This window comes from Lactuca serriola, chromosome 7 (assembly GCF_051521515.1).
Source record: "Lactuca serriola cultivar US96UC23 chromosome 7, Lser_US96UC23_V15, whole genome shotgun sequence".
Lineage (NCBI taxonomy): Eukaryota > Viridiplantae > Streptophyta > Magnoliopsida > Asterales > Asteraceae > Lactuca > Lactuca serriola.
In genome coordinates this window covers 107595931-107668019 of record NC_136414.1, presented here as the reverse complement: position 1 = coordinate 107668019, position 72089 = coordinate 107595931, and the positions used below count along the sequence as shown (strand labels likewise).

The 72089-nt window shown below is 38.4% G+C and overlaps 2 protein-coding genes and 1 non-coding gene across 3 annotated transcripts; 2 read left to right on the top strand and 1 right to left on the bottom strand.

Annotated features, from left to right (window-relative positions):
• Positions 1-24394: 24394 nt before the first annotated feature.
• Positions 24395-24501, bottom strand: LOC145065204 (small nucleolar RNA R71). The gene has a single exon (XR_013688350.1). It is a non-coding gene; the product is annotated as a small nucleolar RNA R71 (small nucleolar RNA).
• A 1118-nt stretch (positions 24502-25619) lies between these two features.
• Positions 25620-26201, top strand: LOC145064285 (uncharacterized). The gene has a single exon (XM_079011765.1). The coding sequence runs from the start codon at positions 25620-25622 to the stop codon at positions 26199-26201; it is 582 nt and encodes a 193-aa protein (XP_078867891.1).
• A 21974-nt stretch (positions 26202-48175) lies between these two features.
• LOC145062349 (RNA-binding KH domain-containing protein) lies at positions 48176-52514 on the top strand. The gene is made up of 13 exons (XM_079009965.1): positions 48176-48365; positions 48971-49159; positions 49423-49499; positions 49585-49695; positions 49893-49961; positions 50038-50094; positions 50419-50457; positions 50534-50638; positions 50708-50790; positions 50969-51050; positions 51573-51716; positions 51805-51879; positions 52171-52514. Exons 2-13 carry the CDS (start codon positions 48982-48984, stop codon positions 52270-52272), a joined length of 1122 nt encoding a protein of 373 aa, XP_078866091.1. The 5' UTR covers positions 48176-48365; positions 48971-48981; the 3' UTR covers positions 52273-52514.
• Positions 52515-72089: the final 19575 nt, after the last annotated feature.

Here is a 72089-nt window from a genome sequence, read left to right as displayed (position 1 = left end):
ACCATAGAGAAAACACTAAACAAACAATAATACACTAACCCGCTACGAGATACTCTATTTGCTATTCACTACGCCCGGAGTGTTCCAGCAGGAGACGACTCTACATGTATAGATCTATACGGGGCAGACGCTATTACATCCCGACTGTTAATCTCAGTCCGCGCCGTACAGGCCCAGGGATGCCACTACCTCACTATACTGTGCATGACCGGGAAGGTCATGGGATCCTCTATTATCCTCACTATTAGTAATATACAAGGAATACGCTACAACTACTCTAAAATATCGCACTAAATGCTAAACTGTATCCCGAAGTAAGTAAGTATCTATCACTAAAGGAAGCTTGCACCTCTATCATTTATTGCAGGCTCAACCTATTCCATCACACTTGTTATTTGGAGATTTGCCAATATGTTTTTACAATAATCTGTTTCAAAGAAATGAAGAATGTATATTTTTCACCGATTGTCACTTGCAATGTATTTTCTGGAAAATATGGGATTTTCTAAAGTTTCTACTACTTATGAACATGAATGATACATTTTTAGCACTAATGCTTTGTATACAAAACTCACACTAAACTCTTATGAACTCACCAGTTTTGTGCTGATAATTGTTTTCAAAATAACTTGTATCTTCAGGTCAAAGATAGACAGGTACAGACGCGGCATTTTTGGAGAAGGTGGAGCACACAAGACCCATCTCTTATTTTTGAATTACTTTTGGGTGATTGTTAAACATTACAAAACACGCTTGTAATTAAATTCACTATGTAATGCTATGGTTGTATGTTTCTTGTTTCCACTATTATGCAATTGTGATGATACTGTTCACTACGTCATCCACCCCGAAATGTATTCCGCCATTATCGGTTTTGGGGTGTGACACATTAGTGAAGGTTCGTTGGGATACCAACTGAGGACCCGAATTCACTTATGAGCGTGAGAACCAATCGATTAGGAAGTTTCCCCACCTCCTTGCTCGATTATTCATGCCTACTCCTTTACCTAAATTCTAATTTCGGGACGAAATTCCCTCTAACGGTGGGATGATGTGACAACCCGAAATTTTCCATCCAGTTCAGTCTAACACTTCTTTGAAAGTCAAACTCAATGTTGTTATCTTTTAGCACAATTAGAAGTTTATTTGAGCATTCCGAGCCTTGTACACTTAAGGAATAAGTGTCGGGGTTTATCGGCTGAAGTTTTAGCTCAAAGAAATGACCATAAACACCCATGCAAGGAGTTCACTGCCAACACATGGTAGTTTACAGCCGTAAACTCCACGTGGGCCGTAAACTCTTGCTTATATGATGAAGAGGTGGTCATTTGTTCATTCCTCCCTTCCATTTGGCCCAAATCCTCTCAAGTATCATCCCGATCTTCGTCCCCGATCTTCAAAACTCGTAAGCTTATTGTCTTAACTAGTTGATATCTTTCATGAACTAGTAATCTTACATGATTTCATCCATGAAATCATTCCAGTTTGTAGATCTTCAAGTTTCACCAAGAGCACACACTAGTGTTCTTGGCCAAAACCGACCATTCAAGCTCCTAGATCATAAGTACTCTTGATCCAACTCATTGTACACTAGGTTTATCCTATTTAGAGCTTAGAAAACATAAGAAATCAAGGGATTCAAGGAGTTTACAGCCAAGGCATGTTCTTGGGCCGTAAACCCCTTTTTAGGGTGCAAATGACACCCTAACACCTTAGTAAGCCTTGGTTAGTGACATAGAACCTTACACCATTGACCTAACGACCACAATTCACGGAATGGTACTCCTTACCATGAGTTTACGGCCGTAAACTCATGGGGGAGTGGTCCCAAGGCCGTAAACACCATACAAGGTCATTTTAGGACCTTAAACCCACCTAAACAGTTGTTTAAAGCTTTGGAGCACTTAACCACTTAATCCCTTAGAGTTTTAAGCCCCTTGTGGTGACCAATTGAGAGTTTACGGCCAGGAGTAAACTCCCCTGGTCTGTAAACTCCAACAAACATTGTCATTGGACCATAAACTTCCGTATGAGGCCTTGCACTCCTTTGTTGCAACCCGATAGCCTCCTAACACTTGACCAAAGTGTTTTCCTCGCAATAGGATGTTTATACATGTTTAATTAGTGTTATAATCACTAATTGTTTATATACATATGTCTTCATATGTAATTAGGATCATTGTGTGTGTCTAAGTCTTCACTTGACACCAAGCACTTGTCCGACACTTCCTTCCGATCCGCTCACTGCAGGTGAGTTCATACCCCTTGAATTAACCTTTTAAATGTTTTTAAATGTTTATAAATGCTTATGGGGGGGATACAAGTTGAATCATGTTTAGTTATTATATCAATCACATGTGATTAATAATTAACATGCAAATGGATTTACTATACGTTAACTGTTTAACCAAACAAATTTCTTCAAATTTTTATCTTAAACGTTGTGTTTAAAACACTTTATTAAACCATTTATTAAACAGTGTATGTTTCATTTCAAACTCTTTTACAATTGTGTTTCAAACAAAGGTTTCTTTATACTTAAACTGTTTTATCAAACAATGAAACAACCCAAAAATACGACCCAAAAATTTCGTTTTTCAACATAACCAAAAACCATAATCTGAGTGTCATATCATAAACCATACATGATGTATCTCAAAATAATAATAAAACACTGTGCGGAAAACTGTATCATATCCATGTCATATAAAAATCAAGAACCAAATCAACTCCCAGGATAAAAGCTGAAGCTGTGGTGTGTGCGATGCCATCATCCCGAGCTCTTCCCTCTACTTGCGGAAGTACCTGAAACCAAAACTGAAACTGTAAGCACGAAGCTTAGTGAGCTCCCCCAAACTACCACATACCATACACTACATAATAAGCACATACTGGGCCTTGCCCACTGCATCAGACCGAGGTCTGGAACTAGTTGCATCGGACCGAAGTTCGGAACTGACTGGGACCTTGTCCCCTGCATCGGACCAGAGTCCGGAACTAACTGCATCGGACCAAAGTCCGGAACTAACTGCATCAGACCGAAATCCGGAACTGACTGCATCGGACCGAAGTCCGGAACTAACTGCATCGGACCGAAGTCCGGAACTGACTGATCATGACATAGCATAACACATAACAACTATTATAATCACACATACTGCATACTGCATCGGACCGAAGTCCGGAACACATACACGAATATGCTTGAATCACAAAGACATCAAGCACTCTAGCTACTGCATCAGACTAAAGACCAGAACTACTGATAATTACACGGGCCGGCATTGTGGCCGTAGACCCATTCCTACTGAAGGGAAACTCACCTCGTGAACTGGCTGTTGAGTGTATGGCTCTGGAAGCTAGTTGTTGCTGCTCCGGTATCTCCCCGGCTACAAGTCCATAAACACACTCAATCAAATACTAAACACTGCACTGGGTAAAATGACTCTTTTACCCTTGGTCAAAGTCAACTCTCAGACAAAGTCAACTCTTGGTCAAAGTCAACCCATAGTTGACCTGACTCGCCGAGTTGGGCCGCCAACTCGCCGAGTCCCTATTCTCACTCCTCGACTCAACTCGCTGCTACTCGTCGAGTATGGCATCGACTCGACGAGTACTCTCCCGATCCAAGAACTCAGACAATCTTCATCCGACTCGCCGAGTCCTATGAACAACTCGACGAGTTGTTCTTGAGCTTAAGAAGATTGCCTTGGACTCGCCGAGTTGTATGAACAACTCGCCGAGTCCCCCGATTACTGAGTCTACCTTCAAACTCGCTGAGTCCACTCCCTTACTCACTGGTCCCACTCGATACCGCTCAAAAGGAAGAAATCGGGGACTCGCGACTAGACTCGCCGAGTCATTCTTCCGACTCGCCGAGTCACCGCCATGCAACTATTCTACACTCGATTCTGATCGAATCCAATACATACAAATGATAGATCTGAGTCCAATAAGCTGATTTACCACGTAAAGTTTCCAACTTTACGTGTACAAACGCATGAACAAGGGAATAAGGGCTAAAAGATGCTTAAAAGGGGTAGATCTAGGGTTAATGTGCAAAATAGCTCCATAAAGGCAATAGATCTGGGCTCTACAACTCCTAAATGAACAGATCTAAGGTTATCTCGGCATAAGAGAGCTTCCATATCAACATAAGGCTTTAGAAAGGCAAAAACAAGATCTAGAAAGGGTTTCAAAGCATAAAAGGGAAGGAAATCTGAAGAATACCTCAAAGAGCTGTTGCTTTCCCTTGAATCTCTGCTCTACAATCCTTTTCCTGGCTCCTTTCTTCTTCTCCTTCTTCAAGCCTTCACAATTAGCACACAAAATCACTTAGAATTACTCAAGAACGAATTAGGGTTTTCTCACAGCTTTAGAGGGTGAAGGAGGCGAGATTGGGGGCTATAAGGTGGCTTAAATAGTGGGCAACCCGGGGATTTAGGGTTTCTCCCAGACGGGCAGACTCGCCGAGTCCAGAATATGGACTCGCCGAGTCGCCAGCTAATCACGTGCTCGAAATCCCGACCCTACTCGGCGAGTCAGGCTATGAACTCGCCGAGTCCCTCTTGCAAAACTTCAAAATAAATACCAAGGAATTACCATACCGGAGACGGGTCGTTACAATTCTCCCCCACTTATCTCAGACTTCGTCCTCGAAGTCTGCTACGGCTGAATCTGCAAATATCTCTGGGTAGTGCTCCCTCATCTCCTCCTCAGCCTCCCACGTCCACTCAGACCCCTTCCGGTGCTGCCACTGCACCTTTATTAACTGAATTTCCTTGTTCCTCAAGGTCTTGGTCTTCCGGTCCAGAATTGCGACCGGTCTCTCAATATAATTCAGCCTGCTATCAACCTGAATATCCTCTAGGGGAACGACTGCTGACTCATCCACCAGACACTTCCTCAACTGAGACACATGGAAAGTGTTGTGGATCTGACTAAGCTCCTCAGGAAGATCTAACCGATAAGCAACCCGACCCACCCGGGCCAAAACCCTGAAAGGACCAATATATATGGGGCCCAACTTGCCCCTCTTCCGGAACCTGATGACACCCTTCCAAGGTGAGACCTTCAGAAGGACCATATCCCCCACCTGGAACTCCTGTTGGATTAATGTCTAAGTCCATAACTATATTTGGTATGTACTTGACCCGACCCGGCATGGTCCATTTGGGTTGCACTTCACCGACACAATTTATATGGATAATCTTTTTAGAATAGTATGTTTATGATTAATATTAATATATTATAAGTTCTAATATATTAATATGGAATCATATTATTTAATTAGTATTGATCAAGAATTAATTTATAATTAATTAAGTGATCAAAAGGAACTAATTAAATATGGACTCTTATATATATGGAATGGGCCAAGTTCATTTAGGTTGGGCTAAGCTTTCATGGATAGTCCATGGAGTGTTTAACCCATGGATCCTAGGAAATGAAAGGTCATGGGTATTAGGGTTTAACCCTAATCCTCCATACTATATAAAGATGTCTTTGGTTGGTGAAATAGGCACTAGTGTGGATACACTAAAGAAGGGCTAGCCAAATTCACTAGAGAGAACCAAGTAATCATATTCTCTAAAGTATTCCAAGGTGTCTTGGTGATTTGTGATTCCACTTGAGGCTTCCACACTATTGGGGCTAAGCTCTTAAAGCTTGAAGACATCAAGCTACATCAAGAGGTATGTATTCTATCTTGTTACATTCATAGTTTTTGTATGCTAGATTAGGATAATACCTTGGATGTTCTTATTTGCATGTATAATAGAGAAAACATAGATCCAAGGTATTTAGGGTTGCATGTACACTTAGGAAGTGTTAGAATGCACATAACCCAACAGTGGTATCAGAGACACGGGTTGTTTTCTGTTATATTGATGCAAATATTTTATTTTCCAAGTTGAAAAAAAAGGAAAAAACCATGAAGTTTGTCAAATTTTAAGATAATTACTTGTTCTTGTGAAAAACTAATTATTTGTAAAATTTGAATAATTTGCTTTATGAGTTGAATTAGGTCAAATTTAAAAAAAGATAAAATGATATGATTATTTTATTAGTTTTAAAAGTTTGATCTAAAGAGTTTTATTTTTTGAAACCTCCATAAGTTATGGATATGAAAAGGTTTTTAAAAAAAAATTGATTCAAAGTTTTTATGGAGTTACAAAATTTGGTGTTAATGGTTTAAAGGATTCCATAACTTAAGAATAAGTTATGGATCACCAAAAGTTTTTTGTGTTACCCTGTTTTATGAGTGAATTTAGATTAATGAATAAAATTATGTGATAGTTGGTTTTAATCCAAATTAATCTAAAAGAAGTTCATAAAATGTGTTTATGTAACTTATAAGTCACATTTATGAATCTTAAAACTCATAAAAGTTGGCAAAGGTTACAAAAATGAAGAGTCTAGTTCTAATTAAAAGGTGTTATGACTCCATAATTTGTCCTCAAGTTATGGAGGACCAAGAGTCTCTTCATTAAATAATAAATTAAAAAAAAAAAGTGTAACCTTAATTAATTCCATAAGTTATAAAATAAAGAAAAAGTTAATTCTTTTATTAGTTTAAAGTCTTCCATAACTTGTCCTCAAGTTATGGAACTTGAAGAGTTTTTGGATTAAAACTACTTTAAACACATAAGTTATGGAATTAATTAGTTTTGAATAGTTTCAAAACTTGCCCTCAAGTTTTGGAATTTGTAAAGTTTTCTCTTATGAATACTTTAATTCCAAGTTAGCCCTTAGAATTTTAAAAGTTAAAATTCAACCCTTATACTTTATAATATTATAAGTTAATAATATATATATATGTATAAGAGTAAAGTCAGTCTTACCGCTAGTACGCCTCATTCACGAAGCCGGTCTATAAGGTGGGTATAAGGTTGTTGCCTATAAAATGGCAACTTAATGGGTGTCCACTCTCACCCACCGCTTGCTTGACCGGTGGAGGGTCGTTAGCCGAACGGGTTTGACAAGACTATAATTAACCCTTCATTAAAAGTATTAATGATAAATACTAAGTAACTAAACTCTTAATAATACCCAATCTTAGTTACTTAGAAAAATGTGAATAAGGTACTAATCCATGAAATTACACTTTGCACTTTGTTTAAGTCGGTTAGTGGAGCGTGTGTGGTTAACCGGCACACTAACTCGTATTTAACAAGGTAGGCAAAGGGTAACTTAATGTTTATCATAGTATCGGTGGAGCGTGTGTGGTTAGCCGGCACATCCATTGAGGGGTAAACACTTAAGGGTACCAAGTAATTTGCATGGTTACTTCACACCTTGTTTTGTGATCCTCGGCATCCCAGTCACAAAACCTGAAGGGCACACTCGAGATTGAAACATGCCTTTGAAAAGTTCAATGAATCTCAAAGATCTAGGAGTTTCAAAACCAATTAAAACCTAATAATTCATTTCGTTTATCTTGGTGGAAATTGGTGAATCGTCATTCACCTACCTTCAAATATTTTATAGCTTGGATTACGGCATACCTCTTCTAAGTTATAAAATAGTTTGTTGGGTCCTAGCCTTAATATTTCATATTGGGTGTCATATTAAGGACTTTAAATCAACTATCTTGAATATCTCCCAAAATATGTGTGTAATAGACACCTATGATCTTCCCAAATCTAGTGAAACTAGGTTTCCTAAATGAAGATGATGTCCTTTGGAAATCATACTTCTTTCACCTCCTCCAATTATTCTCCCCAACCCACAAGTTCTTGAAAAGTTTAAGGTCACTCAAGCCTTATTGGCAAGGCAAGGTCTAGGTGTGAACACATCTTGGAGATGTAGTCACATATTGACAAGCCGGGAGAGTTGGGTGTCAAAGTCTTGAGAAAGTTGGTGGTTCAATCACTTTCTAAGTCACATAGTGAGTTCCTTTGGGACACCTATGAAACAGACTATGACAAGACCCTTAATGATCTTATCTATTTGCTAAGATCAACTTCCTAAAAACTTTATGGACATTGACAATGATGACATTGGATATCCAGTAAAGCATTCTCTTCCCAATGGAAAGGGATCGGCCATAGTCAACTCGGTTGACCAAATGGTAAAGAGAAAAGCCAAGTCTGTGATAGTCTCGTGTACCATTATCAAAGGGTCCATACGTTTATATTGCCAAGGGAAGGGGCATTGGTTGTGAAGCTGCCAAATTTACCTAAGGATGTTAAAGTCAATAAGTTTGACTCTACTTCAGGTAAAGACCACTATCTAACTCTGTTAAGTTTCTATTCTGAGATTCCTGATACATGATGTGACTGGGTCACATGGTGATGTTTTAAGAATCAAAGAAAAGTGAAGAAACTTAAAGAAAGAATATGTTGAATCTGATGGCGTAGATGGATTTCTATCGCATAGTTTGAAGATCGGATTCTTGAGCAACTTCTTAGGAGTTATGAGATATTGCTTAGGAATAGATAACAACAAGTTTTCATATGGATTGTAAGGATAAGTTTTTCTGCAAAGTTTTAAAATAAAAGAAAATTTTTTTGATTTTATTTATTTTAAAATATCCTTACAATGGCTTTTGAGGAAAAATTGTTGCTTATATGATTCCATTAAGAGCAAGAGTGGAAATATGAAGTTGATTCTTTCATTTGTGGTAATGTCTATATTTACCAAATAAGGAAAGATTCTCATCACCCAAGTTTCATTTGGACCGGGACTTGGAATCATGCAAGTTATATAGCATGATGAATGAGAACTTTCAAGTTTTGGAAAAATTAAGACTAATTACTGGTTCACATGGATGTGTGAGTCAAGTGAAGGACTAAAGGATCGAGTACACAGTCTTGTGCACTGATTAAGTCCACCACAAAAGATCGATAAGATTATTCGTCATAGTTTACTAAAGCTCAGTAAATATGATTATACTTACATGCTTAAGTGTAACTCTGAGACATTGGAAAAGTTTCCAATGTAAGGCAGAGCGAATAAGAAGAATCAAATTAGGCAGAAGGATAAAAGTTTCTCAAATCTGAAAAGATGGGAGAGTACTTTAGTATCAGTTTTTGTGATCATCTTAATGATTAAGAAACCATATCAAAATTAGTTATCTAAGGAAATCTTAGTGCATTCTTATGACTAAGAAGAGGAACTTGAATTGTTGAAATGGTTAAATCAAGAAGATGAGTCATACTTCGTTCCAATACAAGTCTTAGAGTCATACTCCAAGATTGTCATTTGAGTGACATGTCTTAAAGAAGGTTTAAAACACTTGTCAAATGTAAGAGTAAAAATTTTCTACTCTTGTACATTTGAAATTGGTAAGTTGTGATGTTTTGGATAAAACAAAGACCAACTTAGGCCAATTGGGTAAAGTGTTTTTCTTGATTAGAATCCGCACTATCTCTTGGATGTTTGACAAGGGAGTCTTATATGTCAAGAGGACAGTGGGAGTCTTAAAGGTCTTGAAAGTCTCAAGAAATAATCAAGAATAAAACCTGAAGTTCTTCACTAGCACACGACTTGAGGTTTATAACCTATCGTGTTGACATATCTGTGCCCATTCCAGTTAAAGTTGGCTTTGCATATGAGTTCTTAGAGTTCTCAGTTTGTTGCATAACAACTTGGAAGCAATGGCAGGCCCTTGAGCTGCCAGGTGGCAAGAAGTTAAGATTGAGTTCAATCCATATGGTTTTGGATTTGTCATTATCTTTGTCTTGTGATTATGGTTTGACAAATTCATATGGGTAGGAACTCATACACCATATAAATCTAAGTGTCATAAGGTTTCTCTCCGATTCATGAAAATGATGGTGAGGAAACGCTTTCACTAAGTAGATTTTACGAAGATATCAATTGTGTTATTTGCATTTTCAAAAGTCGTTAGTGGAGCGTGTGTGGTTAACCGGCAAACTAACATGGACTTGTGAGAAATGGCAAATGCCTAAGCAATTGAGACCATGATTACGGTATCCCTTTTCATGGTTCTTGAAATTGCTTAGACACACAGGTGAGCTATCTACGGAAAGGGTGTGTGAATCTAAATTTCAGACTGTCCAGCTGATTTCTGAGTACATGTCAAAGCTAGTGGGAGCATAAGTGTTATGCTAATAATCATCATGTTAGTGGGAGCATGATAATTATGATAAGTATTGCAAGTTAGCAATGTTAATTATAGAAAACAAAAGTTTCAATTGGGAAAAAGTTGTTTTGCTATAATTAAGGGAGAGGAAATTATGCTTCATCTCAAATCTATAAGCTTAGATCGTGAGGTTTTAATCATTTAGTCAAGGATATATATGAATTTCATGTTGGAATGGCTCAACATAAGGAAATTCTGTATATGGGTCCATTATTTGCGTTCTAAAATTCGATTATGATTACGGCATCCCTTTTCATAATCTGAATTATGAGAACTTGGCAAATTGAAATGGAAATATTATAGCAAAAGACTGGTTTAGTCTTTATGTAAGACATCATGAATCGTGTCCCATATGCTTCGGATATAGGATCGATTACATGTGCTATATTCATCCGTTCTAAAATTTTCCAAAATGCCTGGGGCATTAAGAAGGGAAAAGGTTTAGAACTGGATATGACTAAAAGGATTAAACAATTGTCGAGGACAATCTAAGGTTTACCAAAGATTGGTTACTCAAGGACAATTGGAAGTATAGTGATAATTCTGGAAGGACCATATTGACATAATCTGTAAGGAGGCAACTCTTGTTCATAAGTGATAGTCAAAATGGAATCTGGAAATGTTTCAAAGTTAGAATTTTCAATCTGTGTAAGATTAAGGAAACTTAATGCAAGAAGGATATTTCAAGGAGTTGATCTCCTTTGGAATACTCTGTAATGATTGTTGCCAAGTCTTTGTGACTTTGTGCATAATCGTTACAAGAGGATCAATGCATATAAGTTTAGAATCTAACAGATTTCTATAAATGGCATGAATTTTGAATTCTTGCATTTGCAGTAAGGATTTGGGAGTGTGAAAAGAGAATCATTGAAGTTATGTTCAATTGATCTAGTTCACAAAATAAAGATCATAGACAAACATAGTATGCATACTTGGTGTGTGGCATGACTAGTGTTTAAGAAAACATAGTGTACATGCTTGGAGCATGGGACAACTATTGTTTTAAATTCAAGAATAAAGTTGATAGCTGAAACAGTATACAATGAATAATGTGTAATCATATGGTGATAAATAAAAGGTGTTTTATTTATGTTCAAAGGGTTGATACCATATTGGATTCAATTATTATTGTGTTTTATTTTGCATGTTTTGACTTCCCGAATAAACTGGGTTATTCTTCCTGAATGACTAAGTTATTCAAACATCCACAGTCGGTCATATGTTGGAAGTAGATATGAATTAAGACTGTCATGCGTTGGCTTGTAGAGGTCTAAGGTGTTGGACAAAGGGCTACAACACTCATGAGTGCTCATAAGTTCTGAGTATTGGATTCAACCCGCGCTCATTGGAATCACTTCATGGATTTTATCACGAGTGATCATGAGACAATAATATCTTATATTCTTCAAACCTAGAGATATGAGTTGTTACTATGAGTTGGTTGTACATTGATTGCACGAAAACGCATTTGGTAACTCGGTGCTATAAAACGTGCCTTTGTGTATGATTCAACAAGTAGTAGAACAAGCCATATGAGTCGAAGTTTATCCATTCCTTTTACCTTCGGGATAAAAGCGATATCTGTGGGCCCCTCGATGATTTGATGATGACAAATGGAAGTGCTCGGCCGGGCCAGGACTGATTTGATTTGTTCAATTAGTCAGTCGTCATAAATCGGAAATCGGGAAACAACAAATGGACAGAGAGAATGATTATAATCCATGTCTCAGTCCATATGATATCTAGAATGGAGGAATATATGATCCCTTATCTAATGGACAAGTTCGTTGACAAGATCAGAGTTCGACAGCAGCTTTAAGAGCTACGATTGCCAGTTAGGTTTGAAGTCATACGCAATAATAGTTTTAGACTTATCCAAGTGGGAGACTGTTGGATTAATGTCTAAGTCCATAACTATATTTGGTATGTACTTGACCCGACCCGGCATGGTCCATTTGGGTTGCACTTCACCGACACAATTTATATGGATAATCTTTTGAGAATAGTATGTTTATGATTAATATTAATATATTATAAGTTCTAATATATTAATATGGAATCATATTATTTAATTAGTATTGATCAAGAATTAATTTATAATTAATTAAGTGATCAAAAGGAACTAATTAAATATGGACTCTTATATATATGGAATGGGCCAAGTTCATTTAGGTTGGGCTAAGCTTTCATGGATAGTCCATGGAGTGTTTAACCCATGGATCCTAGGAAATGAAAGGTCATGGGTATTAGGGTTTAACCCTAATCCTCCATACTATATAAAGATGTCTTTGGTTGGTGAAATAGGCACTAGTGTGGATACACTAAAGAAGGGCTAGCCAAATTCACTAGAGAGAACCAAGTAATCATATTCTCTAAAGTATTCCAAGGTGTCTTGGTGATTTGTGATTCCACTTGAGGCTTCCACACTATTGGGGCTAAGCTCTTAAAGCTTGAAGACATCAAGCTACATCAAGAGGTATGTATTCTATCTTGTTACATTCATAGTTTTTGTATGCTAGATTAGGATAATACCTTGGATGTTCTTATTTGCATGTATAATAGAGAAAACATAGATCCAAGGTATTTAGGGTTGCATGTACACTTAGGAAGTGTTAGAATGCACATAACCCAACAACTCCAAGTCCGAATGCCTCCTATCGGCGTAACTTTTCTGCCGACTCTGAGCAGTCTGCAGTCTACTACGGACCTGCTGGATCAACTCGGTCGTCTTGAGCACCACCTCTGTGCTCCCAATGACTCGCTGACCGACCTCGCCCCAACAAATCGGGGTCCTACACTTCCTCCCATACAGCATCTCAAAGGGAGGTTGATCAATGCTCGCATGATAACTGTTGTTATACGAGAATTCCGCTAACGGAAGATACGTATCCCAACTGCCACCGAAATCTAGGACACACGCCCTTAGCATGTCCTCGAGAGTCTGAATCGTCCTCTCGCTCTGCCCGTCTGTCTGAGGGTGGAAAGCAGTGCTGAAATGGAGACGAGTACCCATCTCGTCGTGGAACCGCTTCCAAAATCTGGATGTGAAACAGACATCTCGGTCTGACACCACCGATACCGGCACTCCATGACGTGCCACAATCTCACGCACATAGATATCGGCTAACTTCTCCGCCGATATACTCTCCTGGATCGGGATAAAATGGGCACTCTTCGTCAACCGATCCACTACTACCCATATCGAATCAACTCCACGTGCGGTCCGGGGAAGCTTGGTGACAAAATCCATGGTAATGTCCTCCCATTTCCACACGGGAATGTCTAACGGCTGCATCCTGCCGTGAGGTCTCTGGTGCTCCGCCTTGACCTTCCGGCAGGTCAGGCATCTCTCGACGTACTAGGCGACGTCCCGCTTCATGCAGGGCCACCAATAATCAGGTCGAAGATCTCGATACATCTTCGTCGCCCCTGGGTGGATAGAAAACCGAGACTTATGAGCCTCATCCATTAACACTTGCCGTACTCCACCCCAGTACGGTACCCACACTCCACGACTATCATAATCAAACGAGGCTACTCGGCCCACGATCCTCTCCCACTTCTGTCTCTCCTCCTTGAGACCCTCTACCTGAGCCTCCTTGATCCGCTCCAACAACGGAGTGATCACTGTCATCCTCAAACATAGATCCCTGATAGGGGCCGCCGACACCTTGCGGCTCAGGGCATCGGCCACCACATTGGCCTTCCCTGGATGGTATAGGATCTCACAGTCGTAATCCTTTAGCACATCCAACCACCTCCTCTGCCTCATATTCAGACTCGGCTGATCCATAAGATACCTCAAACTCTTGTGATCCGTGTAAATAGTACAACGGACCCCATAAAGGTAATGCCTCCAAATCTTGAGGGCAAACACAACTACCCCCAGCTCCAAATCATGGGTAGGATAATTAGCCTCGTGAGGCTTCAACTGTCTCGAGGCATAAGCTATCACATGGCCTCGCTGCATCAAAACTGCTCCCATACCTGTGATCGAGGCATCACAATAGACTACGAAGTCCTCTACTCCCTCTGGCAAGGTAAGGATCGGAGCCTCGCACAATCTCTGCCTGAGGGTCTCAAACGCTGACTGCTGCTCAGGACCCCAACGAAATACCACTGACTTCCTGGTCAGTCGGGTGAGCGGCACTGCTATCTTGGAGAAATCCTGAATAAATCTCCGATAATACCCTGCCAACCCCAGGAAGCTCCGAATCTCAGATGGAGACTTCGGGGCCTCCCACTGCATCACAGCCTCAATCTTGGCCGGATCTACCAAAATACCCTTCTGGTTGACGAGGTGACCAAGGAACTGCACCTCGCGCAACCAGAACTCACATTTGGAGAACTTTGCGAAAAGTCTCTCCCTCCTCAAAGCCTCCAGCACCTCCCGCAGGTGCTCCTCGTGCTGCTCCTGCGTCTTGGAATATACCAAGATATCGTCTATGAACACTATAACCGACCGATCCAGCATCGGCCTACACACGCGGTTCATGAGATCCATGAACGCGGCTGGAGCATTGGTGAGCCCAAATGGCATCACCACAAACTCATAATGACCATACCTGGTCCTGAAAGCAGTCTTCTGTACATCTTCTTCTCTAACCCGCATCTGATGATAACCGGAGCGTAGATCGATCTTGGAGAACCAAGACGCTCCCTGAAGCTGATCAAACAAATCATCTATCCTCGGAAGTGGGTAACGGTTCTTCACCGTTACCTTATTCAACTCCCGATAATCAATACACATACGATGCGACCCATCCTTCTTCCTCACAAACAGGATCGGCGCTCCCCAAGGCGAACTGCTCGGCCGAATGAAACCCTTGTCTAACAGCTCCTGCAGCTGTGTAGACAACTCCTGCATCTCAGGGGGAGCTAATCGATACGGTGCTTTGGCTATCGGAGCCGCACCAGGAATTAGGTCGATCCCGAACTCGACCTGTCTCTCAGGAGGTATCCCCGGCAAATCCTCGGGAAACACGTCCGGGTAGTCTCGAACAATAGGAACATCATCAACTGTCATCTTGCCCTTCTCCCGGGCATCCAAGACGTAAGCTACAAAGCCGGCGCAACCCTGCTGAACATAGCGCCTCACCCTTGCGGCGGAACAAAAGGTCGATCCCCGCTGTGGCTTCTCGCCCTGAATCACTAACTCTCCCCCACTGGGAGTGCGGACCCTCACTAGCTGAAGCTCACAATCAATCACCGCCCCATTGGGGCTTAGCCAATCCATGCCCACAATAACCTTATTCCCTCGCAGAGGAATAGGTACCAGATCCACTGAAAACTGCTCGTCAAATAACTGAAGAGAACACCCTCTATGCACCCTGTCGACCCTCACGGTCCTATCATCTGCTATCTCAACCTCTAATGGACCATCCAGCTCCCCTGGAGCCCTACTAAATCTCTTGCTAAACGCAAGTGATACGAATGATCGGGTAGCCCCCGAATCGAATAATACCAAAGCAGAAATGCCGTTCACAGAGAACGACCCTGAATAAAACATACAATCATAAGCAATATTCAATCAATAATAATAAAGAGATAAAGGGAAGATACATACCCGTCACCATATCAGGAGTCGCTCGCGCCTCCTCTACTGTCATCTGAAATGCCCTACTCTTCGCCACTGGCGCATCAGCTCGGCCCTGCCGGCCATCTGTAATCCTCAAGGTAGCAGGGGCAGGTGCAGCCACCTTCCCTGCTGCAGCTAAACTCGGACACTGAGACTTTTTATGTCCCCTCTGATTGCACTGAAAGCAAATCAGATCTGATGCTGCGACGGCAGTAGCAGGGGCCGTACAATCCCTACTCAAATGCCCAATCCGACCGCACTTGTAGCAGCCGGAATCCCTGCCTTGCACGCTCCCTCGTGCAATCTCCCACACTTGCCACATTGACCGTGGCTCTGCTGACTCCTAGATCTGTGATCCGAAACCTTGGGCTTTTTTCCCGAACCGCCTGAACCCGAAACCGCCTCCGGTTTCCTCTTCTTCTCCATCTCGAGATCAATCTCCCTCTCCCGAGCCCTAGCAATCATATCTTCCAGCGTTTTACAGCTGGACCGGCTCACAAACTGGCGGATATCGCTCCACAACATCTCATGATAACGGGCCTTCTTCATTTCCTCATCAGCCACGTACTGAGGAACGAGAAGAGCCCTCTCCCTGAACTTGGCGGTGATCTCCGCCACTGTCTCTGTAGTCTGGGTGAGGTCCTGAAACTCCCTAGCCAACTGCTGCACCTCAATAACCGGTGCGAACTCCGCCCTGAACCTGGTAGAGAAATCAGCCCAAGTCATGGCGTCCAATGCTGCGTCATCTCCAATGGAATGTCCGACCTCCTCCCACCAGTACCGTGCCCTGTCCTTCAGAAGACAGGATGCCAATCTGACCTTGTCCCCCTCGGGACACCTGCTAGTGCGGAAAGCGTTGGCCACATCCACCAACCATCTGGTACTCGCTATGGGGTCCCGCGCCCCATGATAGTCCGAAGCTCCACATGCCCTGAACTCCCTGAATGTAAGGGTGCGCGACCCCATCATGGCCGCCACCTCGGCACGGAAGGTGCCCAATCTCTCATCCATCAGCTCTAGAATCCCCTCCTTGATCGAACCGAAGATCACAGGAGTCTACTCTATAATGATACGCGTAATCTCCGAAGAAAGAAACTCTCGGGTCTGCTCATCCATGCGCTCATCCCCCGAGCCTGAACCTGATCCCTCCCCGGCACCTCCGCTGTCGGCTGCTGGTCTCGAACGCAAAACCACCATTCTGAAACACATCACAACTACATCAGAAAACGGAAATATCTCAAGGGATCATTGATACTACAACTAGCTTCCTGGTCTTGTCTCAGCCTTTCTTGATTCGAGTACGGATCCTCTGCTTTCAGTAGTACGGGCCCATACTACCTTCCACATCTATCCGTACTTTCTTCAAGAACTGCTTTGGCTCCACCAAGTCACTTTTACTACTACTGATCTCTGTTACTCTCATCCTAGGCTTGCCCTAGGGAAATCTCAGACTCAACTCAACTAGTCCTCAGCTGCTGAGAGTCTCCTTATAATGCTAATTAACCACCACCTGAACACCATCACATGTGACGAAGGTCAGATAATCCTTCAAGTAAAGGACCCGTCCCTATAACGGTTGGACTCAAACAAGAGCTGCGCAATAGGGCCAGTTCCAGCACTCTGGGATTATTCAACCCTGATCACATGTGGTGTGACGTGTTCACCTAATGGCTAACTTCCATCACTCAGAACTCCCACAAAGCACGAAGCAAGCAGCATTCGGATAAAGGAAACATACTCAGGCAAAACTATTCTCAAAACGAGAAACTGTACTAGCATACAATGCTAAGCTCACACTATCAGGCATAACCTAAACAAGCTATCCTACTGCTATCTACTCAATACTAGCATGCAATACTCATAAAGCTGTAACACATAAAGCAGGCACATAAGGCATCCTCCTAGATCCTTAGTCCTATACCAGCATGCTGTTCTACTGAAGCTGGAACAATTAATCATAATAATAAAACTTGTATTGGTAATTTGGGAGTACTTACTTGAGCTCGGCTGATTGCATGCACCACACCCTTATCTCGTTTTAAAAATTTTCTTTCTTTCTAAGTGCTTTCAAAATTCTTTTAGAAACATTTTTCTTTTAAAAATCTTTTTATTTCCCCCTTAGTTTGAGTTCAGATACACCCGAAAGTGTATCCGAATCCCTCAAACCAGGGCTCTGATACCAACTTGAAACAACCCAAAAATACGACCCAAAAATTTCGTTTTTCAACATAACCAAAAACCATAATCTGAGTGTCATATCATAAACCATACATGATGTATCTCAAAATAATAATAAAACACTGTGCGGAAAACTGTATCATATCCATGTCATATAAAAATCAAGAACCAAATCAACTCCCAGGATAAAAGCTGAAGCTGTGGTGTGTGCGATGCCATCATCCCGAGCTCTTCCCTCTACTTGCGGAAGTACCTGAAACCAAAACTGAAACTGTAAGCACGTAGCTTAGTGAGCTCCTCCAAACTACCACATACCATACAATACATAATAAGCACATACTGGGCCTTGCCCACTGCATCAGATCGAGGTCTGGAACTAGCTGCATCGGACCGAAGTCCGGAACTGACTGGGACCTTGTCCCCTGCATCGGACCAGAGTCCGGAACTAACTGCATCGGACCGAAGTCCGGAACTAACTGCATCGGACCGAAATCCGGAACTGACTGCATCGGACCGATGTCCGGAACTAACTGCATCGGACCGAAGTCCGGAACTGACTGATCATGACATAGCATAACACATAACAACTATTATAATCACACATACTGCATACTGCATCGGACCAAAGTCCGGAACACATACACGAATATGCTTGAATCACAAAGACATCAAGCACTCTAGCTACTGCATCAGACTAAAGACCAGAACTACTGATAATTACACGGGCCGACATTGTGGCCGTAGACCCGTTCCTACTGAAGGGAAACTCACCTCGTGAACTGGCTGTTGAGTGTATGGCTCTGGAAGCTAGTTGTTGCTGCTCCGGTATCTCCCCGGCTACAAGTCCATAAACACACTCAATCAAATACTAAACATTGCACTGGGTAAAATGACTCTTTTACCCTTGGTCAAAGTCAACTCTCAGACAAAGTCAACTCTCGGTCAAAGTCAACCCATAGTTGACCTGACTCGCCGAGTTGGGCCGCCAACTCGCCGAGTCCCTATTCTCACTCCTCGACTCAACTCGCTGCTACTCGTCGAGTATGGCATCGACTCGACGAGTACTCTCCCGATCCAAGAACTCAGACAATCTTCATCCGACTCGCCGAGTCCTATGAACAACTCGACGAGTTGTTCTTGAGCTTAAGAAGATTGCCTTGGACTCGCCGAGTTGTATGAACAACTCGCCGAGTCCCCCGATTACTGAGTCTACCTTCAAACTCGCTGAGTCCACTCCCTTACTCACTGGTCCCACTCGATACCGCTCAAAAGGAAGAAATCGGGGACTCGCGACTAGACTCGTCGAGTCGTTCTTCCGACTCGTCGAGTCACCGCCATGCAACTATTCTACACTCGATTCTGATCGAATCCAATACATACAAATGATAGATCTGAGTCCAATAAGCTGATTTACCACGTAAAGTTTCCAACTTTACGTGTACAAACGCATGAACAAGGGAATAAAGGCTAAAAGAGGCTTAAAAGGGGTAGATCTAGGGTTAATGTGCAAAATAGCTCCATAAAGGCAATAGATCTGGGCTCTACAACTCCTAAATGAACAGATCTAAGGTTATCTCGGCATAAGAGAGCTTCCATATCAACATAAGGCTTTAGAAAGACATAAACAAGATCTAGAAAGGGTTTCAAAGCATAAAAGGGAAGGAAATCTGAAGAATACCTCAAAGAGCTGTTGCTTTCCCTTGAATCTCTGCTCTACAATCCTTCTCCTTGCTCCTTTCTTCTTCTCCTTCTTCAAGCCTTCACAATTAGCACACAAAATCACTTAGAATTACTCAAGAACGAATTAGGGTTTTCTCACAGCTTTAGAGGGTGAAGGAGGCGAGATTGGGGGCTATAAGGTGGCTTAAATAGTGGGCAACCCGGGGATTTAGGGTTTCTCCCAGACGGGCAGACTCGCCGAGTCCAGAATATGGACTCGCCGAGTCGCCAGCTAATCACGTGCTCGAAATCCCGACCCTACTCGGCGAGTCAGGCTATGAACTCGCCGAGTCCCTCTTGCAAAACTTCAAAATAAATACCAAGGAATTACCATACCGGAGACGGGTCGTTACAAACAAATACTTTCAAACCGTTTTATAAACTGACATCAAGTCAATCCTTTCTTAGATATTAATCTTTTCAAAGGTTTTACAAAACTTATTTTATGCTTTTATATTATCAAATGCATGCCCATATATGTATAGTTATATAAGAAATGTTTAAAGGACTTAGGAAGGCTAACTCACTCTATATCATTTTCCTCGTTGGGATGTGGTTACAGGGTATCGGTTATCCGTCCGAATGTCGTCTAAATATTAGTTATATATCCTGTATACATATGTAGACATAAAAGTTTTCCTCAGTCAATTCAGTACCTTTGGGTAGCAAAGGCATACTTCAGGTCATACACGTACATTGTTAGTAACTATTATAGGTATAGTTAGGAGATACTACTTACCATTGCAAGTACAAGGAATCACACAAGAGTCAGTTCATTCATGAGTCTATACTAATACATTACATGTTACATGAGTACGTTTACATAGATACGCTTACATGAGTGCGTTTACATAGATACGCTTACATGAGTACGTTTACATAGATACACTTACATGAGTACGTTTACATAGATACTCTTACATGCATACTTTTACGTAGATAATATATGATGAGTTACTATTACATATTATATGTGTAGATACTATTATATAATTCTCCTTCTTATCTTTATTTTGTGATACATTCACATAACCGATGAGATAGATTGGACTTAATATCCTAGTACCAAAGGATACTTTGTGGGACTAACCATTCCTATCACCTCTGTTAGCTACAGAGGTAAATGCACATCTACGGATGTCTACGGTTGATACTATTATAAGTATACTTTAAGGGACTAACTAATCCTACACCCAACTGTTAGCTACAGAGGTAAATGTATATCTACGGATGTCTACAGTTAACACTGTTAGTTATCCTGATACAAAAGGATAATACTTAAGTTATTTATATTATTACCTTTAGCTTGTGACACATTCACATAACCGATGAGGTGAATTATATTTGAGTATCCTAGTACCTAAGGATACAACTTCTTATATTAATAATAATAGTAGTATAGTCGGGTCTTGGTAGAAGGCTACTTTCAAAACAGTCGGGTCTTGGTAGAAGACTACTTTCAAAACAGTCGGGTCTTGGTAGTAGACTACTTTCAAAACAGTTAAGTCTTGGTAGAAGATTTCTTTTATAGGGATCATAGGGATTCCTAGGGCTTTCCAACCACTTTCAACTACTTACAAATATTTTCATACTTATACGAACTTTCTTTCAAAACAATTTCAAGTCTTTCATTACAAGTTTTACAAATCAAAGACACATTAATACTTATGAATTCACCAGCTTTTTGGCTGATACTCGCTTTCAAAATAACTTGTATTCTCAGGTCACAAATAGATAGGTACGACTATCAGGTTTTATGAAGACGGAGCAGTTCAGACTTGTCTTTTATTTTGATTATTCATTATGTTGTCTTATATTATGAAAGAACACAGTTGTAATTAAAATTTTTACTCTTAATGCAAGGGATGATGTTGTTGCTTGTTTACTACTTTACATTGTTGTGATACATTACATGACGTCCTCCGCCCCAGAACGTTTCCGCCGTTCTCGGTTTTGGGGTGTGACATATGTGGTAAAACTTGACATATCTCGAAATATTTAACAAAAAGGGGTGAGAATCATAAACTAAAACACACTAGTCATGATACTACAAAGATAAAAGTGTTTTATATGCTTAAGATGTGAGAAACAAAACAAAAATCTTATATAAGGATCATTGTGACAAATAAAGTAAAGTTTGGGACAAATGTGACATTTTCGGTTTTATATGGACCAAAAAGTTCATATTTGCATAAAACTGAGTTTTTATGATAATCACACTTTTCAAAGGACCAAAGGTGTAAATTTTAGCAATATGGGCTTAAATTTTGGGCCTTACGGTTTTTGGGCCCAAAATGCAAAAAATGTAAATTTTTTGGGATTAAAATGTTATTTAATTAAAACTTGAGCCAAAAATGAAAATAAACCAAAAATAAGGGTTATAATGACACTTATTCCTAAATTGGGCCAAAAATGTAAAGTTTACAGAAATTGGGCCAAAAATGTAAATTTTTACAAAATAAGGGCTGGAAATGTCAATAAATGTATTTTGGACCGAAATTTTAAATTATGTTATAATTGGGCCGAAAATGCTAAGTTTAATGATTTAATGGACTAAAATGTTATTTTTCACCAAAAAGGACCAAAAGTATCATGTTATTCAAACAAGGGCTTAAAATGAAATTTTCTGTGAAAAAGGGACTGAATTTGTCAAATATGTATTTTTGGGCCAAATTTGCCAATTACTAAACATATGGGCCAAAGACATAAATTTTATAAATTAAGGGTTAAAGTGGTACTTTTAAATTAAAATAAACTAAAAATATCGTTATAACCAAACATTGTACATTTATAACATTACAAGTAAATGTTTTCGACTAAAAGTACTATACCATAACAAACAGACGAAATACAACTACGGTACGACTATTGGTCTTAGTACTCCCTATACATGTTTATTGGGCCTTCGTGATCTATTTGCATGTTTATTGGGCCCAATATAATCATTACATGTCTATTGGGCCTTAATGACCCAATTACATGCCTAATGGGCCTAACTTAGCCATTACATGCTATTGGGCCTTAGTGGCCCATTTGCATTGCTAATTTGGCCTGGAATATTCATCATATGCTTGATGGGCTATAACGTGTATGTCGCATACCTAATAAGCCTGAAAATAACTTGCATGACTAATGGGCCACTGTTGTCCTTCTTCATGTTTGTTTGGCTTGATCCTTTCACATTCAAGAATCATCTGGTGGATTGTAACCAAAATACATATAACGTTATACATATTCATGAGGTAATAATTGGGATCTAGTGAGACCTGTCGGTTGACACCACTGAGTGTATGACCGTAGCCTATAGTTATAATCAGAGTCTCCTGGAGGGAGAACGAGAGTTTGTGTATAGATCTTTACGGGGGTGACTCCCCCACACCTAAGCTATTCACTACAGTTAGACTAGGCCAGTCTAGGGTGACAAAATCTTGATCAAAACCGCCGTTTGGAAAAATGCCAAGACAGGTGAAATAGTCACTATCATGCATGGTTATAACGACTCACATAGAGATCCATTACCATCTAAACATCACGGAAATCAAATTCTTAAATCATATTGATACAAAACAATTTATACGATAATGCAAGGACTACAATGCTTTTGTAAATCAGAAAATATCGGATTTTCTGGGAAAATACTATCATTCAATACATTCTACTTACATCAACCATAAAACAGGAAATTTTGGATCATTTAATTATGCATGTTTTTGCAAATGGACATCACACATACATTTATACTCGATCATTACATCATTTTCAGACAATTTACAGAAAATATCGGATTTTCTAGGTTATACAAACAATACACAATCTTTCAGCTAAACATGCTTATGAACTCACCAACATTATATATGTTGACCATTTTCAAAATAACTTGTATTCTCAGGTATCCATTAAGCTGAAGAACCGTCAAGTGTATTTTGGGACTTTCTTTTGTGAAATGTTAATATTCGTACAATTTATGTTTTTAGATATGGAATGTAGACAATGTACCTGATGTGAACAATACAATTTGTACTATGTAATGTTTGGTGATGATTGTGTTATGTTTCATGTATATTCAATTGTGATGATATTTCAATTTATAGTCACACGAGCCCTCGGACGTTTCTGCCGTCTGGTTTGGGGGTGTGATAGTTTGCATGGTGTAACCCTAATTGTGTGAAACTATATAAAGACCCCCTCATGGAGCAAAATAGGCTCTTAGATTACAAGAAAGAGGGCTAGCCAAAATTTGCATACAAATGTTCATTCTCTAGTTATTCCAAGAAGTTTTGGTGTTGTGTGAAACATTTGAGGCATCACATTTGTGGTGCTAGGCTTACAAGGTTTTAAGGAATCAAACAACAAGAAAGGTATGTCATTCTATCTAAATTTTATATTACACGTACCTCATAATATGCTAGACAGGATGGAACCTTGGAAAAATCAATATATGCATGTATAATAGAGAAAACATAGATCCAAGGTTTCTAGGGTTGCATGTACACCATAGGAGTGTTATAATGCTCAAAACCCAACAAGTACAACCCGCAATTCCCGCCACTGCCACATTCGAGCTAAAGGGGCACATTCTTACCGTGCTGAAGGATATTCCTTTTTATGGAAAGAATCATGAGGATGCTTTTAAGCATCTAGATGAGGTCAATGACATTACAGACTATTTCAATGTCCCGAATGTTACCAAAGATACCGTCCTATTGAGGATGCTTCCCGTTACTTTTAAAGGAGTTGCAAAGGATTGGTTAAAAGCGATAGCCAATTTTGAGCAATTCTTGGAACAATTATGCCCACCATCCAAGATATCTAAACTCAAGAAGGCGATAGCCAATTTTGAGCAACAGCCAGGGGAGGTACTTTACGAGGCATGGGAACGTTATAAAGGGTTATTAAGAAATTGTCCTCAACATACACCAAGAAGTGTCCATATTCTATGATGGGGTGAATGTCTTGACAAGGCAACTCCTTGATTCTCAAGGACCACTTACAAGGAAAAACCCAAATGAGATCAAGGTGTTAATTGAAGAATTTGCGATGCATTTACGTGAATATCACAACCCAAGACACTAGGGAGCAAAAGGCATCGGGAGTGGATATTCTAAAGACATGGCAGCAGTACTAGCTATGCTTGATACTATGGATAGGAAAATGACAAAGATGGACCAATTAATTCATGCTATTAGAGCTGGTTGTGAAAGGTGTAAAAGGCATCGGGAGTGGACATTCTGAAGAAATGCCAGCAGTACTAGCTATGCTTGATACTATGGATAGGAAAATGACAAAGATGGACCAATTAATTCATGCTATTAGAGTTGGTTGTGAAAGGTGCAATGATCCACACTTGACTAAGGACTGCCACTTGGATGAATATGGGAACAATAAGGCTCAAGTTTGCTATTCTAGTGGGGATAAATATGTTGAGGATTAGAGAAAACGAAAGAAGCTGCCATATGATGAATACAAGAAGCAAAAGGAGGAGAAATACATGCAGACTAGCCGAGGCTTCTACCAAAAAGAGCAACCACCAGCCGATAAGAAAGTTGACTTAGAGAATATGTTGGCTAATTTCATGGAAGCTTCTAAGAAAAGACATGATGACACCGATGCAACGCTAAAAGATCACATGAAGATGATGAAAGAACAACAAGTTATGATGAAAGAACAATAGGCAAGATGAATGACTAGCAAACTTCATTAAGAAATCATCAAGCATCGATCCATAATCTCGAAGCGCAACTTAGTTAACTAACAACTTTGGTAAACGAAAAATTTCCCCCACAATTTCGTGATAAAAAGGCTCAATCCCATGTTATGATGATCAAGACTGACCAGAAAAATTGAGCAACTGTTCCGACTTATCGTCCTTCTTTACCGATTCCGTCCCGAGCTAATCTTAGTCCACTGGAAAGGGAGCATCTGGAGTTTATAAATCAAGTAAAGGGGATTCCAATTAAAACACCTTTTATTCAATTATTATCTAAGGTTCCCAAATATGCAAAGTTTCTACAAGATTTAACGGATACTCGTCAACAAATGAAGAAAAACTCCAAGGTGATTCTAAGTGAGCAAAGCTCAAAAGTAGTATTGGGAGAGTTACCTAAAAAGATGGGAGATCCTAAATGCCTCACTCTTCCATGTGAGTTTAGGAATAATCTGAAGACTTATGCTTTAGTTGATTCTGGGGCTAGCATAAATTTGATGCCTTATTCATTTTATCAGAAGCTGAATATTCAGAAGTTGAAGGCTACAAAAATGACAATTCACATGGCTAATGATTCAGTGACACTTCCTAGGGGCATTGTGGAAGACATCCTAGTAAAAATTGGGAAATTTGTTTTCCCAGATGATTTTGTGGTTATGGACATGAAGGAAGAGGTCAATGTTCCAATAATTCTTGGTCGCCCATTACTTAACACTGCTAGAGCCTTGGTTGATGTTCGCGAATCAAAGCTCACTTTGAGAGTTGGAGATGAAGAGGAAACTTTTGGAGTCCAAGATGGTTTCCAAGGGAGTGATGTTCAAGGTGAAATCTTCAACATTGATGAAGAAGATGAACTTGGAGAATTAGAAAAGCTCATGGAAGAAGAATTAAAAAGAATTCAACAAGTCAAATGAACACAACCAAGAGCATCCATCCCATTTTTAGTTGAGGTAATTGCCTATACAAAACCAACTTCTTGGGTAAGCAAGGAAAGCGACGATTTATCAAGTGATGAAGACGAGGTTACTTCTAAGCAGACGAGTCCAGTTCTGGAAAAAAAAGAAGATTCCTATGGAGCTTAAAAAGACTGAAGAAAAAATCGAAACTAAAGGGACCAAAAGAAAGCTTGATGCAAATGAGATCAAAGCTAAAAAGGAGAATTCGAAAAAGGCGTATAAACGAAGAGTTCAAGCTTATAAAAGGCGATGTAAGGAGCAAAAAGTTCAGTTGGTGATGGACTCTTTAGACAACTCAACGTAAAGAGGCATGGAGTCCGGCTCACGACTCCATTAAAAAGAAGCGCTTCTCGAGAGGCAACCCGAGCCCGGTTTGATTTTCTTTTCATTTTAGTTTTTGAATTCTTAGTTTTTACGAAAATTAATCATCTCATCATGTAAGTAACTCTATAAATGGTAAAAACATTAAGTGTGGGGTCCCTGAATTAAGTGGTAATTAATTAAGGTTTTTAGTAAATAAAAAAATAGATTTGTTAAGTAATTTTTAATCAGACGAACTCACGACGTGAGCACGTATGGCTCCCGACGTGAGTCCAGAAGAACATACGAAATAAAACTATTAGCCTAATAAATCTTCTAGCCCGCTATTGCTTAATTGAATGGCCCAACTGATTAGTCCATAAAAACTCACGACGTGAGCCATAAAGTTCATGACGTGAACTTTCAAAATATGGGACCACGTGATAAAGAATAGAAACCATTTGACCAAAACCATTTCTTATTCCCCACAAAGTGAGAACGGTTCCTGGTCCCCCCCTATTCCGATTTCGGCTTATTCCACCAAATAATCCATTTTGGCTTATGTAATCTGCACTTTAAGGTAATTGTTTCTTACTTATCATGGTTAAATTTTGTTTTATTAGTTGAGACTAGGGTTTGTATTTAGTCAAAATGATGAAATTATGCTATACCCACTGCATGTTACTTGATTATGCTTAGAATCGACATAGGAGTAAACCCCAACAATAGTTTTGGATCGATTTGATAACAGTCGTGAATGATTCTCGTTTGACTGACGAACTCACGACGTGAGTCATACGGACTCACAACGTGAATCCTGGGTACAAAAGAACTGATTTTGTTTTAATTACTTAATTTGTTGGTTTTGTTTTGTTTTTGTTGTTTCTCTATTTTTTGCAGGAAATGGCACCAAGACGTGAGATTCCAGTCGGGATTGCTAACTTGCACCCATTTTATGTTTTTCCAACAAATGTGTCGAGGGATGTTTTCACACGCTATAACAACCTTTTGGAGTGCTTGCATAATCGTGAGTTTGCAGTCGCACCAACAGTTAATTGGTAAAGTTTAAGGGAAGTTGGAATTGTTGATTGGTTAAACCCATTTCTTATAAAACTATTTGTGGGGAACGAGTATTCTTTCACGTGTAAAGAGTGGAACAATATTTCTCCATTCAGGAATGGGTGTACAAAGAACTATGTGTTGTGTTTTTCTCTACTGTGGCCTTTCATGAAAATGTCCAAGATCCCACTTATCCACAAGCTTTATTTTTCCATTTAGGCGGAGAATATCGGGAGTGCAGTCTAGTTGAGTTCTCATGGAGGATAGGACTATATAAGGATCACGAGGCCATGACTCCCGAGTTCACTATGTTTTTACGTGAGGCTGCCCGTACATATGAGGGAGGAGTTTCGGGGCCCGAATTTTGGAGCAATATCGCTTCGGGAGAGTTCAACTCTGGTATATCGCCAGAAAGCAATATTAAGTCACCCATTCACCGTCTTATTCACTGGCTCATCACTTTTTCCATCCACCACAAGCGCCATGGAGACAAAGTTACAAAGTTGAATTTGTTTTTTATGGACTATTTTGCAACCGGGAGTGTGTTGCAACATTCCCTACTTTTTGGTCCACTACTTGGCGGATTATGCTGCGAGTTCCCGACCCGGGAGCCCAATATGTAGAGGACATTTCATTACCTGTTTGGCCTGATCTTTCGGTATGATAATTCCCGACATTACGAGGTCATTGACTTGTATGGAGGGAAATAAGTTTACATTGGGGTATCTCAAGTAGATGAGGGTGGTGACAACTTATGGGTCATATTGGGGTGTCGTGCTCACTGATGATGATGATGACCAACCACGCGAGCAACCCGAGCAACAACTGTAGCCAAGGCCTCGACGATGGAATGTGCGAGCACAGTGAGACCTTTACCCTCACGTCGTGAACTCGGTTACGAAGGTTTCCAAATTACGCATATTTGCGACCTCACGTCATGAACCTTATCCCTCACGTCGTGAGTATTATATTTTCACAAAATTGAAGCCTTTTCATTCATATTTACTATATGGGTCACAACCATTCTTTTTGGAGTTATTATGAAGATTATTACGACTCATTTTCTCTACCATGCAATGTGGCGTATGCTTTCCCACATTGTTCTTCACGCCTTGGAGATTTGCACCATATTTGTTGAATATTGAAGTTTCGATTCCATATTTTGTCGGCACATTTACATATCTCGTGTGTTCAAGATCCAAGTTCCTATTTAGTAGAGTCCATATTCGAGATGCACAATTTTTCCACACATTTGGATTTCGATCATGTCACTACTATCCCAGTGTAGTATGTTCCTTTTCTCCCTTTTATTGCTTTTATATTATTTTATGCATACAATGAGGGCATTGTATGTAATAAGTGTGGGGTAGGGGGTCGAAAAAGTAAATTGCTAGAATTAGGTAAATTTAAAATTTTTAATGGATTTGAAATAATAATCTAATAATTTAATCTACTAATAATAATTTGAACTTAAGTTGCTAGTATTGTATGGGATGATCTGATGAGAACTCAAATGTTTAGTTGAGCCAATATACGTTATAGTGCATTTGTGGTCCCATTTATTCTAGTGAAATCATGGGACAAAAACACAACCTCGCTTAGTTTGAGGATCGCAATATGTTTAGCATCGTGTACCAGAAATGTATCCAGGAAAGCTTATGTAGTCATTGCACTTAAGCTAATTCCTTAACTAATAAAGGTTGAAGTTGAGCGCCCTTGCTTAAGCATGTAGGTTTTGAGAGAGAAAATAGTGAGTTACATGTAAAAAAAAGAGAGAGATAAAAAAAAAAGTAAAAAGTTGAAGAATTTTTGGAGCGTTCAAAGTATGAAGTATGAAGATCAAAGATCAAAAAAAAATTCTGAAGAAATTCAAAATTTGAAGATACCAAAAAATTACACAAAAAGGTGGTGAATTAAAAGAAATCATAAATCAAATGTCAAAGAAATGAAGAATTCCAAAGAGCTCCATACTGGTATCGAAAAGTTGTAATTTCTAGATTATATATGCTTGGGTTGCTTGACCAAAAATACCTTGAGGTTAGAAAGTTTTATGCGGATGGATTCGGAGGGATGCACAAAATGAGCATTGTTCAAAAGAAGTGGGCAAGTGTTTATGAGGATTGTGAGGATTTAGAACTAGGGGGTCCTTAGGAAAATTTTAGACACAAATGCATGCTTTGCAGTCTTGGCATAATGACTATGCTTGAATTGGATTGTTCTATGTGATGTTAGTGATAAGAGTTTGAGTTTAAAAATAATTAGACTTACTTTAGGCCAAGCAAAGAATAAGTGTAGGGTATTTTGATATTTCCATATTTATACATGTTTTTAGGCAATATTTACTTACATTTTTATACATATTTTGGTTATTTTCATTGAATAATGATACTTATAAATTTAAATTGTACTTTGCAGCCAAATAGAAGCATTCTTGAAGAAAAGGGACTAAAAACAACAAAGCTTGGAACTTTGGAGGCCTCAAGAATAAAAGAAAAAGAAACCCATGAAATCAGCTTAATTCACGACGTGAGGATTGAAGATTCATGACGTGAGTGGGAATATTCCAGAAGATAAGCATTGTGGATCAGACTCCTTGTCAAACACGGATATCCACTGTATTCGCGTCGTGAGACATACTTGTTCACGACGTGAACGTGTATAATTCAGAAAACTATATATTCTCTAGATCATTATGACTTGAGGGACTTTTGGCTGACTTGGAGAGTTTCTGGAGTCGAAAATCAGAAGGAGAGAAGGCTTGGAAGTTGGTTTGCATAATAAGGAAGAAGAAGATATCATAATTAGCTTAAGGTTTGGTACATTTAAATATGATTAAGACTATAGTTTATTTGTGTTTGTTTGCTAGGATGTCCAACTAAATCTAGCTACTTATGTTAGCTAGATGAAGCTGGAACATTTGGTTTTACTATGCTAGTTTAGACTTTGCTTGTTGGTTATGACTAGTGTTTGATTGATTATACCTAGCATGCTTGATTTGATATTAGATTCTTTAAACTTCTTATTCTTTGTATCTAGTAAACATGAACCTGCATGAATTTGAATACCTAATAATTTAGTGAACATTAGATTATTAGAGCTAAGATCAAACCAATCTTAGATAAGTAATTGAACTATTGAATTAGGTTGTGCTAGAGAACTCATATTATGACCATAAGTGTGTTTGTCAAATCAATCTTACATAGCTCCAATTATATTTAATAATTGATTATGTGTTAACTTATGTGTGACCATACATAGATCTACATGAATCGATTAATATTAGTTAATTTAGAACTAAATTGTTAATAATGTTTTAATTGGTAACCAACAAGAATTGTCATAACTAATTTATAAACCATTGAGGGAAAGTGGATTCGAACTAGCAGAAGTGTTTTGTTTATTGATTGAATTCGTGTCAAGAAATTAAGTTCATCTAAACTTGCAAAGTTAGATAAAAGCCCCACCTTAGTCAAAACCGTTCCATGTGATCGACACCCGACTTACCCAAACTATTCTATAATTTGACTAGGTGCACTGCCTAGGTGCAATTTAGTTAGTTAAGTTAGTTAGGTTATAAATATAAAATTAGGTGTAGCTATTTGCACACGCCACTAAGCGTTATGACACATGATGAAAGGTCATTAGAACGTGACCTAGTGGTCTATTGTGGAAATCAAACAACTTATCTTAAGTTGTTAAGAAGAATAAGGAGTCTCCAATAAGGGACGAGATTATGACTTGAAGGTCACGATTGAAAGTCTAACATGAGATAAAGAGTGGGTGCAAGATCGAGCACCACCTGCAGTCAAGAAGTTCAAGAGTTAGATACTCGTTCAAGGAAACATAGAAGTTATGGTTATTACCTAGTATGAAGACAGAACGAATGGAATCATTATACAGCCCTGGTCCGTTGATGATTCCGGGACGTAATCATCCTAAGCGGGGAGATAATTGTAACACCCGTAGATCCGGGCTAGTCAATTTAGAGACAATAAGTGTCGAAAACAAGTTTTTGATAAAAGATTATTTAGAATGAATAAACTTAATAAAAATTATAGCATATGTTACAAGGATTCCGTACATAAAGACCGCTGAAATCCGAGTTATAACGAAGAAGTTATGGCCCGTCGAAGTTTCGTGATAGAACCGGCACAACACAACGTAACGTAAATAGTAAATTTATGATAGAGTGGTTTTCAGCCTTAGCGATCTAAACGAAAGTCGTAGTGTTCGTTAAACCGAGAGCACACATAAAAAGAATGCCCAAATCCGACTTTGTATGAGGAAGTTATGATTTTTCTAAGTTTCGGCTTAGCGGTATGCAGCCTGGAGTTCGAATAATAGATTGAGCGATTTTTAGCCGACACGAAACGAGAATCGAAAATCTCGTCAATAGTAGCGTAACGGTAAAAAGACAGATGAAAACGAACGTCGGATGAAGAAGTTATGAATTTTTAATGAATTATTCCTGTCCCAGCCTGTTAAAAATATAACTTTTAGAAAATAAAGTCAAAATTAGCCGACGAAGTCAAAACGAAAGCTGTAGAGTACGGTCTCGCCTACGCGTGGATATAAAGAACGTCGAAAACGAAGCTCATATGCGAAAGTTACGAATTTTAGAAGTTGAGTATGATAATTGCGAAGCTGTTGCAAAAGGAGGTGACGTGGCACGATCTCAACCTTCCTTTGCTGACCTTGGTCTTGCTTCGGATTGAGGACACCTGGCCTCGCTACGCAACGCGTACAAGGAGCGTCTCGCGTTCGGAAACGCTTGGACTCGGATGGACCATGTTGCACCATGGAGCTTCGGATGGGTGGCAGTACCAGCGCATCGCATTGGACCAGAGCACCCTATGTTCGAGGAACGCCCCGCGTAGGTCCGAGGAGCGCAGCGCATTCCCAGCAGCTCATCCCTATAAATAGATGCGAAGACAACCGACATTTCCACACCAAATCCACCTCTTTCTCTCTCTAGCTCCCCCCCCCCAAAGGGTAAACCCCCTAGCACCCGAAGGAAGCCCCGAGGCTCCCTAGGGCTCCGAGAAAAGAGCCTTTCGGCTCGAAAACGCCACTCCAGTGAACCCCGGTTTTCAAGAAAAAACTCGTTGTAAGTGAGCTACGCCTACCTAATTTTAATATAGTTTTTATTTAATTATATTAACGTTATTAGGACCTTATAATTATTATTTCGGTTATTATTATGAGTTATATAAGTGTCATGATTATAGGAATGGCAACGGGGTGGGTTCGGGGCGGGGCATGGTTTCCCAAACCCGCCCCGATATCTTTCGGGTTTCTTATCGGGGCGCCCCAATGGGTTCGGGTTTTCTAGTCGGGTTTCGGGTTTCTTATCGGGTTTACAACAATTCATAACGAAATGTTTATTCCGTTTTAGGGTACCCCGATGTCATAAAAAATATGTGTTCTAGCCTCCCTTTTAAATTAAAAGTATGATGAATGACTTTAATAAAATTAAATCGACGTTATATTAAAAATTATTTTATTTAATTTTAGTGTAATACGTCAAAACATAAAAAATGATCATTCACACCGGATTGTTAATAACTAAAAAGATTGTCCACAGTAAGTATTTTATCTTTGAATGTGTGTCGTTAACATATATATATAATCGGGGCGAGTCGGGTCGGGGCGAGGATAACCCACTCCCTGCCCCGAACCCGATAAAAAACCCGATAACGACCCGTTACCCGACCCGAAATAATCGGGTTTCGGGTTTCCCCGTCGGGTTCGGGTTTTTTTGCCATCCCTACATGATTATATCTTTTTAACCACCCGCGGTACGGGGAATCTGGTTTGGAGGGCCGCTTGGGTTGCTAGATTTCAGAAGTGCTTAAATGCCAAAATGATCATGCCCTCTGGTGTTCCATGTTTGGCCCTTGTTTGTACATAGTGGGTGAAGAGTATAGTTTTAACGCTTATATAATAATAATAGAAAGACTATTAATTAGTCTCGATGAACGATAGACTAAAATCTAGTGGTAATGATACTAGGTTTCGTCGAAGGAAAATTGTTTTAAGTAAACAAAGCACTGTCCGAGTACAGAGTCACCACCTTATTAGGTGAGTGCATAGTTACTTTTATCTTACACATAGATATGAAATATTTTATATAAACTATGTGCTATGTGTGCATACTGTCTGAATACTTGTTGTCTATGCTGGATGAATGTTTTTATACATGTTTTAAATGATTTAAACTATATATGTATTTTATATCTACAAATATGTTGGGTATAACATGGGTAGATGAATGATGAGAGATGAAAGATGATATGAGTGAACATAGGTGGCTATAGACTTAGTGCCTAATAAATAACATCGGCAACTATGAACTTAGTGCCAATTGAATGGACGTTGGTAGCTATGGACTTAGTACCTGATAGATAAACGTTGGTAGCTATGGACTTAGTACCTGATAGATAAACGTTGGTAGCTATGGATTTAGTACCTATTAGATAAAACACTGGTAGCTATGGATTTAGTACCCGATGAATGAACTTTAGCAGCTATGGAATTTGTGCTTTACGAACAAGCATTGGCAACTATGGACTTAGTGTCTGTCTTATAAACCCTGTAAGCAAGGGGCTTCAGAATGAACGAATGAAGGATAGATGACTCTTAGCGTAGACCCTTAAGAGTAAGGAAGATAATGGGGATGGGTAATTGGGTTGATTGTTTGATGTTTAAACATAATAATTATATTATTGTGGGTTGAAAACCCTGTGTACTCACCATGTTTCCCAACCTGACCCACTCAAGCTTATTTGTATCACAGGTGTCGATACGAAGCTACTTTACATTGAGAGATTTAAAAGAGATGTAGATCACTAGTGTAAATGAATGTAAGTTCTGTTTATGCTTATGTTTCTGTATTAATGATGACATCCCAAGGTTTTAAAAGGAATAAAAATACATTTATTCGGAAATGCTTTGATAACACATTTATCATGTTTTCTGGGAACAAATTCCGCAACTTTTTTAATAAAAGAAGTACTCTAATTTTTATAAAGCATAAACAAAATCGGTCTTTTCTGGCCTTGAAAATGGGGATGTATCACTGAACAACATAAAATAGATACAATTTCTCACAAATCCCAATTGAACAAAGAAATAGAACATTATCGCTACCTTAAATCGACGTACCTGGACTCTTTTGGAAATGTGGCGACGGCGGTGGCAGTGGCGGAGGTGTGACTGTACGACGAGAGAGAAAATCGATGAACAAAATGAGAGAAGTTGGGTGTTGTTGTACAATAGGAAGTCAATTTTATACTCAAAGGTTGAAAGGATAGTATGGGAGAGAAGGAGAACAAATTTGATTTAAGGTCTCAATCGACTAGGGCTTACAAATTAATGGACCAGACGACGATGTCCTCAAATAAGAGGGATGAGGAGGCATGGTATGTAACAACCTGATATTTCAGGTCAATGTAATGACTAAAAGTCAAATAAGGTAATCCCTTTTGTGAATTAATGAAAATAACATCAAAAATGAAATGTTCAAAAATCTCAGTTGAGTGTACTAGGTGGTAGATGTCGTAATAAGGTTTCTAAAAGGATAAAGAACACTAAAATTCGAGTTATAACGAAGAAGTTATGACCAATTTAAGATCCGTAGCAAATCCGGTAAAACACTGTTAAGCAGAAAACGAGAAATTTCAACAAAATACTTTTCAACCTTAGGTGTCTAAATGAAAGTTTTAGATATCATCAAACTGTAAGAATACTTAAAAAGAACGCCCAAATCTAACTTCGTATAAGGAAGTTATGATTTATCGAAGTTTCAATCATAGTAGTAGACAGCTAAAAACTCAAAATAGAGATCGAGCAACTTTTAGCCTACACAACCTAAACGAGAATCGAAGATCTCAACAATAACAGCACGACCTAAACCATCGTCAGAATTTCGAAACCTTCATCTTTCTTATCGACAGTACGACCTAAACCTCAGTTTTATCTTCTGTATTCTAAACCCCAAAGTGTTCATGCGAAGAGTACTTTGTCCTCCGAAGACTTGTCGTCATATATCCACAGACCGTCACGAAATACCACTCGTCCAACAGACCAAGTTCAAGCACAGAGGCTAAGGACGAATACAGCTCACCTATCACTATTCAGTGTATACGCGAGGGTGGTATATGATTATGATTACGCAGATCTAGTATGTGTTTCCGCCCTATCTCCTATTCCTTGTTTGGTTGTGGACCTGGGGCAGAGTCGCAAATCCGACCATCTTACTATTCCTAATCATATACGACTTGTATACACAAGGTAATGATAGATGGACCAAGTATGAATCCTATCATGAACACTAGGGCAAAATTACCAGGTTTACGAGTGGGTATTTTGCGAATCAACGGAGCGCAACACCAATAGTACTGTAAGAAAGCTAATTTCGGGACGAAATTCCATTTAACGGGGGGATGATGTGACAATCCGGAAAATTTTTGGTTTTAAGACCCAGTCAATCAACTCAATTGAGTGTAAAACTCATTAGTACTGAGTTCTAGCCCGGTTAGAAAGTACCTACTAGAACCACAGTGTAGCAAATCAAACCTTAACCTCATCAAAATGAGTTCACGGCCACAAGACCATGAGACTACGGCCGTAAACTCATGTGGCCGTAAACTCAAGTGTATATAAGATGATACTTGGCCATTTTTCTCATTCTTTCGTTTCCTTGGCCGATTTTCTTTAAATCCTCTCAACTATCATCAAGATTTCCTTCTAAGATCTTCATATAAGTAAGTATTTTTCCTAGATTTGTTGATACATCTCTTAATCTAGTATCCTTCCATGATTTAATCCATGGAAAACATTCTTTTCTTAGATCTTCAAGTTTCACCAAGAACACACACTAGTGTTCTTGGCCAATATCAACCATTTCAAGCTTCTAGATCGTAAGTGTTCTTCCCTATACTTCTTATCTAGTTAGTATCCATGCTTAGAGACTTGAAACATCCATTTTCCCAATAACATCTTGAGTTTACGGCCTAAGATCTCCCTTGGCCGTAAACTCAATGTTGAAGCATGTATGGACCATAAACCCTATAAGATGCAAAGCTAGTGACCCATAACCCTTCCTTGATGATTGAAGGACCTTAAACTTCACTCAAATACATAAATGAGTATGAGTTTACGGCCGTAAACTCCTTAGGGTCGTAAACTCATCAAAAGCCTTCAATGGGTTGGTCTTTTTCATTCAAGTGTAGAACAAAAGTCCCTAAAGTTTCCATAGCTTTCAAACCAACACTTACTCATCTTTGACCATGTGTTTACGGCCGTAAACTCCCTTGGGCCGTAAACCCATGGTAGTAAACTCATGTGAGTCTCATTCTACCATCCTTTGTTGAATCACATGTGATTCCAACACTTCGTCAAAGTGTTTCCTAGTCCCAGAAGGTGTTTCCTTTCATATAGTCGTTTATAAACACTATATTCATGTCAATATGTGTCCTTATATGTCATTTAGGACCTATTGTGTCTCGGGACTTCATTCGTGGAACTTATCATCCTTACACGCGTATTCGTTGAATCACCCACATTAGGTGAGTTCATACCCTGTAATGAATCTTTTAACTGTTTTAAATGCTCTTAAGGGGGGGAATACAAGTTGAACACAATGTATAATGGTGTAATACAAGTTGAACACAATGATAATGGTGTAATTATTTGTTAAACATCTTTCAAAATGTTGCTTATGTCTTCTATAAATGGTCAAAACATTTCAAAAACTATTTTACAGTTATGTTGCTTTATAGTTTAACAAAACTCCGTTTTTAAAGTACAAGCATAACTTGGTAGTAAAATGAGTCTTTTCAATAACAGTTCAAGTAGAATACTAGGAAACTATAATGGGTATAGTTTAGGGGTTCAGTTCATACTAGATACAATACACGATAACAAAAAGAACATACTAAGATACTATAACAAGAGAAGATACTAAGATACTAAAATAGAATGAACACACTAATTTGCTATAGCATGACACTATTACAGGATCTAATTATACCAAAGAATCACTAACGCATTCTTCTAAACAAAAGGTGATAGTTATATTGGGTATACATGATCACATAACTTTAATGTGGATGTTCACAGCTTGCAATTGATTGCAGAGGTCGCGTTTGGGTCCCATAATCTTTTGACAAGGAGAAAGTTTAGTATGGGATCTATCCATCACATTATACCTTAATAATCAATTTAAGGCATTTAGTACAATACTTGTTACTATATACAATACTACAGTACTTACATTTTACAAACGACAAACAGAACAATCGGGTCTAGTACATTCAGTAGAAAGGGACCATAATGCTAACCTTATGATTCCTCAATGTATACATCAAGGGATATATATATAAATAGGATCCGACAGGTAATAGGATGTGTGCTTTCCGCTTCATTTCATGTTCCTTGTTTGGTTGTGGGCTTAGAGCAGATTCACCCAACCTATTATCTATTCGATTTTAGTTATATATATGTTCCGTACACATTAAGTCATCATAAGGGTTACCAGGTATGGGTCAAGTCATAGGATACTAATTCAATGCATAGTTTTCTAGTACAAAGCATACTTTTCAAATCAGAACTTTTGGCATACAAAACTAGAAACTTACCAGTAAAGGGTTTAATCCGTTTTATTAAACCAGTGTAAACTTAAAGGACTTTAGGTGATTTACTCTATAATACCTTAGTTTATACATCATGGTTATATATCATTAGTACCTAATAGGTAGTTGGATGTGTGCTTTCTGCCTTATTTCTTGTTCCTGGTTTGGTTGTGGGCTTAGGGCAGATTCATCTAATCAACTATCTATTCGATATTAGATTATATATAGCCGGTATAAATTAAGTGATTATAGAAGTAATCACCGTGGTCACTATTTGATTATAAGAAATCAGGGTTTTCTTAAGGGATATTTTCATTAATTATAAAGCAACTATTACAATTAACTCCATGAGTAACAAGTGAATACACCAGGGTTATATACAACGAGGACGTAACAAACAATGGGATGTGTGCTATCCGCCTTACTTCCTGTTCCTTGTTTGGTTGTGGACTTAGGGCAGATGCGCACAATGGATTGTTTGTTTACTCTGAGTTTTATATAACTTGTATCCATTTAGTACTCATAGAAAGGATTGTAGAATCATTTTTACGTACCTTTCATCAAATTAGGAAATATAGGATTTTCTATAGGAACAGGCGAACTTTTCTAAAAACAGAACTTATAACTTACTACATTTCAACTAAAATTTTCAACAACTTTCTACAACTTACATACATCACTAAAAGTCCTGTTTATAACCAGAATCTCCCGTCCGGAGAACGTGACAAGTGTGTATAGATCTATACGGGACTAATGATCCCGCGCCCTGACTGTTAGCTACAGTCCCCGGGGTGACAAGTGTAATCTCATTTTGACGCCTGAAGAACGTTGCTCCAGGCAAATTATGATAGTACGGTTATAAAAACTCATTGGATAGACAATTATTATGGTATTACATTTTCACGGAAAAAGTAACAGATACAGTTCTTTTCACATTCAAATACAAATCTTCTTATAGTTTTGTTATATAATAAGACTATACATCATTCTTTATGAGCATGTCATAGTTGCTTACGGGTTACGGTCTTGGTCATTTGAGATTGCATTTCAATTTTAGGGAAATATAGGATTTTCCTGGTTCAAATACATACGATTTATACAACAATCACTCATACTCATTTCATACACTCATAAGAAAATATCAGATTTTCTTGAAAACAAACGTAAACTTTCGAATGGCATACATTTTCTCAAAACACTACTTATGAATTCACCAACTTTATTGTTGACACTTTTTATTTGAAATAACTTGTATTCTTAGGAAAACGCTAAGCCAGGTAGCAACTAGTTTTGAAGACTAACGCCAATCATCATAACCATGGCACTGGTCATGGTTATGTTAGGGAATGCACCTACAAAGAATTCTAGAACGCCAAGCCAAAAATGTTTAACGGCACTGGAGGAGTCATTACACTAATGCAATGATTTGAAAAGACTGAGACGGTCTTTGAAATCTGTTCATGCCAAGAAACAAGCAAGGTCAAGTTTGTTGCTTGTACCTTCACAGACCAAGCCCTCGCATGGTGGAAGGGCCATGTGAAATCCGTATCCCTTCCAGTCGCCAACGCCATGAACTGGGAGGAATTGAAGGTCCTGCTGTTAGAAGAATACCACCCGAGGGGTGAAATTCAAAAGCTGGAGTAGGAACTATGGAACTTGAAAATGGTTGGTTCTGACCTAGCCGCCTATACGACCAGGTTCAGTGATTTGTCAGCCCTATGCCCGGGAATGGTCAACCCGGAGCCGAAGAAAGTGGAAAGATACATCTAGGGGTTGTCACCCCAGATGCAAGGGCATGTTTTGGCTTCTAACCCAGTCACATTCAACGGCGCGAAGCGCCTGGCTCAACGACTAATCGATCATGGGGTTAAACAGGGTACTATCACGGTGGCTGCTAAACCACCGAAGGAGGTGGAGGACCGAAGGAAACCCCGGAACAAGAGAAAGGGGCAAGCCCCGCAAGAGAACCCCAAGAGGCAATAGTTAGTGACAGCTCACGCTGTTACTGTCTCTACCACCCCCGCACCAACAAAACCGTATGTCGGCAATCTGCCGAAGTGCAATAGGTGCAACTTTCATCACCACGGACCCTACCGTGAGATGCATTGCACCTAGTGCAACCGGAAGGGACATATTGTCCGCTTCTGCAAGGAACCAACCCAACCAGTCGCTCCGGCCACAAATATGGGAGTAGGTCGTACTTGTTACGAGTGTGTAGCAACGGGACACTTCCAAAGGGACTGCCCGAAAGCAAACAATGGGAATACTGGTGGAAGTGGCCGAGTATTCGTAATGGGCCAGGAGGAAGCCGTTGCAGACCCCACTGTTGTTACAGGTACGTTTCTCCTCGATAACTCATATGCATGCATGTTATTTGATAGTGGAGCGGAGAGGAGTTTTGTGAGTCATAGTTTTAAAAACATACTCAAACAAATCCCTCAATCATTAAGTGAAACTTTTATAGTAGAAATGGCTAACGATAAAACAAAAAGCGCTAAGGAAATATACTTAAACTGTACCCTCTCATTAAACTATAAATCCTTTCCAATCAACCTCATTCCAGTCTCAATAAAGAGTTTCAACGTCATCATAGGCATGGATTGGCTAAGTTCTCATCGTGCGGACATTTTATGTTCGATAAGGCGGTTCACCTTAATCTGCCAAATGGTGAAGCCCTCGTTATTTATGGCGACAAACCTAGCACCCCTCTTCATATCGTCTCTTGCATCAAGGCTCAAAAATATCTGCGCAAGAAATGTCATGCGTTCTTAGCACATATTGTGGATGTGAAACGAGGAGTAGAAGACATCAAGAGCGTGCCTGACGTCTGTGACTTTCCCAATGTCTTTTCTGAGGATCTTGCGGGAATACCTCCTGCAAGGCAAGTCAAATTCAGAATTGACTTAATTCCTGGAGCCACCCCTGTGGCCAAAGCGTCGTATCGCTTAGCCCCAGCAGAGATGCAAGAACTATCCAGTTAGCTGAACGAACTTCTCAGCAAAGGATTTATCCGACCAAGCTTCTCACCTTAGGGAGCACCAGTGTTGTTCGTGAAAAAGAAAGACAAATCATTTAGAATGTGCATCGACTACCGATAACTCAACAAACTTACCATCAATAATCGGTATTCCCTACCACGAATAGACGATCTGTTCGACCAACTCCAAGGAGTAAACATTTTTTCCACGATCGATCTGAGATCGGGATATCACCAGCTACGAGTCCTAGAATGTGATATTCCCACGACAGCTTTCGGACAAGATATGGTCACTATGAATTTGTAGTGATACCATTCGGACTAACCAACGCCCCTGTCGTGTTCATGGACTTAATGAATCGGGTATGTCGTTCTTTCTTGAACAAATTTGTGATTGTGTTCATATATGACATACTCATCTACTCAAAGAGTAAAGAAGAACATGGTCATCACCTGAGACAAGTCTTAGAAACATTACGAGATGAGAAGCTTTATGCAAAGTTCTCAAAATGCGAATTCTGGATTAGAAAGGTGGACTTCCTAGGGTACGTGGTCAGTGAAGAAGGAATCCACGTGGACCCTTCTAAGATCAAGGCTATCAAGAATTGGGCTGCGCCCACAACGCCAACCGAGATTCGCCAATTCCTAGGCCTCGCTGGCTATTACCGTAGGTTCATACAAAACTTCTCCAGCATTGTGAAACCTCTTACCTCCCTGACTCAGAAGGGTGTAGCCTACAAATGGGGAGAAAAACAAGATACCACATGTCAGACCTTGAAGCAAGCCCTGTGCAGTGCACCCATCTTGTCCCTTCCAGTGGGGACAGAAGACTTCGTAGTATATTGCGATGCTTCCAATCAAGGGTTGGGTTGTGTGCTAATGCAGCGAGGAAAGGTTATTGTGTTCGCCTCACGACAACTAAAAACACATGAGGTCAACTACACCACTCACGACTTAGAACTTGGAGCAGTGGTGTTCACTCTAAAGATCTGGAGGCACTACCTATACGATACGAAGTGCACCATCTTCACAGACCACAAGAGCCTTCAACACATATTCGATCAGAAGGAGCTCAACATGAGGCAAAGACATTGGGTTTAGCTACTCAACGACTACAAATGCGAGATAATGTGGTGGTAGATGCCCTTAGTCGTAAGGAGTACTCTGGTCGAAGAGTAAAGTCATTAACCACGACAATCCATTCACATATGTCAACACAAATCAAGGAAGCTTAATTGGAAGCCTTGAAACCCGAAAACATGGTAGGTGAAGCACTTAGAGGGATGGACAAGAATTTTGAGATCAAGAGTGATAGAGTTCGTTACCTCATGAACCGAATATGGACACCGACGTTCGGTGGTTTCAGAGAAATGGTTATGGCCATAGCACACAAGACCCCGTACTCCGTGCACCCAGGTTCAGATAAGATGTATCTGCATCTCAAGCAACTCTACTGGTGGCCAAACATGAAAGCAGAAATTGCTGCCTATGTGGGCAAGTTCTTGACTTGTGCGAAAGTAAAGATAGAACGTTAGAAGCCCTCAGCATTACTCCATCATCCCGGAATACCTGAGTATAAGTGGGATCAGATTTCAATGGATTTCATAACCAAACTACCCAAGACACCGGTGGTCACGATACCATTTGGGTGATCGTCGACAGTTTAACCAAATCTGCCCATTTCTTGTCAATCAAAGAGACTAATAAGATGGAGAAGTTAACACGAACCTACATCAGAGAGATCGTGCGACTTCATGGAGTGCCGATATCTATCATCTCGGACCAAGACAGTAGATTCACCTCAAGGTTCTGGAAAACACTACAGAAAGCCATAGGTACTAAGCTAGATATGAGTACAGCCTATCACCCACAAACTGACGGACAGAGTGAGAGAACGATCCAAACCTTAGAAGACATGTTGCGAGCATGTGTAACCGACTTCGATAAAGCATGGGACGTTCACTTGCCATTGGTTGAGTTCTCTTATAACAACAGTTATCACACTAGCATCAAGACTGCTCCATTCGAAGCCCTTTATGGCCGCAAGTGCAGATCACCTCTGTGTTGGGCGGAAGTGGGTGACACGCAGTTATCTAAAGGTCTAGTCCCTGATAGCACTCTCACTGGTCCGGAAATCATAAGGGAAACGACTGAAAAGATCGTTCAAATTCGAGAGCGACTGGAAGCCTCATGAGATAGACAAAAGAGCTATGCCGACAAAAGACGAAAACCCTTGGAATTTCAGGTTGGTGACCGCGTTCTATTGAAGGTTTCACCCTGGAAGGGCATGATACACTTCGGGAAGCGTGGAAACTAAACCCAAGGTACATTGGACCCTTCGAAATTACTGCAAGGATTGGTCCAGTAGATTATAGACTCCAACTTCCAATCGAACTTAACAAAGTACATCCGGTGGTTCACGTGTCTAACTTGAAGAGGTGTCTATCCGACGAAACTCTTGTAATTCCACTCGAGGAAATCGAGCTGAATGAAAATCTTAACTTTGTGGAGGAACCCGTCGAGATCATGGATAGGGAAATCAAACGAACTAAACAGAGTCGCATTCCAATAGTGAAGGTTCGCTGGAATGCTAAGCGAGGACCTGAATTCACTTGGGAGCGAGAAGATCTAATGCAACAAAAGTACTCACATCTTTTCCCTAGTTCATAAACTTTTGCTTTGTAATAAATTTCGGGACGAAATTCCCTCTAACGGGGGGATGATGTAACAACCTGATATTTCAGGTCAATGTGATGACTAAAAGTAAAATAAGGTAATCCATTTTGTGAATTAATGAAAATAACATCAAAAATGAAATGTTCAAAAATCTCAGTTGAGTGTACTAGGTGGTAGATGTCGTAATAAGGTTTCTAAAAGTATACAGAACACTAAAATCCGAGTTATAACGAAGAAGTTATGACCAATTTAAGATCCGTAGCAAATCCGGTAAAACACTGTTAAGCAGAAAATGAGAAATTTCAACCAAATACTTTTCAACATTATGTTTCTAAACAAAACTTGTAGATATCATCAAACCGTAAGCTTACATAAAAAGAACGCCTAAATCTGACTTCGTAAAAGGAAGTTTTGATTTTTTGAAGTTTCAGTCATAGCAGTAGACAACTAAAAACTCGAAATAGAGATCGAGCGACTTTTAGCCAATGCAACCTAAACAAGAATAGAAGATCTTAACAATAGCAATACGACGTTAAAAAGTCTGACAAAAACGGACATCAGATGAAGGAGCTATGAATTTTTAACAGACTTTTCATGTCTCGACCTGTTAAAAACGTAATATTAAAAATAAAGTCAAAATTAGCCAATGAAATCTAAACAAGAGTTGTAGAGCATAATGTCACCTGTGCGTGCATATAAAGAACATAAAACTCGGAGCTCGTATGCGAGAGATATGAATTTCTGAAGTTCGAGACACAAAAAACGAAGCTGTCAGACAGCTCACGATGTGAGCCTGTGACTGATGGGTTCCAGAGCCGTCAACAGATGTCTAGTCCATGGAAGAGGATAATGGTCGACCTCACGATGTGAGCAACTTAATTCTCACGTCGTGAGACCCCAAAAGTTGGCCTATAAATAGAACTTAAGGGTGTTTCGAGTTTAGTTGCTCACTTCTTCCCTTTCTTGTGCTTATGCTCCGCGTTTAACTCCTCGAAGCCATCCCGAAGCCCCAGTTTTCATATTCAAGTTCTGAAGGAAGTTTTATGCTCCCGAGATTTCCGAGAATCCCGAGAAATCAGCTTTCTCCAGTCGATGTTCTGCTCTACTTTTGTCTCACATTCATCAAACTACCATGTGAGTTCATACCCCCATTTATACACTTTCAATTGATGTTAAATGCTTTTGAACACTTTACAGGGGGGATACAAGTAAGCACACATTCAATCCCGTGTGAAAACATCAATCTTTTGTTATACATTTCATGTCGTTTTTATAACTATCATATGGATCATGTTAACATGCAAACATCTTACACCACTCTACCCTCTCGGGATGAAACATAATTTTAAATATTATAATTTTTACTTATGTGTTTGCATCATATCAAGGGTAACCCTTTTTACTATAACATTTGTAAACATGCAAGAACATACAAATCATTATCATGCATTTGTTAATATCGTTTAAAAGGATAATCATTTCAGAAACAAGTGCATTCATTTTAATACGAGACTTAATTGAGAATTCGTGAGTCATTCATCTTCAATATACCTTTTAAGGTACCGTTAGAAGTCCTGTTTATAAACATAATCTCCCGTCCGGAGAACGTGACAAGTGTGTATAGATCTATACGAGACTAATGATCCCGCGCCCTGACTGTTAGCTACAGTCCCCGGGGTGACAAGTGTCATCTCATTTCAACGCCTAAAGAACGTCACTACAGGCAAATTATGATAGTACGGTTATAAAAACTCACTGGATAGACAATTATTATGGTATTATGTTTTCACGGGAAAAGTAACAGATACAGTTCTTTTCACATTCAAATACAAATCTTCTTATAGTTTTGTTTTATAATAAGACTATACATCATTCTTTTTGAGCATGTCATAGTTGCTTACGGGTTACGGTCTTGGTCATTTGAGACTGCATTTCACTTTTAGGAAAATATAGGATTTTCCTAGTTCAAATACATACAATTTATACAACAATCACTCATACTCATTTCATACAATCATAAGAAAATATCGGATTTTCTGGAAAACAAACGTAAACTTTCGAATGTCATACATTTTCTCAAAACACTACTTATGAACTCACCAACTTTATTATTGACAATTTTTCTTTGAAATAACTTGTATTCTCAGGAAACACTAAACCAGGTAGCAACTACTTTTGAAGACTAACGCGCTGGCGTTATTAACATATTTTGGATCACCATATTGTATTTGATATTCAAACATGTAACACATACAATCATGTAAAATTTTCAAATATATTTATATTATGGTGGTGTATACTTTCTTTACTATTCAATTATTATGATAATGAATATGACGTCTTCCGCCCCCGAACGTTTCCGCCGTTCAGGTTTAGGGGTGTGACATGGTAATTGCAAAAGAGGGTCGGGGCTTGGAGGATAAACAATGAAGATGGATAAATAGCAATGCAGAGAACAACAAGTGGATAATATACGTAGGTGAAATCTTATCGGAAGGAAGCAACGGTAAACCGAGCAGGTGACAGGAAGAGAATGAGTTAGGGGAAGCAGATGTGGCGGAAGATGAATGGAAGAGATACTGTTCCTAAGTGGTATGAGAACTAATATATATGTATAATTATTTAACTATTAAAAAAAACCAAATGTGATATTGAGAGCTACCTACGTGACAAATATATTCTAGAAAAATAGGCGACTTGGTAGCGGGTACAAAGACTTTGTCTGTTGGTTTTCAAGATCTTATATTTTCTTTTTAGGGATAATAACTAAAAAGGGTAATATATTTTTTGATTTGTACATATTTGGTCACTGAGTTTTTTTCGTCCACATTTACCCCTTCAACTTGTTAAACTGTACACATTCAGTCCTTATGACCGGCTATTCCAGGTTAGCCGATGAAAATGACTAAATAGGGTAATATATTTCTCACTTTGTATACATTTAGTCCTTAATATTTTTATACTCATTTAGTGCTTAATATTTTTTTTTGTTGCAAAATAAGTCATTTTTGTTTTTGTTTATATTATGTACTTATGAATGATTTCCTTAGGTTTTTCTCACGACATCTTACATGAGACAATCATTATTTAGATGTCTAGGTCTTTTGATGCTTATGTCCATCGCGATCTCGACTACTTAGTTGCTTAGGTCATGTGTTCTGAACGTCATAACTTCTTCATATGATTTTGAATTTTAACAATCATTATATCCATGTGTTCGTATTTTAGTCTACCACAACTTTTGTTTAGATTACTCTCGTTAAAAAGTAATATATTTTTACTTACGATATTGATATCCATATTTTTGTTGAATGCATGTATGAATGCTATTATTTATTTATTTATAAAATCGTAAGTAGAAGTACATTACATTTCAACGAGAGTAATCTTAACGAAAATTGTATTAGACTAAAAAAGTGAACAAATAAATATAAAGATTGTTAAAATTTGATATCGTACGAAGAAGTTACGACGTTCAGAACATAAAACCTAAGCCAAACCACAAGACTTACACAACCAAACAGTCGAGATCACGATGGACAGAAGCATCAACAGCCCCAAACACACCATCAATGATTGTCTCACGTAAGATGTCGTGAGAAAAACTAAAGAAATCATTCATAAGCACTAAATAAGTATAAAAACAGAAATCACTTATTTTGAAACAAAAAAACATTAGGGATAAAATGTATACAAAAATATTAATGACTAAATGTGTACAAAATGATAAATACATTACCCTATTAAGTCATTTTTCTTGGTTAACCTAGAGTAATCGGTCATAGGGACTGTACTACAGTTCAACAAGTTAAAGGGGTAAATATGGACGAAAAAAACGTAATGACCAAATATGTATAAATCGAAAAATATTACCCTTCTAAAATATATTACATTTTTAAGTCATATCCCTTTTTTCCCTTCTTTTTAAGTGCTTTCGGCCAACTCGTCAACCTTTAGGGGTGTTTGACTTTCCTTTTAAAACAACTTTTAGACTTTTTTAAATTTTCTAAAAAATAAAAAAAATCAAAAAAATGTTTGACAAAATTGAAAAATTCTTTTAAATCAACTTTTTACCATAAAAAAAAACCTTTCTAAAAAGTAATAAAATCATTTTTCTATGACTTTTAACTTTTATTTCTTAAAATTCTTAAAAACCCGAACACATTTTAAAGACTCCTTCTAAAAAAAACTTTTTTACAAAATTAACCACGCCCCTAAACCAAATCCAATTGGCGCCTTGGAGGGGGCTAGTTTAGACATCTTAAAAAAACTTTATGACCAAAAAAACCCTTTTCTTAACCTAATGAACATACGTTGCTATCATCCCTCTCGTTCTCTTCTTCACAACCACCGCTATTTTCTCTCTTCTTCCCTCTCGCTCTCCTCTTCTACTTCGACCCCTACCACCACCGCCGTTAACCCCTGCATCGATCCACCACCGTCAACCACCCCGTCAGTATCTGTTCCTCTTTTCTGGTAATTCTTCAATCCCTTTTCAATATTCGATTTTTTTTCTTCGATTTGATATATGCAAATGTTAGTTTCTAGACTGGAATTGGTTAGCCTGATAATAGTCGAGGTTTAGATCCGGTTTTCTTATCATTGTGGGTTTATCATTTCTCAAAATTTAGTGAATTAATGTTGCTGAGTTTACATGAATGCTTCTTAGTCAGTTTTTGTAATTTTCATTAGAGAAAATTCAAATAACGACTTCTCTTATAGTTGCTTCTGTTATGCATAAAATATACCGTTTCTTAGCTCATATTTGTTGAGCATTCGATAAAAATTCATGGTTGACGAACCATTTTCTTTGGCTAAAAAGAAAATTCATATATGTTGTCCTATTTTCTTAAAGAAGCAAGAGTTTGAAAGCATACAATTCAATTGAAGTTTATCTGAAAACATTATAAACCACACCTAAACTTTTGCCTGAATATGTCAAAAGTAATCTTTGAGGTTTCTTTTGTTCAAAAGAAGGAAGGCTGAGCTATATTAGAAATTGAGTACAACTTAAATGGTAATTAACCTAGGCGCATGGATATTTAAATATCAGATAACATTGTCTTTTGATTTAATATCAGATTTGAAAATTATGGATGTGGAAGAAGTAACAGAGAAGGGAAAGAGACACAAGGGGAAGCATGACAAGCCAAAGCCATGGGATGATGAGACTGTTGATCACTGGAAGGTGGAAAAGTTTGACCCTTCTTGGAATGAAGGCGGTTTACTTGAAGTCAGCTCTTTCTCTACTCTCTTCCCTCAATACAGAGGTACTCACAGCATTTGCCATATATATATATATATATATATATATATATATATTATTTCTATTATGTTGTCTTTTTTGCATTAATAAAAAAGAAACACCTTCTTCTTTACATGTTTAAGCTACATATGGGTGTTTCTTTTTGACTCAAAAGAGAAGTTTAGGGAAAAGAGGTTTTAAAATATCATTTATCCAGGCAACAGCAACACTTAATAGGAAAAAAAAAGAAACAACAGGTAAGTAACACAAATGATGTTGTGTATGCAGAGAAGTATTTGCAGGAAGCTTGGCCTATCGTGAAAGGTGCACTGAAAGAACATGGGATTTCATGTGAGCTGGATTTGGTTCGTGATCAAATGATTTTGATTGTGCATTAAAAGTTTTTATCTGCATTTTCAAAACTTTTCTTTTGATATTGTATGACATCAGGTGAAAGGGTCGATGACTGTTTCCACAACTAGAAAGACAAGGGATCCATATATCATAGTGAAATCTAGGGATCTGATTAAACTCTTGTCACGAAGTGTCCCTGCACCTCAGGTAAGCATCACATCACATTAAGCTGATGTTTTGAATGGAAGTTAGTTTCATTTCTTCGTTCCCTTTATATATTTATGAATAAAAATCTAAATTACAGTTTTTAATGATAATTTTTGATATATACTTGTCACAAAATGGAATTCCGAATTCCATTTTTGTTAGAATCTGCTTTGATGTGAAAGTGAATTTTGTTGCAGGCCATTAAGGTTTTAAACGATGAAATGCAATGTGACATCATCAAGATTGGAGGTTTAGTACGAAATAAGGTACAATAATTTATTATTATATAATTTGGAAAAGTAGATAAAAATTGCTATCGACTAATTCTGATGATGTTTTCAGGAAAAATTTGTGAAACGAAGGCAGCGGCTAGTTGGGCCCAATTCGTCCACTCTAAAGGTGTACATTTCATTTAAAATCAATCTCTTGGAAGTTGGAAGTGCATCACTATAAAAATTGATTTATTTTACTCATCCTTTTATTTGGGCAAATACATTGTAACAACTTTCACTTTGTTTTTAATTTGGTCACAAGTCTTTCAAAATCGTTATTAAAGTCACTTTACTTTTCAAATTGAATGTTTATAGTAATTTGGCTAGGAAATCTGTAAATTACTCTATTTTGTTGCTCATTATAGCAACACAACTATATTTCTTTATTCATAATAGCAACACACTTGTATTTTCTACATTTATGTCCTCTGACAGTTTACTCGGAATGCAGGCACTGGAGATTTTGACAGGCTGCTATATTCTTGTTCAGGTATAAGTGTATGACTTGTTGGCTTAAAAAAGAAAAAACCTAGAAAGCTTATTTCTTTCTATTTGTTGATGCACAGGGAAACTCGGTGGCTTCAATGGGTTCATTTAAAGGATTGAAACAAGTAAGGAGGATAGTAGAAGAATGCATGTTAAATAAAATGCATCCCTTGTACAACATCAAAGTGAGTATTACAATTTTTTTTTTTGATATTATCCGATGCACTAATAATGTTTTGTGTGTTGTTTAACAGGTGCTGATGATGAGGAGAGATCTTGCAAGCAATCCAGAACTTGCAAATGAGAATTGGGATAGGTTTCTTCCCAAGTTCAAAAAGTAAACACTCATTGTCTCTTTCTGAAATTTTATATATGATTTATGATCATAAAATGTTCTGTTGAAATACAGAAAAAAAAAGCACAACATACTGAACCCATCCATACTAGGCATTTCTTCGGGTTACCCTGTTTTGATAGGACAAAATAACGGTTGGCTTGATTATTTGTTTTTTTAGGAAAAATGTGAAACAAAAGAAGGTTAAGAGTAAAGAGAAGAAAGAATATACACCTTTCCCACCACCCCCACAGCCAAGCAAGGTGATTATATTATTTATTATTTTTGTTATATTCATTGATGTTGTTCTCTGAAAAGATTATATTAATTTAATCTTTTTCAAACAACACATAGCCTATTAATTATAATGCTTTTTTTTCCCTTGAACATGTTGATCTATATATAAGTCCCACTCGTCCCATTTGCTAAATGAATTGGAAATTGGATACCCACAAAATAAATAAATGCGGAGTATTATATTCTAATGGTAGGTGAAAACTAAATTCCAATCCATAAACTTTAATATGGAAAATTCAAATTATAAGTTCTACAAATAAAATACCTGAAAAGGTTACCTTAATTGGTTAAACCGAGTAATGAAAATATAACCAATTAAGGTTTCCGATAATCGGTTATTTGGTTCAGGCGGTTTATTCAGTTTAGGTATTTTGAACACTTCTATTAGGAGGGCATTTACGTCTTTTGAGTGGGACTAAAATTTCAAGTTTTTGTTTCGTTCCAAATATGCATGATAACCAACTCCATCCTTATTGTTTTGTTTTCAGATTGACATGCAACTAGACAGCGGTGAATACTTTTTAAGTGACAAAAAGAAGTCTGCAAAGAAATGGCAAGAAAGACAGGAAAAACAGGCTGAAAAAATTGCTGAAAACAAGAGGAAGCGGGAAGAAGCATTTAAGCCTCCAGAGGTCATATCATTCATCATTAATAAATAGCCTCTACACATTTTTTCTAAAGTCTTTCCGTTTCATTTAAATTATTGTTTTGGATATTCAGGAAGCCCAAAAACAAGAGGATGATAAAATTAAAAACGACAAGGAAGACATTGCTGCAATGACTACATCCTTGAAGGTATATGTAATTAATATGTATCACCTACTATTTTTCATGCTATCCAAGAGGTAAATGCACGAAATTTAATTGTTTATTATGACAATTTTATATTGAAAAAATCTACTCAATTCATCAAAATACAAAAGCAATTAATTGTCTCTGACCTAAGTCATAACAAGAACAAATATCAAACATACAAGTTTTATTGGTAAGAAAAGAACAAGATAGAGATGAAAGTATATTATAATACACACAATTGCTATAGCACTTGATTTTAATGGAAATTCCATTGGCATTTATTTATTGCAGAAAAAAGCCAAGGAGTTGGGAAATCGAAAATCGGCTGAGAGCATCGATGATGCAGAGATGTATATTGCAGCATCGAAGAAAAAATCCAAGAGCAACAAGTAGTGTCGGTTTATTTAATGTTTTTCATCATCCATCAACTCAACTTAACTTCATTGGACATGACAACTTTTGGAGGATCTGTCTAAGATTGATTAATAACTTTATGATCGTTTATTAGATAGTGAGTGACCAAAAGTCTTGAATTTCGACATGGTAACTGAAATATTGGTATCCATATTATCAAGTCAGAACAATACGTTAGGCAGCCTTTGTCGCTTATAAAAGATAGGTTGCTACTCTCTCAATCGTTTCTACACCTATTTTCTAATATGCTAATTTCGTGATTTTATTTATTTATTTACTTTTTTGTGGACATCAGTCATATGATCTCAATAAACATAAATTAATCAGATAACAAATCATCTGTCTGTATAATGCAACAGTTGGATAATTAAATCAAATATAATACCTTGTGTTTTATTCAAACGTATAATACAGTTTCAACGAAACATGACAGCAGACCAAAATGAACCTCACAAGCAAAAGCAACCAGCAGACAGACCACCAGGTGAGGTCCAAGCCAGTTCAAGCCCAGCACCAGCAGGCCCAATGGGTGCCCCCTTCCCCTTCGGCCTGGCATGTGTGGATGGAGGCGGCTGACCCTTTTTCTCATGTTTTATTTTCTTTTATTATCCATTTTTTTCGGAATTTTTTTTTGTAATCCTTCTATGATAATTTATAATTTTCAAAACGATTTCGTTCTTAGTTTATGGCCAAAATTAAGTTTGATGCCAATTAATTGTAGAAATTGCTTATACCAAGAATTGCTTTATATATATATATATATATATATATATATATATATATATATATATATATATATATATATATATATATATATATATATATATATATATATATATATATATATATATATATATAGGTTCAGGTTCAGGTTTATTTGAAACCATTCTAATTTTGTGAGACCGTGAAACCAAATCTAAAAATAATTTTAAAATGAAAAATAAATAGAAAAATCCAAAAATTCTTTTTTTAAATTTTATTTTCGGAACACGAATTAACTAAAAAAAATAAAATAAAATAAAAATAAAACGTGTTTTTTTTGAAAAATACGTGAAATATTCTAATAGAATATTACATTGTACATATTCTAAAAAATAATTTTAAAATGCAAAAATCTAAATTTTTTTTAAATATTATTTTTGGAACTTGAATTAACTAAAAAAATAAAAAAAATCTTTTTTTTTTTGAAAAATACGTGAAATATTCTAATAGAATATTACACTGTACATATTCTAAAAAATAATTTTAAAATGCAAAAATCTAAATTTTTTTTAAATATTATTTTTGGAACTTGAATTAACTAAAAAAAAATAAAAAAAACAAAAAAAATCCCTTTTTTTTTTTTTGAAAAATACGTGAAATATTCTAATAGAATATTACACTGTACATATTCTAAAAAATAATTTTAAAATACAAAATAAATGGAAAAATCCAAAAATTCTTTTTTTAAATATTATTTTTGGAACTTGAATTAACTAAAAAAAATAAAAAAAAATTAAAAAAAAAATGCGTCTCACGGTCTCACAAAATTAGGCCGTCTCACATGAACCATACTATATATATATATATATATATATATATATATATATATATATATATATATATATATATATATATATATATATATATATATATATATATATATGGAAAAGTTCAATAGAGAACCATAATTATTGGTTCTTCAAGAAACCAAATCTTTTTTTCAATTTCTAGAGCTTATTTTTTTTTTTTTGAAAAAAAATCTAAAAATATCTAAATTCATATATTAACATTGTGAATGTGAAAAATATTTTTCGGACTCACATTGTGAATTTGACGTAAAAAAAAATCGAATTTGATATCATTGGAAAAAGGATAAAAAGTTATGAATTTCAGTATTTTTAGTTTTTTTTTTTGATAAAAAATATGTTCTAAAAGTTTTTTTTTTTTTTTTTTTTTTAAAATCAAAAACATATTTTATAATTCTATCTATTAATAATTTAAAAATTCAATACATATCGATTGAAGGCAAACGAGCAACAAGCTGCGCCGCTAGCCCTTTTTGGATGGCAAAACCAATTCTTTTGAAAACAACATTTGTGGATCTAGGAGATATAACATTAGAATGCATGACCCGTTGGACTCTATTAAGGAGCCCCACTGCCTCTAATGCGAGAAAACCAAATGTATCGAATGCAAAAGGAACAAACACATGTTGATTTTCTATACATGCATTCTCGTGCTTTACCACTTTGCACGCAACGAATTTCAAAGCGGCCTGCCCAGCTGTGAAGCCCCCGTTCCCGAAACCAACGAGAGGAGAGACCCCAGTGAGATCCACGCACGCATGCCTCCCTCCTATCCATCCAAAGACCAAAATGTCAGCCGATCTAAGTGTGGACCTGCCATCCTGCGGGTCCGTCAAAAAGTTCACTGACGCTTCTTTCTTCACAAAAATACCAGCACGCCGACAATCATCAAAGAGAACATCCCGAACCACATCATGTCTATACTTGAAACCATGGAGCTCTCTACAATGAACCACATGTTTCCCAAAGGTATCCAAACATGCCTTGCGACAAACTGGGCATATCTTGTCAATTGGGAATATGGGAATCATGAGGCGGTAACGAAGGATAGTTCAGTACTCCACAGGAGACATATGCTGGGCAAGACCATAAATAGGGATAGTTAGCAGAAAATCCTGAGCATGAGGCGCCCGTAGACACTCAAAGACTGCTTTTTGTCTGACAGTCATGTCAAAGTCGACTTCCATATCCTGGACGATTTTTGTCACACCCCAAAACCGGAACGGCGGAAACGTCCGGGGGCGGAGGACGTCATGTACAGTATCACAACAATGCAAATTAGTAAACAAGCAACAACATCATCCATTGCATTATTAGTATAATTTTACTTACAAGTGTATTCTTTCATGGTAATAATAACATAATGAATACTCATATAATTAAAGACGAGTCTTGACTGCTCCGTCTTCTCTAAACCTTGCATCGGTACCTGTCTATTTGTGACCTGAGAATACAAGTTATTTTGAAAGCGAGTATCAGCTTTAAAGCTGGTGAATTCATAAGTATTTAATGTCGTTATTTATATAAGTATTAATGAAAATTCCTATAAGTAAAGGGGTAAACATTTGAATTTCCTAGAAAATCCCATATTTCCTACTAGTATAAAAAGGTAGTCTTATACCAAAACTAGACTGTTTTGAAAGTAGTCTTCTACCAAGACTTAAGTGAAAGAAAGTAAGCAAGTAAGTAGTCTTCTCACGAGACCCGCTGTAAGTAAGTAGTCTTCTCACGAGACCTGCTGTAAGTAAGTAATAATATGATTGGTAGTCCCTATTCTACGTTTGGAACTAAAGGTGACTTCCGCAACGAATCGCTAGGTCAAAATCCATATTTATTACCAAATCATATATAAGCCCAAACTATACCTATAATAGCTTACTAGGGATATATGAACGTATACCTTTGCTACCCAAAGGTACTGAACTAACTGATTAGAACTATTATTTCCGTATATGTACACATGATATATAACTAAATATCTAAATGACCTTCGGACGGATACCCGATACCCACCAGACCACATCCGAACGAGGAAAAGGAAATAAAGTGGGTTAGCCTTCCTAAGTCCTTTAAACATTACTTATATAACTATACATATACATGCATGCTTTTAACAAGGTATCTATGTAAAAGTATCCATGTAAGTGTATCCAAGTAAGTGTATCCAAGTAAGTGTATCCATGTAAGTGTATCCATGTAAGTGTATCCAAGTAAGTGTATCTCTTCATATAGCATTTAGTATAGACTCATGAATGAACTGACTCTGGTGTATTCCTTGTACTTGGAATGGTAATTAGAATCTCCTAACTATACCTATAATAGTTACTAGTAAGGTACAAGTATAACGAAGGTATACCTTTGCTAGCCAAAGGTACTGAATTGACCGAGGGTACTTTTATGTCTATATATGTATACATGATATATAACTAATAGTTGAACGACCTTCGGACGGATAACCGATATACTAAAGCCACATCCCAACGAGGAAAAGGAAATAAGGCGAGCTAGCCTTCCTAAGTCCTTCAAGCATTACTTATATAACTACACATATATATAGGCATGCTTTTAACAATTTAAAAGTATAAAAGAAGTTTTGTAAAACATTTAAGGGTTTTGAACAATAAATAAATAATAATGACTTGATGTCATTTTATAAAGCATTTCGAAAGTAATTCTTTTGATAACAAAGTATAACAGAGTTTGAAAGGAAACTTACAGAACATAATATAGTTTAATAAAGAGTTTTAAACAAGTAAAAATGTTTAAGAAAGCTATCTGAAGTAATTTGTTTGATAAAATAGCTAAAAGTGTAGTAAATCCATTGGTATGTTGGTTATTAATCACATGTGATTGATATAATAACTAGCATGACTTAACTTGTATTCCCCCCCCCCATAAAAGCATTTAAAAACATTTAAAACATTGATTAAGGGGTATGAACTCACCTGCAACGAGTGGATCGAATGGAAGTATCGGACAAGTGCTTGGTGTCAAGTGAAGACTTAGACACACACAATGATCCTAATAATATATGAAGACATATGTATATATATAATTAGTGATTATAACACTAATTAAACATGTATAAACATCCTATTGCGAGGAAAACACTTTGGTCAAGTGCTAGGAGGCTATCGGGTTGCAACAAAGGAGTGCAAGGCCTCATACGGGAGTTTATGGTTAATGGACCATCTTTGTTGGAGTTTACTGCCCAGGGGAGTTTACTACTGGCCGTAAACTCTCAATTGGTCACCAAAAGGGGCTTAAAACTCTAAGGGCTTAAGTGGTTAAGTGCTCCAAAGCTTTAAACAAGAGTTTGGGTGGGTTTAAGGTCCTAAAATGACCTTGTTTGTTGTTTACGGCCCTGGGACCACTTCCCCATGAGTTTACGGCCGTAAACTCATGGTAAGAAGTACCATTTCGTGAATTGTGGTCCTTAGGTCAATGGTGTAAGGTTCTATGTCACTAACCAAGGCTTACTAAGGTGTTAGGGTGTCATTTGCACCCTTAAAAGGGGTTTACGGCCCAAGAACATGTCTTGGCCGTAAACTCCTTGAATCCCATGATTTCTTATTGTTGGTTCATGTTTTGTGTTAAGTATTGCGTCTATTGGGATCGTTAGCTAGTCCATTTTGTATCTCCGGTATGGGCCTGTCCATCCGTGAGTTTAGTATGGTTTAGTATATATAGGAGCTTGCATGCATCCTAAAAGAAATATAGAATAGAACGATCATAGAGTTATTATTCAACAAGTTTATTATTATCGTTCTTGTAACCCTAAAATCCTCTACAGCGGAAGTTCTTAGTCGAGCTCTGTTGAGGATTGTTTGATCTAATCATTCGACACATATTGATCCATAGTTGTGTTATTTACTGTTTTTGCATCCATCGCATTACCTGTTAAGAAGATCTAATCGATCATTAAGTTTGTTAATAACTTATCAATTGGTATCAGAGCAGGAGGCTGTGTAATTCATACACATCTTTTCTGTGAAAAAGGTTGCGATTAGGGTTATTCCGCATTAACTAATATTTATTGAGCCGTCATCCCATAATTGACGTAACTCAGCATTTATTTGTTTTGCCCTAATCTTATATATATTACAAGTCTGATCTTTCAAATAGGTTATACGATCAGGCATGGACGAGTCACAATCAAATCCCATAAACATCTCAAATAGCATTGGATCAACGACGAAGATTCCCATCCTTTACACCCAGGATTACGAAGTCTGGGCACATCACTTTGAAGATTATGTCATTGGATCTGAAGACAATGGATATCTTATCTGGGAAGCAATCGTGTCTGGACCATTCGCTCATTCAGCAACGTCTAAAATCATTAAAACTCAGAAAGAGTATAATGATCTATTGAAGGACGTAAAAGATATTTCTCAAGACGAAAAAGATAAGTTTCAGTGCAATATTAAAGCGTTGAGACTAATTAGATTCGCTCTTCAACCGGATACTTTCAGGCTAGTGAGTTCATGCAGCACTGCCAAAGAAATATGGGATAGGCTACGAGAGTTATATTCCACAGACGAAGATCTGGAGCATTCCATTCAGACCCTACTTTTATCTGAGTTTGGAGAATTTAAGCAGAATCCCGAGGAAACTGTTACTCAGACATTTGATCGCTTCAATCATCTTCTCAGTAAGATGATTAAACACGATATTGAAAGGAAGTTGATTGAACAAAAAGTTACGTTTTTGAATGGTCTTAGATCTGAGTGGAGAGCGGTTGTGTCCACTGTTAAAGCTCATGAGCAATTCAAATCTTATTCATTGGCTAAGCTGGTAGGAATTTTGAAATCCCAAGAAAAGATTGTCTTGCAGGAAAAGAATGTGGTTTCAAGCTTGGGTTCCTTAGCCCTTCTTTCTAAAAGCAAAAGTGTGATGGAAGATGAAGACCTTAACTTAGAAGACTATGACCTTACCTCTGAAGACTATGCAATGATGGTGTCAAATCCAAAGAGGTTTATTAAGAAAAGGTTTCCTACCAATAAGAACCGGAATTGGAAGGGAAGCTATAGTTTTGAAAAAGTGAGGGAGGAACCGAAGGTAGAAGAAGCAAAGATAGAGTCGAAAGCTGAAGGGGATTCTGGGGTGAACTGCTACTACTGTGGAGGAAAGAACCACTATGCCAAAGACTGTGTCCTAAAGAAAATGGCAGAAAAGGATGAAGAAAAAGATGAAGAAGCTGTGTTGATGAAAAAGCTGGAAGAGATCAAGAGAAAGAAAACTACTACTAACCCTTCTATGAATGCTTTAATTGTGCAGGGTTCGGTAGCGGATGATGAGTTCGGTGGCGTGGAAGTCTGGTCAACCGATTATGAGGATGATGAAGTTAGAAAGCCATCTCATGGAAAGGCTTATGTTGCGAAAGGTGAAGGAAGTGGTGGAAAATGTCTGATGGTGTCGGATGTATCTCAAATAAGGGGATACAACACAAACGGTGGGAATGAAGACAAGAAGGAGCGAGAGGACTTGTGTTTCACAGAAAAACCTCTCAGCGTGCAGTTTAATGAGCTTGATGAATTAATCAAGAAGGTACAATCCATTTTTGTTTCATTCAAAGTCCCACAAAATTCATATGAAAAGGAATTAAAAAATGTAAATTCAAGAATCTCATATCTAGACAGCAGTTTAACTCAAACACGGGTCACCAATTCTAACCTAACTGACCAAATAAGCAGGGTGTCTTCAAAGAGTGAGGAACGGAGGATGTGGATAGAGCTGAAGGAGTCGGAGTTGATCAAATCCAAAGACGAAAACATTTATTTACAAAGAGACAATTTAAAACTTTTGAAACAAAGAAATGTCTTTTGTTTGATTGCTAAGCGTCTTTATTCTAACATCACTCAACTTCATCTTAACTGTGAAATAGGACAGAAAATTCATCGCATGATTTTGCCCTTCCTTGAGTTTAAGGAAGATGAAATCGATGCTGAAGCATATAATTGCGAAAGCGTAGTCTCGTCTGAGGCTGTAAATCCGACTTATATGTATGGACTAGACAAAATCGAATCTTTCATAAAGTCCAAGGACCATAAGGACATGCTGAAAAACCTTTTGGATGAAAATGATAAATTGAAATTAAGGACCGAAACCATACAAAAGTTTGACTCATTGAATGCCAACTTGAGTTCAGAAACTAAAATTGATGTTGAAAATGCATCTGAGCTTAATGAGGATGATGATACGAGTGAAATTTCTGTAGAGGATGAAGTGGATTGTTCTGAGTTTGTCAAAAGCGAACCCGAAAACCACAAAAATCTTATTTCAGAAAATTCTGTGGAGTTTGCTCGTCTGTCCCAACAAAAGTCCCCGATCCTTGAAGAAAAGGCTGTTGTATACCAAAAGGTAAGGACGACTCCAAATCAGGTGTATAAGGTCACAGGAGTAACCGAACATCAGACAGCCGAACTCACGACCATTGTAAATGAAGATAATGCTGATGGTTGTGATGAGTTCTTCTGGTCCGCCCCCATCGACAATGCTGATGAAACCGTTGGTCTGTCGGAGTGGACGTCCTGGAAAACCAAAGGCAGATATGTGCCAGAGCCACTAAACAAACCTGACAAATTCGACGTGCCAAGTACTAGTGGTGCAAAAGAAGTTCCTGAAGAAAAAGGAGTTCCTGAAGAAAAAGGAGTTCCTGCAGAAGAAGTCACTCCTTCAAGCGAAACATCATCAGTTCAAAGTGAACTAGCTGACAAGAAGCAAAAGCAAAAAGCCAACATCCACCGACAGCCGAAGCAAGTAAAGGATCAGAAGCAGCAAAGGAATCAGAGATACAAGAAAAATCTCTCTGAACGAAAACATTTTTGGCGATCTCAAAACGCCCATTTCTCTTATCATGACAGAAATTCAAAGTCAGAGAAAAGTGCTGTTAGGCAGCAAGAAAGTAATAATAACCGAAAGGAAAGGTTCGGTTCTGAGGATCATAACAACCGAAGGGAAAGGTTCGGTTCAGAGAACTCTAGCTACCGAAAGCATAAGTTCGGTTCCAAGAGCAAAAGCGACCAAAGTTCGAGAATTGGTCCCAAAAATGACCAAAAACAAAAGTGTCACTCAGGACCTCAAATCAATAAAACTTCTCAGTCTAACTTCTCTCGTTCTAATTCTTCTAATTCCTATCAACCTCATTCTAAATCCAATTCTGTTCATACTCAAAATCCAAAATCTTCAACAGATTTGAAAGGAAAATCGAAGGTTTCCTTAGTCAAGACTGATCAAAATCATTCCAAAGTCCAAATGCCTAAACCTGAATCCAAACCGACTGTAACAAATCTCAACAAAATTAAGGTTTTCACCATTAAAAAGAAAGATGAAACAACTTTAATAAAAAGAACATATCTTGTTGACATCTCTCTTACTATTCTTGTTCCTGTGAAAGGCTCACGTGGACCCAAGAAACTTTGGGTTCCTAAATCTGCTTAATTTTTGCAGGTTATCAGTGACGAGCAGTTTGACGAAGAATGGTATATTGACAGTGGCTGCTCACGTCACATGACAGGAAGGAAGGAAGAGCTGAGGGAATTTCGGTCTCTTTCAAACGGGGGAAACGTCAAGTTCGGGAACAACTCATTCGACACGATAAAAGGTTATGGAATGATAACAAATGGAGATTTCACGATTAGAAAGGTTGCATACGTTGAAGGACTACAACACAACCTCATCAGTGTATCTCAGCTCGTTGGAGGTACCGGTCTCAAGGTCTCATTCGACGATGAGGGTTCAGAAATAATAGAGAAGAAAACAAAAAGAGTGATTCTCAAATCGGAGCGCAAAGGCGAAATGTTTCCTCTTAATCTCAAACCCATCAAAGGAAATCCAGCTATTTGCCTGATATCCAAAGCACAATCTGACGAAAGCTGGCTGTGGCACCGAAGGCTCTCTCATCTCAACTTCAAGGAAATCAACAAACTTGTCACAGGTGGTCATGTTCGAGGTCTTCCATTGCTCAAATTCGATCGAGAACATTTATGTGCTGCGTGTGAAATGGGGAAGCAGAGTCGTCAAAGTCACCCATCGATTGTAAACACTAAATTTGTTGAACCATTAGAGTTAATTCACATTGACTTGTGTGGTCCATCATCTATCGAAAGCATCGGCGGTAACAAGTATATTCTTGTCATTGTTGATGACTTTTCACGTTTTACATGGATGTTCTTTCTGAAGCACAAATCTGAAGCAACTCTCAAGCTAAAGATGTTTATCAAGCAGGTTGAAGTGCAAATGAGGAAAGTCGTTCGCAACATCAGGAGCGACAATGGGCTGGAGTTCAAAAATAAAGAATTCGAAGACTTCTTGGCAGAAAAAGGAACCAGTCACAACTTCTCAGCTCCCTACACCCCTCAACAAAACAAAATTGTCGAAAGACGAAACCGATCTTTGTGTGAGGCGGCCGAACCATGCTAAGTTTTGCCTCTTTACCTTTATATTTTTGGGCTGATGCTATTGCTGCAGCATGTTTTAAGCAGAACAGGTCCTATCTCAATAAGCGTTTCGCTCTTACTCCTTATGAGATTATCAACAACAGAAAGCCAAACGTCAAATTCTTCCACGTATTCGGCTCACGATGCTTTATCTTCAATTCTAAAGAACATCGTAACAAGTTCGATGTCAAAGCCGATGAAGGGATTTTCCTGGGATATTCTCTCACTTCGAAAGCCTATCGAGTATTAAACAAGCGTTCGAGGAAGATAGAAGAAACTTATTATGTAACTTTCGATGACAGCTATGTCAAAAAGCTGAAGGCCAGTGAAGACACAGTTGGAGAAATTTTTTCTCAAACAGGCCAAGTCACTGCCTCGATTGCAAATCTGTTTGAGAAGTTTGTTGAGTTGTTCGATGAACCAGAGAAGGCTACTCTCTTGGAAGGTAGTGCAGCAGACAACAAAGTAGATCATCTGAAGCAACTCATCGAAGATGCTGCCAAGCAAATGAATGAAGGAGGATCAAGTCCAAACGACCTGCCACAACACAGTTCTTCAGTTGAGGGGGAGGATCCACCTTCTTCAACACAGCCGGGCTCACATGTTGAGGGGGAGAACTGTTCTTCAGCTGCTCCCGAAAGCCAATCTGCACCCGAAAGTCCTGTGGTACCCGAAAGCTCAACACCACCCAAAACTCCTGTAGCTCTGGAAAGTCAAGATACACTTGGAAGCTCATCTGTCGAGGGGGAGAATGTCGATATGTCTTATGACGATGATAGTCAATCTGAACTAGAAGAGATGGTAAATGCTGAATTGGATCCATCCTATGATCCAAATTACCCTCCTCTTGTCAAATGGACCAGAGATCATCCTATTTCACAGGTTGTCGGTAATGTCTCTGAGAAGGTCCTGACCCGATCTCAACTAAAGGCTAAGCAAACTTCCTTATTTTCAAAAGTAGAGTTCTGTATGTTTAACTCCTTCGTCTCAAAAATTGAACCAAAGACAGTTAACACTGCTCTTGATCACTCCGATTGGGTTCAAGCTATGCAAGACGAACTTAATGAATTCGAAAGAAATAAAGTTTGGCGCCTCATTCCAACTCCTCCAGATGCCTCGGTTGTTGGTCTCAAATGGGTCTTCAGAAATAAGATGGATAAGGAAGGCAATGTGATAAGAAACAAAGCTCGTCTAGTGGTGAAAGGATACTGCCAGGAAGAAGGAATCGATTATGAGGAAACTTTTGCTCCTGTGGCTAGGCTGGAATCTGTTCGAATATTTCTTGCCTATGCTGCACACAAGAACTTTGAGGTCTTCCAAATTGTGACAACCCGAAATTTCTGTTCTAAATCAAACCACATCAATCCAATAGAAGTAGAGCAGTTTCAGTGAAAATTCAAACTTTTGGAATAAGTTTGGCAGTTTTAGGGTTTTACACCTAAGGAGTTATTAGGAGAGTGGTTGCACTAGGATTTTGGGCAACACTGTAATTCCATTACTCTAGGTCATTAGAATCCATTCCGAGAAAAGAAATATTTTCTGCCAAAAATCTCAGGACTATAAATAGAATTCTGAACCAAATTGGTTCATTTGTTGAATTCCAAATAGAGAAAAGTCAATTTCTCTCTCACGGATCTTCGGGTTTTCATCCCAGATTGTGAGTCTACTTCCCTAAATGTGTTTTAATACTTGTTATATGCCTTATAACATTGTTTACATGTCCAAAACACAAGATCCGGGAGTTTACCGCCCAAGAACGTTCTTGGGGAGTAAACTCCAAAATCAAGCCTAAAGGCCACATAGTCCCATTTCCGTGTTAGGCATCTAACTAAGGACTTAGTGTATGATCATTAGAGGCTAGAAACAAATCAAAAGCAAGTAGTTTGAGGAGTTTACGGCCAAGGAACCACCTCTTGGGCCGTAAACTCCAAGTAAAGGGCACAAATGAGTGCCTAGTGATCCTTTAGCCTTAGAACAAGAACCTAGAAGCCTTAAGCAAGTGTTTTATACCCACAAAACAATTAGAAACCAACTTTGGAAAGGAGTTTACGGCCAAGATGCTCCTTAGGCCGTAAACTCCAAGAATTAGTGCCAAAAACCACTTCAAACTCTTCCTAAGGCTTAGTCTTCATTTTTGGCATGTACCTTAATGTGTTTAGGACCTAGATAACACATGAAAAGCATAAGTGTTGAAGATTTTACGGCCAAGAGTATTTCTTGGGCCGTAAACTCCTTTAATGGGGTCAAAGGACACCCTAGACACTTCCTTAGGCCAAGAGACTTTTAGGGCAAGTACCTAGATGAGATATGGACTAGTTAAAATTCTTAGGACCTCATGTGTGAGGGAGTTTACGGCCCAAAGAGTTCTATGGCCGTAAACTCCATCAAATGGTCCCATTTAGTGCCATAAATCTTCCTTAATCCAAGTATTGAAGCCTAGACTTGTTCCTAGATATATTAGAGACTTGAAAGGACAATAAGAACCCTCCCAAGGGAGTTTACGGCCGTAAACTCCAAGGGAAAAGGGTCTTTGGGCCGTAAACTCCCCTTAGGAGTCAATATGGTACCTTAAACTCTTGTCTAGCCTTGAAGCAATTCCCCTCTAAGGTTGTAGCACTTCTAAACTCCATTTCATGGCTTGTTTGAGAGTTTACGGCCAGGAGCTTACTCCCCTGGGCCGTAAACTCTAATGAATATGGTCTTTTGACCTTAAACTTCCATTAAGGGCATTGCACTTCTTTGTTGCAACCCATTAGCCTCCTAGCACTTGACCAAAAGTGTTGTCCTCGCGCTTAAATGTTCATACTTGTATAATTAGTGATTTAATCTCTAATTATTTATATACATATGTCTTCATATGTAATTAGGATCATTGTGTGTGTCTAAGTCATCACTTGACACCGAGCACTTGTCCGATCCTTCCGTACGATAACAGCCCGTTCATTTCCAGTCACATACTGCAGGTGAGTTCATACCCCTTAACTAATGTTTTAAACTATTTTAAATGTTTTATGGGGGGGGGGGGGATACAAGTAGAATCATGCTACTTATTATGTCAATCACATGTGATTAGTAAGTAGGATTATATTACTTATTACATCAATCACATGTGATTAATATACAGCATCCAAAGGATTTGGCTACTCATTAGCCGTTTTACCAAACAGTTTCCTTCAAATGATTTTTATAAACATTTTATATGTTTTCAAACTACTTATTACACTGTACTTCTTACTCTATGTATCATATTTCAAACTTATTTACAACTGTGTTTTCAAACAAATGTTCCTTGTATTTATATTGTTTTATCAAACTTATGCCTTCAAATTGTTTTATAGATTGACATCAAGTCGATCTTTCCTTAGACTAATATTTATATTTCAAATGTTTTACTAAACTTATTTATGCTTTGATATTATAAATTGCATGCCTCTATATGTATAGTTATATGAGAAATGTTTAAAAGACTTAGGAGGACTATCCACCCTATTTCCTTTTCGCGCCTTGAGATGTGGTCTGGTGGGACATTGGGTATTCGTCCGAAAGTCGTTTAAAGATTTGTTATATATCGTGTGTACATATATAGTCATAAAAGGTCCTTCCAATTCGTCCCATGCCCTTGGGTAGCAAGGGTATACATCCACATCCATACGTACCACTTAGATTACTAGTAAGCTACCATATGGGTAGTTCAGAAAGATACTAGAACCATTACTAGAACGCGATATCATACAATGAGTCAGTTCATTCATGAGTCAATACTTTCTAGAAAATTACTGTACGTTACATATACATCTATACTAGGACGAGAACATATACAATTATACTAGAACGCTTACACTACTATACTTGCTAGATAGAGAGAACACACATTACAGCTAGCACACATAGAACATTACAGCTCATTACATTGCTATACTTGGTAGAACAGTCCATTACATTATAGCTAGAACAGTACATTACATTTACATATACGAGAATACGTCGATAGTGTGATTTAAATCGGAGCATGACTTAAAACCTCATGACTTGAGTTGCGGCCAGAGTCTCTTGAAGGGGGAGCGTTGAGTTTGCGTATAGATTCTATAATGGATTGACTATCCTACGCCTTGCTGCTAGCTACAGCCGGACCTGCAGGTCTGCGGGTGCCAAACGTCATACCTTATTTCGACCATTCTTATGTCGATGAACCAGTCCATAGTATGAGTTTGTGTATAGATCTATGCTGGATTGACAATCCTACACCTTGCTGCTAGCTACAGCCGGACCTGCAGGTCTGCGGGTGCCAAATGTCATTTCTTTATTACAACCATTCATTATGTCGTTGTTACTAGTCGATAGTATGGCACAATTTATCACATAGTGCCTTTGCCCAAAATCCGGCCTGAGGTAGTTAGTACGGTAGTAGTCCTTTTAGAGCTACGTTTAGTACTACGTTAATTTTTCCAGTACATATTTTTAGTGATAACCTTACTTAAACATCAATGTACAAACTATATTTTTGGATAATGATAGTTATACTTTGGAAAAACACATACTCTTACAAGAGGCACACACACAGAATAGTTAGGTCTTGGTAGAAGACACCTTCACATATTAGAAGGAATCATAGGGATTCTAGGGTTTTCAAACAATTACAATTCGTATACATTTACAAATTCTTACAATACATAGACTTACAAATACTTACATACAAATTAAGACACTAAATGCTTATGATCTCACCAGCTTTAAAGCTGATACTCATTTTCAAAATTACTTGTATCCTCAGGTCATCATAGACAGGTACCGATGCAAGGAGAAAGGAAGATGAAGCTTATTCAAGACTTATCTTTCATTTTGATTTATGCTTTAGTGTTTATCAAAATTTGACAGAATACAATTGTATAATAATTACTTTATTAATGCAATGGATGATGTTGTTGCTTGTTTACTACTTTACATTGTTGTTGATATTAAACATGACGTCCTCCGCCCCAGAACGTTTCCGCCGTTCTTGGTTTTGGGGTGTGACAGATTGGTATCAGAGCATTGTTTATAGTGTATTAAGTATATCAACCCATAAAAGATATACTAACTATAAATACATAAGGGATTAAATATACTCTGACCAAGAGTTTATACTTTAAATAGTAAAATATTTAAGTAAGTATACGTGCTGCATTCATACTAAAATCAATGTCATTAGGACAGTACAAAAGAATTACGATTGTTGGGCAACACAAGTGGGCTTAGAGACATATGGTCAAAACTGGGAAGATATAGCCTGATCACCTATATTATCCGAGGTTTGACTAGCATGTGCCTAAGTTTAAGTGTGTGGTTGCAACAATGCTAAAATCTTACCAACCCTACCAAAATGAGAACAATATAACATAACAATAAATTTAAAATACTATAGGTGTATTTTGGTGTTACTATAAGTACTATATACTTGAGAATTAAAAGGGGATCTTCATTATTAAGTTAATAGTTGCTAAGTGGATACACTGAGGCTACATGTAATTAGGATGTTATAGACTCAGAATCGGTGATAATTTGCCTTACCCCTATTCTGTGTGAATAAGGAGTTAAGGTCACTGATTCGAAGGTCTATCCTATTTAGATTACACATAGCTGGTATGCACTTCACAAATAGCGATGTAAGTAATGAAGGTTGTCTAAATAATTATCTAGATAGTTGTCTAATAATTATCTTCTTACCCTAAATTCTCGCATAGAAATCATAACTGGACTCCATCCCCTTGACAACCAGTATCTTCCGAATGAAGTCATAGCTGGTTGGTTTGGAGAAGAACCAGAGAATGATCATCCTATCCCCTTTGAATGATCACCGTGACGAAGACCTTTCGTATGATGCTAACCCCGAACCAGAGGTTGAGAACCTACCCCGAGCAGCTCCTGTTTCAATTCCTAACCCTCTTCCGGCTTTTCATGGCCCGGCCCTGAGTGAGTGGAATGCTTGGAAACAGGGAGCCAAGGACAAGATCAGTTATGCTATTTGACGGCGACCGAAGCTTCTACGACTTGAGCAATGAGGGCTTAGCAGATATAGTCTTGCCAATCTTGGTCCGCAGAGAGGCCAGAAATGAGATTCAAGGCAGGACAGCCCTACATCAGATTACAGAAGTAGTCGCCTATGCCAGAATTCATACCCTCCACACCATTCTTCTAGAGGATGCTCACGAGAGATCAGAGAGAAACCACGAAACCCTGCTGCAAGCACTGGCTGAATCACGAACCGAAGTCTTAAAACTCCGAGTACACCAGAAGGTGTTTGAAAGACACCCACTTGACATGGAACGTCAATTTGTTGAACTAAGAGTGCACCAGAGGGATGACCGTCGCCCGTAGTAGACGCTTTACTTTATTTCCCTTATAAAAAGGAATCGTTTTCTGTCTATGCCCGATGTGGCATTTTCTATGAAATTATCTTGTTCAGTACGTACTTTAGTTAGGTCTTTATGCTGCCAGGAACTATCTTCTGGGGATATGATGTGAGACCTTTAAAAAGGTCGTTTTCCAAAATCCTTACATCGTGAATATCAAAGATATTGACAGCCGGCTAACTGTTGCGTCATTCTTCATTTCAAGTACTTTTATCTTACTTTCATTGGAGTCTATCTGAATCATACTTTAGTCAAGTCATTGGACTATGGTGATTTATTCAGGAGACACTTCCAAGTCTCCTTCAGTGGTTGGATCTTGTTATTCACCAACCCACGATACCTCAGCTCGAACAACAAACGTCTTGAGACCATTCTACGAACATACTTCCATTCCGTACTAGGACTACATCATGGAGATGTAGGTCAAACCTTCGCGAACATACTTTCATTCTTTAACTAGGGCTGCATCATAGAGATGTAGGTCAAACTTTCGAGAACATACTCTTACTTTTAGCGTGAACAATCTAAGTACATCAGGGTCAACCGGAATCGCTCACAAATCCTTATCTTTCGTATTACAGAATCATGTCGTCATCCGGAAACAACCAGCCAAGCAACGAGACCTCTAGTTTTCCTATGGACGCCGCTACTTTTCAAGCCACCGTTACAGCAGTCCTGGCAAACCGCAGCACTGCCAATGCAGACAAGGCTGAAAAAGGAATTGAAAATCTCGATCGTGTTAATGATCCGGGGAACCAACAAATAGTAACAGTCGCCACCACCCGAAACAACAACTCATAGTTCAAGAAAAGAAAACGTCAAGCCAAAGTGGAACGCAAACGGTTTCAGAGAATTGCCATGCAACAGTCACAAACCTCTGCCATCCCAGTACCGAGCAGACCATATAAAGGAACACTCCCGAAGTGTGACAGGTGCAACCATCACCACAAGGGAATTTCTCGAGCCCGGCAATGCAGTAATTGCCACAGGATGGGACATATTGCTCATTTCTGTAGGATTACCTCCACCACGGGAGCAAGCCTACTTTGCTATAGTTGTGGTGAGACAGGGCACTATTACAGAAATTGCCCAAAGGGGAGATCAATGAAAGCAGCCGCGTTCCCATAACTCCTACTCGACGTTTCACTTCCACCACCAACGTGGGTACTGTCCATATATGTCACCAATGCGGTGAAATTGGACACCTCCAGAGGAATTGCCCGATAACGCAAAATTCTGGCGCTGATGGGAAGATTCTCAGGATCACAGCTGCGGGAGAGCCTGCTCAAGAACCACGTTAATGAATTTAAGGCGTTTCGTTGTAACAGACTTATAAACTAACTAGGAATAGTGCAACTAGAGTCTTACCTTTTGCGAGATCCTGTCTGTATAGGAATTCTCGTGCTGCATATACTTGTCTTTTGTAGTATATCTTATTCGCAACAATAGTCTTGTGGTAAACCTAAAGTACTGTAACTCTGTTCATGGTTGCATAGTTATGTTTTGTCTGTAACCGTCTTATGTTAATTCTAATGTCTTTAAAGTTTCTGTATGATTCCGACATTATCATACGACTCGATTAAAATTGATCCTCACGAAAACAGCTTCTTGCGTACATCCCTATCTCCTAGATCACTTTTACAGCAAAGCCGTCATATCAGAACGCCAAAGTACTCATTCCAGGAGTACCTCTTAGTTATTTCCTATCCGAAGAAATCCCCGAAGTACCACTCGTGCAGTACGTCAAGTTCAGTCCAGGGATTCATGCGGATGATCTATCACTGAGGAAGGTATACCTAAGAGTGTTATATAATCAAGGTTCTACAGGTTTAGAATTAATGATTCCGCCTTAACTCTTTTCCTCCTTGGGATGTGAGGGTAAGGAGGAATCAGTTATTCGACTACCTTTTCAATCTTAATTATATACGACTCGTATACACGAAATGGTGATCATGAAGCCCTATATGAATTCTAAAATGGACTTCAGGACGGAGAAACTGCCTAAGTATACGAGTAATCGCATCGTCATGTGAATACACTTAGAACCCAGAACGACTCCCGAAAACAGATCACCCTATAGTTTAAACACCCACGGAGATACAAGAACAGCACGAGCAACTTGGCGAACCACACAGAAATAGAATTAGAAGACTAGGTTTCTCACCCTAGAGAACCCCGGTCAGATTCTTCCAGAGATTGATGGATCGCATTGTATGTGCCTCGGACATCGAGGAATCCGTCAAGATTTCCATAGAAATCATTATCTCTACCTCGCATAGACAAAATGGTTGAGCAAACGTAAGGAAAGAAACCACTTCCAAGAGTGGACCTGAGATCCGAATATCACCAGTCGATGTGTTAGGGAAGGATGTCTGGGAGACTATCTTCCGAATTCGATGCGGACGCTTCGAGTCCGTAGTGATACCTTTCGGATAGGACCAGTACGCCCATGATTTTCATGAACTAAATGAATAGGGTTACGTCTTTCTTACTTGGATCAATTCGTCATCTCCCCATGAAATGACTTACTTATCTACCCTCGTAGTAAGAAGAAAACCCATGAAAACATTTCCTACTGAGGAACTTTTAGCAAAGTTCTATAGGCTTGAGCTTTGAAATTGAAGAGTCAAATTTCTAGGACTCACTGTTAGTAATGTGAGAAATTTTGGGTACTCTTTCAGTTTGCCAAAACATTTGAGTATTCATCAACACCAGAGGAGCCGACAGTTTTCGCCAAATGTTAGGTCTTACCGACCTACCTCCTTAGTTCATTCAGAACTCCTCGCAAGCTTCAGAAACTCGTACGACTTTGACCCAGCGAGGGGTGGCCTTTGACTGGGAAGTTACGTAAGAAAAGGAACCTTTGAGATTCCGAGTGAGTGACCAAAATCTTTAGGATAACTCACTTAGGGAATGGCTTTATACGCTTCGTAAAGCGTGGAAAGCTAAATCCAAGTTAGACAGGACCTCCGAGATTCTTATCAGAATCGGTTTTGTGCCTCGCACAAACTAGACCTACTCCGCGAACTCAGTAACATACTTTCTACTTTTCGCATCTCGATCGTGAAACCATACCTTTCTGGTTGGACTTTTACAAGTCCACTCGTCGAGATCCTTGCCTTCGTATCAGAACCGTAGTGACCCTCGACCGAGAGGTCAAGTGGACGAAGCAACGCCGTCGCCAATTAGTGAAGGTTCGTTGGGATACCAACCGAGAGCCCGATTTCACTTAAGTGCGCTAGAACCAATCGATTAGGAAGTTTCCTCGTCACGTCTCGATCATTCGTGCATACTTCCTTGCCTAAATTCTAATTTCGGGATGAAATTCCCTTTAACAGGGGGATGATGTGACAACCCGAAATTTCTGTTCTAAATCAAACCACATCAATCCAATAGAA

Coding starts and splice junctions, on each gene's coding strand:
- LOC145062349 (XM_079009965.1), top strand. CDS start 48,982: ATGGATGTGGAAGAAGTAACAGAGAAGGGAAAGAGACACAAGGGGAAG. Junction 49,500..49,584: donor TTTCATGTGAGCTGGATTTG/GTTCGTGATCAA, acceptor GTATGACATCAG/GTGAAAGGGTCGATGACTGT. Junction 51,880..52,170: donor CAATGACTACATCCTTGAAG/GTATATGTAATT, acceptor TATTTATTGCAG/AAAAAAGCCAAGGAGTTGGG.
- LOC145064285 (XM_079011765.1), top strand. CDS start 25,620: ATGAAGAAAAACTCCAAGGTGATTCTAAGTGAGCAAAGCTCAAAAGTA.